This window comes from Homo sapiens, chromosome 1, assembly GCF_000001405.40.
Source record: "Homo sapiens chromosome 1, GRCh38.p14 Primary Assembly".
NCBI classification, from domain to species: Eukaryota; Metazoa; Chordata; class Mammalia; order Primates; family Hominidae; genus Homo; species Homo sapiens.
The window spans coordinates 87,927,662-87,988,609 of NC_000001.11; the positions used below are offsets into that span (position 1 = coordinate 87,927,662).

Here is a 60,948-nt window from a genome sequence, read left to right on the forward strand (position 1 = left end):
AGCTCATGATAGCACAGTAAGAAAATGAGCTGACAACTTACTGAGTTAATCTCTCCCCTTTCACCTCCTGTACAATAGATTTTTCACAGTTCCTACCACTTTTATTGTCTCTTATCTCAGATATTCTCCCACATCACACCTGGAATTTGTGGTCACTGAGTCAGGCCCCCAAGCTTTTCCCTGTTGGTGGGAAGCTCTGGCATTGAAGGCTGCCCTGTTTGTAAGAGTAATAAGTGCTGCCAACAGGAAGGACTAATCTCGACCAAGCCCCAGGGTTCTCTAACCTCTGGAAAAACTCATCTTATCCCTGAAGCTGCACCCCTGTCTGTAAGTGTTAAACCTTACAATAACCTAGGGAAACATAACAACTGCAATTCACTGAACCTCAGAATTCGTTGGGTGTGGACTGTCGAATTGCAGTGAGCACCATATATATTAACATGCTGAAGAGCTGAATCAACACCCAAGCTTATTTTTCTGAATAAGAAATTCATGGAATCTCAGTCATGCAAAGGACTTTTAATAGTGAAGGGGAAAAAGTGGATAAAGAAGGATAAAAGGGGTAAGGATGACACAGAAAGGAAGGAATAGACAGATGTGAAGCCTGTAGAAAAGGCACGGTGAGAAATGAAAATCCAAGCTGTACAAGTTAAATCTTACATATCAAAGAAAATTTTCAATCCCCTAAAATGTTTCCAAGTCCTAGCAAATGTTTCACTTGTGTTAAGGGAGATGCTATATTGTAAAAATTGCCTATAGCAATGGAATTTATATGACCTTTTGGTGTGGTAATAGATAAGGACTGCATGGCAAAAAGGAGATATATCTTGTGGCCAGAAAGACCCACATTCAAATTTTATATCTACTAATTCAAAGCTGGGTGGTCTTGGATAAATCACTTAGCTTACTAGCCTTAATTTCCCTATCCATAAAAAAGAAGTAGTTTATTAAACAGTTCAGTCTATATGGGGTGCACTGTAAGTGGTGATTATTATTAAAGAATATGACTTTCACTTAGAAAACTACTGGGCTATAAGTATCAGGCAAAATATACTAGGTTAAGCAATCAATAGGCAAGTCATCATATATCCCAGTTTGCTCAGGACAGCCCCAGTTTATACCTGTTGTCTTGGCATAATTATTAACAGAGCCTTCTTTCACTCTGCAATAGATGATACGGTCACTTTGGTAATAGGCCAAATACTCAAAGGTCAGACAAGGCAGAAGTGAGCAGATGCAGGCATCAGGCAACAAAGAGAGAGTCCCAGTGAAGGAAGCTGAGTGGTCCTAGCAAATTAAGTGGATCTGATGCTAAGCTTTCACCTAGGTCAGTCATCTACTCATTAGAGAGTCAGAATCTATGGAAAAATGTCCTTATGTGTAAACACTTCTGGAAATAGTTTTATTTCATCAAATGTTTTCTGGTATCTACTAGGCACCTGACATTACCCTAAAAATGTCTACCTTCAAAAATTTCAAGTAGATTATCCAAGAAAGAACTATAACATTTATTTTACATTTTAATTGTTAAATTTATTTTTTATTATAGTTGTTAAATTAGAGGCCTTAACAAAAGTCTATGGGAGAGTTTCAAAGAAACCTTTCTCTTTGCCTAGGAAGAGAGAGCAACAATGGGTAGACTGAGAGTCAACTTTGAAATTTGGGTAGATATTTTCCTGGAAGACAAGTATTTTCACTACTTTTTCCAGAGTGAAATGCATAAGGATGGATACATACAGGATGCCTAACTTGTCTATACAATTCTCAGAAAACAGAGTAGCTTTGATGAATGGCAGATGAAAATATTACCTGAGTAAGGTGAAGAAGGGCTTGTATGAGCCAGAATAACCTTGAGCCAACTAAGGTTTATTATACGTAATGAAATTATTGAAAAAGGATGAGAACTTCGGCATGCTGTCACAACGAAACTCTTGGGTTTATTTTTAGTACAATTCCTGAAAATGAATATTTGAGAGGGGGAAAGGCTCCAGGGAATGTAGCACACTGGCAGATATTTGTTCAAGTTAAATTTCACAACCATTAAAAATAAACAGAATTAGTTCTTCATTTTGTTGCTTTCCATGTCTCCTTTATTTTTACAAAATGCTTTTTTTTTTTTTTTTTTAGTTTGTAGGCCTCTTTTTGTCTAACTGTGAAACATAATGTTTCACTGCTATTAGTGGATAAGCAAAATTCTCCCTAGACTGCCATCAGGAAGCAAGTATGGAGCCAGTATGAACCATGGTATAGACTTGGAAGCAGATAGAATTAATACCTTCCTGAATGCTTTGTTGTGTTTTATTCAGCATTATCCATCTGTGGTACTAGACAAGTTGATTAACAGAATCTCAGACATCTAGAGATAATAAATCTTGCATGAGCTATCTGTCTAGATAGAGAGAAATATTCACCAAAAGTAGGGTGTGGCAGAAAAAATCCTGTCCAGTCATCTAATCCTTTAATTAATGCCTTTATTCAACAAGATTCCACTCTGGGCCAGGAAATATTATGGGTGTCATAAGGGATTCAAAGTTTGATGAGCTATGCCTTAAAAGTCAAAAGAGACCTCATAAAAACCCAGGAATACGTGGTAGACAGTAACATACAGCAGCAGCATTCTGGGACAAACTGGTAATGTTAAGAGCATATAAAATACCCTTCTCTTCTGATCCAAGGGCTTAGAAGTGCCAAAGAAAATAGTTAATTTTTCTCTTCAAAATATATAGCTGAACTTGAATGCTCTTAAGAAAGGGAAAAAACTTCATGGTACCAGGTAAGTTTAAGAAATCTACTGTACGCTGGGCATGGTGGCTCATGCCTGTAATGCCAGCACTTTGGGAGGCTGAGATGGGAGGATCATTTGAGTTCAGGAGTCTGAAACCAACTTGGCCAACATGGCGAAGCCCCTTATCTACTAAGAATATTAAAAAATTAGCTGGTGTGGTGGTATGTATCTTCAATCCCAGTTACTCAGGAGGCTCAGGCACGAGAATCGCTTCAATCTGGGAGGCAGAGGTTGCAATAAGCTGACATAGTGCCACTGCACTCCAGCCTGGGTGACAGAGCAAGACTCTGTCTTAAAAAAAAAAAAAAAGAAAGGAAAAAAGAGACCTACTGTAGTAGGTCAAGGGACTTATTTAGGAAGATATTAGGGGTGGTGGGGTTTTAACATCCACATGTGACAATAGTTGAAACTGCAACCAGTATGTAGAAAGAGGCGAAACAGAGATCACAGTCTAAAGTCTAAGCCAAGAAGAAGCTAAGTTCCATAAAGGGGAATTTGAATATCTCTGTTCTCTGGCTAGGTTGAAGCATAAAGCTAGCTGCCCACTTGGGTCCACAAATATAAGTAGTAATCTGTGAAATGCAAATCTACATTTGAGAATGGCACTTGAATTTGAATCATGTGGTGTGGAAATACACAGATCAGAAACATTAGTTAAAAAACTGTAGGACCTGATTACAAAACCACCCTATAGTAAGCCACTACAATCTAGGCCATACATAGGAGAAAACAATCATACAGTATGAGAAATTCTGCTGTCAGTGAGGTGCAATGTGTAACAAAGGGGAAAATCTACATCAAGGGAATTAGAGATAAGAGAGAGAAATCAGAAAAGTGAGGTTATGAAACACAAGCAGCTATGTAGACATGAAAAAGAACCAAGAATAAATGGAGATAACCAAAAATAAATGTGGTTAGTTAAAAAAAAGAAACTAAAGAGATAGGTTAAAAGATATAGCTAAAGAGAGAATTAATTAATTGGAAGATAGAACAGAGAAAATCTTCCCTAAAAGAGCACAGATATAGAGAAATGAAACAAAAAGACAAAAAATTTGAAAAATGGATTAAGAATCTCCAAAAAGTATCTAATATTTTTAAATTTTTATTTTAAAATAATTACTGATGCACAGGAATTGTCTAAAGTAAATACCTTTAGGTTCAGCCATACATTTTTAGGTGCACAATGTAGAGTGACCCTTACAGCTATAGAGAGAGTGATAAAAGCACACATATAGAATTACTTAAATGAAGAGAAAAAACTACCTAAAAGCTCATTGATAGGAAAATGTATAAATAAATGTGGAATATTCAGATGAAGAAAAACTACAATTGTTTTAAAAACATAATCAGCCCAGCAGTATCTCATTTACATAATTACTCATTCCCTAAGTGTGGGTGAAAAAACAAGAAGCATAACATTATACCTGTTATAAATTTATAACCAAAAAAGTTACTTATTTTTTGTGGAAGCATATATAAGTTTTGTTTTGTGTCTGTACTAAAATATGAATGGGAAAGAAACACGGTAAATTCATGATGATGATTGCCTCTGGAGAAAGACAAATAAATATTATTTAACATTTAATTAAATAAATAAGCAATATATATTTTTGTATAATATATACATAAAGTTTTATTTCTTAAAATTATAAATACCACATAAGACAAAATTTTACTGATATTAAATAGCTTGAATATGAGTATTTGTTTTGTTATTTAAAAATTTTTTCTTATCTCTTAAATTTCTCAAAATAATAATTGAGGGCTATGCACAGTGGCTCATGCCTATAATCCCAACACTTTGGGAGCCACGGCAGGAGGATCACTTGAGCTCAGAAGTTTGAGACCAGCCTGGGCAACTGAGTGAGACCACATCTCTACCAAATAATAAGAATTGAGAAGAAACTTTTAAATTAGAGGTAAAAAGATAGAAAAGACCTTTGAGTTCGGCCTTGGATGACATAACACAGAGTTAAAAAGGCCTTCTAGGAAGAAGCCAGAGGGATATGACAAATCATTTCATCCAGTGATTTTCTAAGGTGGCCTATTGATGCTGAAGTGGGGAAGCTGACATGGTATGGGCAGAGCTCATGTGAGTAAGGCTCTAAACACCCACCCCCATTTCAACCCCAACAGTTCAGTTTGTGTCTGTTTTTTAAGTTGCATTTGGACATAGAGTTCCATTCATAAACAATTTACTGTTCTGTAATCCAGTCCAATTATCTCATTGAATCTCAGAGGAAAATGACTCAAGGTTAACATTGAGAGCTGATGGTAGAGGCTCAGTTAAACATTGAGAGCTGATGGTAGAGGCCCAGTTGTCATAATCTCCCCTCTGGGGCTTACCTTTGCTAGTTTCCCTCTGAGTTGAGGAAGTTAATCAGTGTTATGGACTGGACCTAGAGTTTATTCCTAAAATGACAAAGAGATGCAAAATTCTCAGCATTCAATATGTTGGAACCTATGAAGGACCACTAAGGAGCTGCTGGAATATTTATTGATTGTATTATTTTGTTGCATACACAAAACCACTGATTTTAAGATCTGTTTAAAAATAGTGGCACTCGATAATTTTGGCTAATTGATATCTTTAAGTTGATATAGCATGTTATTTGTTAACACAAATAATCCAAGCCAAAGCTTTGTTTATGGAATTCAAGTGAACATACTTTAGTCCCTATGAAGCCTGAAAAATAAAGACTATGAATATGTTATATTTTGCTTTTTAAGCAATATTTATCTATACTTTGTACACTACTTTTCTATTTATAAAGTGTTTTCACATTCATTTCTCGTGTGATTCTCATAACATTGCTAGGGATAGATATTAATGTCATCTTTGTTTTATGCACAAGATAATCAGAACCCAGAGAGGCACGTGCCACCCCTTGAGTACAATTCTTACATTGGTATTTGTATCATCCTCACAGTTAACAAAGAACTTGCCTATATTTTATCTCATGTGATCTGTGCAAACAGATCAGGCAGGTCTAACAGAGAATGCCCTCTGAAAGTCAACTAATTGCTATGTGGTTCAAGCTCCTTTTTTTGCTTTTTGAGACAAAATCTTGCTCTGTCGCCCAAGTTGGAGTGCAGCGGCGCAATCTCGGCTCACTGCAACCTCTGACTCCCGGGTTCAATCAATTCTCCTGCCTCAGCCTCCTGAGTAAGGCTTTAGACACCCACCCCCATTTCAACCCCAACAGTTCAGTTTGTGTCTGTTTTTTAAGTTGCATTTGGATATAGGGTTCCATTCATAAAGAATTTGCAGTTCTGTAATCTAGTCTAATTATCTCATTGAATCTCAGAGGAAAATGGCTCAAGGTTAACATTGAGGTTACAGGTGCATGCCACCATGCCCAGCTAATTTTTTATTTTTAGTAGAGATGGGATTTCACCACGTTGGCCTGGCTGGTCTCGAACTCCTGACCTCATGATCCGCTGCCTTGGCCTCCCAAACTGCTGGGATTACAGGCGTGAGCCACCATGCCTGGCCTCAAGCTCCTTTTATAAGGAATTTTGGGTGAAGTTTTGACTTTGTAAATCTGCATGGTCTATGAAATACAGCTAGTAAACTGAATCTGAGGACTGTGTTAACTTCAAGTCATTGTTCCATTTTTTAAAATTTTTTTATTTTTAGAAGATTTTATATATATATATATATATAAAATGTATACCCATACACATATGAAATCTCACAAAATTAAAGAACATCTGATACCACATGGAGAACTCTGAAATATATTTTGTTCAAAAGAAAGCAAATAAGATACAATATAACTTTCATTTACAGAGCTTCTTTCATGCTAATCATTGCCCCCAGAAGCTTTACAGATCAATATAATAGGAGGCAACAGCAGAAAGCATATGGTCCACTGTAAATTACTAAAAAAAAAAAAGAGTTCTAAAGACATTATATGATGAATAAATTAAAGTATTCAGTCATAAATCCAATAAAAAGGGGGAAATTAAGAAGTAGTGAATAGGAGAAAAGAAAGGGCTCAGAATTAGCTGTAAAATGAAATAAAGGATACAAGTGACAAATGTGTGTCTCCAAGGGGCAGCAGAAGAGAAAAGGGAGTGTAGGGGCCTTGAACTCCTTCGGTAAAGTCTCCAGGAGCCAGAGTGAAATATTGGCAAGAACAGGGCCCCGCAAGGAAAATAAATATTGGGTCACTGCCTAGGATCTAAAAGAAATAAGGTTAAACCTAATGAAAATCAGACATCAGCTCTAAAGAAAAATGTATAATACTCTGTTCTTTCTTTTTTCCGTTTTGATTGGTTTTGATAGGAACATGTGTTTATGGGAGGGCTCTAATCTATGCATGCAGATGTTTGTTTTCTTTTAAAACCCTGAGTTGTTGAGGAATAGAAATGGGAGAACACTGTGCTGGGAAATTTGCTTAAGCCAGGGCAAATTTTGTGGGATGTTAAATGTTGGCATGCAAATAAATGATATTCTTAACAGTATTTGTATGCTCTTTATATGTTTTGGAACCCAGAGATCCAGGATTTTGTCTCTGAGGCCCACAGATGAGGCAGGTGAGCCAAGAACATTTGTTAAGTCCTTTATTTCAACAATATTAGGAGGCTGGAGTACCAGTACCAAAGAAGAGTTTGTATAGGTAACTAGATCCAGGTTCCAGTGCTGGCTGCTACACCAAGAAGGCAGAGCAGATTAAGTACCAACAGTAGATGATTGTTGTGCTCATAATACACAATTCCTAATTTTGTAGTTTTAATTCATATACATTTGTCTATGGATTTTAGTAAAATTAGGAGCACTATTATGCTCATAATGTATGATGTAGAAAAAACATTAAAACTGAAGTCAACATGCAATATATGCATATGTACATAAACACAAATATGCATACCTACATACATACAGTGAGGATCACAGGGAGGCAAAAGGGACCTTCAATAGAGAAACACTGCCTTGCTAGAAGACGGAAAGGAGAAGGAGACCAGGAATGAGAATACAGCCCTCTGCATAGTTATGATTGATAGCTTCCAAAGTTGTTTTTCTATTTACTCATTCATTCGATCACTACACATTTATTGAACATAAGCCAAATATCAGGCACTGTGCATACAAAGTCGGCATACAAAGATGAATTAGGCACTGACACCATCTTTGGGCTACTTGGAATCTAGAGAAGTTATTTTCAAGCAAAAAACACTGAAAAGAGGAAAGGAAGTTTTTTTTTTTTAATGGTGTGATTGAAAGTGAAAAGGAGGTCAGCTCTAATGGAAAGTAGAAAAATAAAATGTGGGCCGGGCGCGGTGGCTCACGCCTGTAATCCCAACACTCTGGGAGGCCGAGGCCGGCGGATCACGAGGTCAGGAGATCGAGACCATCCTGGCTAACACGGTGAAACCCTGTCTCTACTAAAAATACAAAATAAAATATTAGCCAGGCATGGTGGCAGGCACCTGTAGTCCCAGCTATTCGGGAGGCTGAGGCAGTAGAATGGCGTGAACCCGGGAGGCGGAGCTTGCAGTGAGCAGAGATCGTGCCACTGCACTCCAGCCTGGGCGACAGAGCAAGACTCCGTCCCCCCTCCTCAAAAAAAAGAAAAAGAAGATGTGTTCAGAAGCATTCAAATGCAGGAAGAGACATCAACCACAATAGAAAATGAGTGTAGGGGTGCCAAGGATAGGCCTGCTACTGCTTTCAAATATGAAGAAGGTCAGATTTTCACAAAGTGAAATCAGCTCGCAGAAAAGGAAAGTTTTTCACCTTCCTTGCTCTGTAGCCTGGAGGGATAGGGCAACAGGGGACAAATGCTGTCCATTTCCCTTTTGTTCTAGCACTGAATGGAGTACCTCTTTTAGGGCAGATACTCGCTCTGTTTTGGTTCAACTGAAATGTCCACCCAGATCCCACTCTTGCTGGGTCAGAGCAGTAGGAAGCAATGGGTGGAGAGGGGAGGATTGGCAGCATTTTCCTGATGGCCACTAAAATTCTCCAGAGAGCCATCTTCTGTCACACACGCAGCATGCATCTATGCTTTGTCTTGTTGAGGTAAGAGAATAGTCTGATTTTTATAATCTAATATTTTTTTTGATGGGTTTCTTTGTTCTCTTCAGACCTTTTTTTTAGAGCATCTCTTAGTTAAATAAGAACTTATTTACACTACTGCTTATCAGTGCCCCTTTATATCCTCCATATTTGGTAGCTTATTTCCTTTTTCAGCCAAGATTACTTTAGAAACCATTATAATTCAGGTTAGAAGAAAAGCTATAAGGAAGGCCAGAAATAGAATAGATGGAAGAATATATTGACAAAAATAGTTGTCAAATTGCAGAGAAACAAGGAAGAGAATAAGGAAATATGAATAGTATTAAATTCATATTTAATTCACTTAAGGCAATGTATACTAACATCTATGCAAGAAAGAAAGAACATCAACCACAAATCAAATGCTTTTGAACATTTTCTCAGATAGTAGAAAATTATTTTGCCTTAAACTGTAACTATATTTTTTTCTCCAGAAATCTGAGTGAACAAGATGACATCGAAAATTAAAAAACAAACTAACAAAACAGGCTTTAGAGACAGCTCAATAGTTCTACTGTTTGCTCCTTAAGAAGTTTTCCAGAAGTGGTGTTTTGGTATTCATGGTTTCGGATGCTAACAAAAAGAAAAGACAAGAAAACAAAATGTGCGCTTGCCTTCACTTTCCCAGATTGAGGAAAACGGCTCTTCTTTTTTCTCCTTCATCAAATGCTTTTTTCACCTGCAGAGGTCTCTCTCTGGCTCTCTGCTCATTCTGCCAGCATATCTCCTAGGGCCATCTTCCTTCATTCATTCCAACAAGATCTTCATCTGTGCCAAACTCCACTGAGACATGTGGAAGCATTTTGGAAACAGGGTTTCTCTTGGGGTCTAAGTGCAGATCACCACAATATGAAACAAAACATTTGACTACCAAACTGATTTACAGCAAACAAACTATGAATTGCAAAGTCTCATGATCTTTAATCACATCACCACTTAGGCCTGATACCATTAACACATTGCTGTGAACTATGGCAAACCTTATGCCCAAACTGTAATGATGGTTCCAGAAAGAATTATCCTTTTGCTTGTTACACTTATATTGGATATCAGATTGTAAAAATGTCTGAGAGTCACCCACACTGTTCTGGAGGGCACAAATTAGAACGGGGCAGGGGGAAGTGCAGTGAGGAAGGAGAAAAACACAACCATCCAATATGATTTTCTCAGCAAAAGAGACAATATTTCCAATGTCTAGATGCCTATTTAATTATTCCACTTAAGTTCATTCTTAGAGGGGTCTTGTCAATAAAGTCAACCCAGGCTCTTGGTGTGTAACAGCGTTTTTGAGGGTCTTGAGAGCTTCATTAAAAGCAGACAGTTTCTCTAACCTTTTAGCAGAACCTGTTATCTGATGACGTGAATTAAAGTCTCTCAAATGACTAATAATCATATCAGGGCTGCCATGTCAGCTTGTAGATTTGAATAAGAGGGTCTGAAAACATTTGCATGCCTCAATGTGCCAGTGCTAAGAAGCTAATGTGATAGTGCTGTCATAAAGCACTGGAAAGACATGACTTAATGTAATCTGTCATGTCATATGCTAATCTTCAACCATTACTTGAGTGCTGTAAGTAAGTAGAAAGCATTTGGGAGAAATCCTTTCCAATTTCTCTGAGTACCACTTCTGCTGCTGGTCAGCTCAAATGGGTTTTGTGCATTTAATGCAGAGCTCAAGTCAAGTTGGTTTAGGTCACACTTAATTAACCAGCACACGAATGGGCTGGGCCATGAGAGCTCTATGGAAAATGGTTATTTCAGAGGCGGTCTAACAAGTAAATATTTCATATGCTGAAGGAAATGGGAAGAGGATACTTTCTTATTCCTTGATAAAGAATATGTTCTTTTCAGAGAAAACACTATGAATCTTAACAAGACATCATTTTGGTCTCTGCTTTCCTCCTTCTATATTTGAGTTGAGTTTATAGAAAGCAGATAATAAATAGTTAAAAACATCACTCTCACTTTGATACCAAGCACTCTATTCAGCAGATGTGGACTTATCACTCAAATAATAGAGACTGCTTTGACTCTAGGTCCATAGAAACAGAGGACAAGTAATCAAAGGGAGATATCCACTTGGCATGCTCTTTAACAAGATGACAGTGTCTCTTAATAGACAGTCATTAAGACAGGAGACTGGTGTCAGGGCTAAGTACAGTTTGTGAAATAGACAGTAACTGAGACTAGAGAGACTGACAAATTTTTGTCCAATTTTTCAGGAAAGTGTGCAAGGGATTGTGATTCAAAATATGAAGTTTATTTTTATCAGCCACACTGAGTCAAGTCAAAAAGATGCTTAAGAACTTGAAGAACTGCCTTCTGGAATAGGATTTTTGAGGATGCTGAGCAGATGGCATGAGATTGGCCCCAAAGATACTGCCTGAATTTCCCAGCATTCGTACAAGGCCCGCTATTGGTAACCCAAGGGAACTTTCATGCATGTGGGAACTGGCTTTTTATAGGTCTAATTAGAAAGCACAGGCAATTCCCACCTACAACATTAAAAAATGCTTCTGTGAAAGCATTTTTTTCTTGAAAAATGTGTGTAAAATTTACAGAAAAAATTATTATGAATCAAAATTGATAAAGATGTGGTCATATTTTCCTAACAGTTAAGATTGTGCTAACTTAGGGGCTATTTCACAGAAAAAGAATAAAAACCTTATTACAGAAGTGGTGTGTATGCACTACTTACAACTCTTCCAGAATATCATGACCATCGATCATGAGTTGATGGTTGCCTAGCATAGCTTCCTCTTCCTTTATGTCTGCTTATAAAATTGACATTTCAAAGAAGTTAAGGGTGAGGTTGATTCCTGGTGCTAGTGAAATGTGGCTCCTTATCTAGTTCTTTGCTTCTGACACAACCTAATCAGCAGGGGACCCTTCATCTGAATTTTTCAGCTCTCATTTAGCCTCGAAAACTGGTCACATGACTTTGTTTGGCTGGGTAGAAGTTGGTCTCATTGGCACCAGTTTCCAAGGCCCATCATCGTTTGGACTATCTTTTTTATAGAGCACTTTCAACTCAGTCCAAGCATCTTGCATTTGTACATGGCTTGCACTGGAAAAGTTCGTTATGATTATTAAAAGAACAAAGTAACACATTCCTAGGGTTTGAGGTCAATGGCTTCACCTTCCAAATGAGGGCAATAAAATGTCTTCCAAGTCCTCTGGGGACTTATCAGCTTGAGCTTAACATCACAAAAATCTGTATGACTAGGTCCCAGAAAATGATTCTTCCTAACAACATTTAGCCATTAGCCAAAGCAAGTTTTTTTGTTGTTTTGTTTTGTTTTTTTAAATATCTGTCTGCTCCTAGAGGACTATCCAAATAATCCGTCTGAGTTTCTTTCACCTAATTGCTGTAACTTCCTGATGGCCTCTCAAACTTTTGACTCCACTGACTTAAGTTATTCTCTACCTTGCTCTTTTTTTATTCACCTCTACAATGCTCACACTTTCTGGGGCTCATGATCACCCTTCCCATACCATTCTTTAACCTTCCTTCTTAAAAAGAAAAAGACTTTTCCTATCTCTTCTTCCCTATGATTTCTTAATCCATAACTTTGCCAAAGCAGTCTCACTCTGAGAAGCCTCAAACTACGTCCTTTTTCATCATTGAATTAATATTTTCTCAATTTGTCTGGGAAATATTCCCAGGTTAATCCAGCCAACTATTAATATTATCCCTGACCCTGTACTGAGCATTTTCATACCTTCATTCATTCAACACCTACTGTGTCACATGTTGTGCTAGACGGTGGAGATGGTGATGAAATGGGGAAAGAGTTCTTATTCTCATGTTCATTTTGTGTTAAATCTTATGAAAGCCATATAAATCATGTTGGCTGTATATTCTTCCAATTGACTTATGTTATGTTCCTTAAGGGTCCTGTTCAGGGAAGACTTGCTTGAGCAGGCCTACTATTTTATATGTAAACATATGTATGCTTTTGCTCCTTCTCTGTTTACTACCTTCCAAAGCAGCCTGCGCAGTTTTCTCGTGGAGGTGCTCATTTCAGTTCTGCAAGGACTTGCTGCCCTTTAAGCACCTATTGTGTAAATAGCACTGTGCAAAGCAGTACAGAAGACAAAAATGAATTATGACGCATGTCCCTGACATCAAGTGGTTTGTAGTCTTCAGTAGAAGTTAATACTTTATACATTAGACAATGGAATGACTCAAAGACAACATAAAGTGCCAAACTGAATATTATTTGTTTGGATCAGGAGGCATGGCAGAGCTGGAACATACACGTGAGAACTCCAGGTGGTAGGACAAATGAGGATTGGCTAGAATTTTTCAGAAAAAGTCTCACAGAATATTGATGAGAGACTACATAAAGTAGCCCATAAGTATTTACACATTTGTCATGAATTGAGTTCCATTATAGGAGATTAGGGAACCTTGAATGCACAGTATGGATCCTGGTGGGGTAGAAAGGGAACAACAGAAATCAGTAGGAAGATGAGATCCTTAATGTAAAGGGAGCAGAAGCAGGGAGAAAGCAAGGCAAAAAGCATGGGACCTCAGAACTCTGAGATAATATATCACACTAAAGTACTGTATTTACTACTCTATCACTAAGATCAAACCTCTTGCCATCAAAAATAAACCAAACTGTGATGCAAGTGGTGGAAGATCCTAGGGTACCTAATGCTGGCTCACCAACTAGGATTTTTAAATTAGGCCAGTACCATTCCCCTATTTTATGTATTGTTAAAATATAAATTTCTAAGAATTATTAACTTTCTATTGTCTTCCTTATTAAGATGCCTGTTTTATGGGTAGGCATAATATAGACTCAACCAGTTTCTGCTCTTCATTCTTAGTTGAGAAATTTGAGTTTTCCTGAATGCTCACTAGTAAAGGCAGTTCATTCATTTCTGAATCAAGTTTTTGCTTTTTAGAGGCCATAGTGCCTCTTCAGCCCCTCTTCAGCTTCCTGCTGCGTTTCTGTCCAAGAACTTAATTGTTAATGGCTCCCAGCTGTGTCACAAACTTCACTTCTTTAACCCTTTCCTTTCTGGCTGCCAATTTGTATCCTGTGCTTAAGATGTCAAGTCCTCACCTGTGCACTCTTGGTAGAGGTAAGGAGTTGATGGCTAGGTAGAAAGATTCAGGAAAGCACATATGAATTTTACTGTATCTAAAACTTTGTCATGTATACACTGCTACTCCAGTCTCTTAGGTTGAGGGGAATATGTCAACTTTCACACTGAACCTTGGACAGCAGCATCAAAAAAATCTCTTTTCTTGTTCCCATGTATTCTTGATTCATATTTATATATGTATGTATCAGCTGCCTCCTTAAGGCTGTAATTTATATTATCTGTACTTGATCCTTACTGGCAATTCTTCAGCTCCACCTCCACTTCTCTATCTTGCCTTGATGACCTATAATCTTTCATGAATTTCAGCTCAAACCCCCAATGACTCCTGATGTCAAACCTTATCCATGTCAGCATCTTAGCACCTGTGAAAATCATCCCAATTGTCTTTTAATTCCTGCCCCTACTCACTGATGGTTTACGTTACAAAGGTATACCTCAGGTAGCCGAGGCAGAATTGGTTTCATTCTTCATTCTGTGCTTTTTTGTCATGAGAAGTTTCTTTCTTTTCTCTGAGAAGTGCCAGGTATTAAGAGCCTACTACCTCTCTTTCTTGTTCTTCAAATTCCCCTAGAAACTTGTTTATTCTCTTCTGATTTCCTACTACTTCCAGTCTTCCAAGGCCTGCTGGGCCCCAGCTCTTTTTATTACTTCTGTTCCAAGTTCTCATTGCATCAGTCAACAAATTCCAGTGGCCCTGGCTGTCCTCACACACAGTGTGCTACTTTCACGTGTTACTCATGGCATGAACCTGGCCCTCAAGCCTTCAGCTTGCCAAGGCTCTTTTCCCTTCCCAATCTATTGCCCAATCCCTTACCACTCAGTGGTAAGCATCCTTAAGATTTTCTCCCTTAGAAATGACCTCAGTTAGCAGCTTAGGAGTCAGCTACTTGGATAATAACAAACTCCATATCTCTTCCTTATGGCTCTGTACACTCAACATTGCCTTCAGCTTCTTTGGTGACTAGAAAGGAGTACTTAGAAGATTCTTTAAATACTGAAGGAAGGATGGTACTAATATTTATTGTCTACTATTATTCCAGGCCTTGTACAAGCTTCATGACACTTAATTAACAATTTGTATATTAACTTAACCAATATTTATCACCTACAACAACTAGCATCTATTATTCCATTTCAAGCACTGAACTGTAGCACTTCATCATTTATTTTCTCGTTTTATCTTCATGTAGCCCTAAGGGGTAGACACTCTTAATATCTCCACTTTACAGAGAGGAAGTGAGGCACAGAGAAGGGGAGTAATTTTTCCAAGGTTACCCAGCTGGAGGAATTTAAGTGAAGGGAGCCTAACTCCAACAACCATGCTTTGAGGCAACAACCATGCTTTGAGGTAACAACCATGAATAGTCATTGTTCCTGTTCTCCTGGATTTTAAGCTTTAGCTGAAGGAGTGCACATTAAACAAATAGTTGTAGAATTATTTAATTACATCTGTGATAAGGGATCTAAAGACCAAGAATAGGTTTCCATTATAGTGTAGAATATGAGAACTTGACCTGATCTAGGAGTTTAGGAATATCTTTCTTCCTCAGGTGGTAACATTTACAGTGAAACCTAAAGGATGAGGGTGGTAGGACTGGAATTGTAATGAGATCTTTTCCACAGAAGAAATAGCAGTGTGCACAGGCTGCAAAAGGTAAGGTGTCTGAAGCCACAAAGAATTCAGTGAAGACCAGTATTGGCTAAATGTTTGCAACAGAAGGAGAAACAGTGGTATGAACTGAGACTGGAGAGATGGGTAGAGATTTCACCGTATGGGACCATTTTGGTGAAGACAAAGATTTTGGTCTATCTCAAATGCAATGAGAAATCATGAAAGGTTTTAAGGAGGAAAGGGACATAGATTTACTTTTTAAAATTGGCACTATAAGAATAAATTAAAGGCAGTTGGAAGCAGATACAGTGTTTCAATTAAAAAGACATTTTAATTGGCCGGTGACATTTTATTGTAATTCCTATCTTACAAAATGAGAAGAATATACAATTCAGAGAGGCTACATCACTAGCCTAAGTTCATATAGTTTGTGCCAAAGCCAGGATTTGAATCCAGTTCTGTCTGACACTGAAGGTAGTGTTACTTTCCACTGCACCAATCTTCTACTTTTGAGAATGACTTATGTTTCTCTACTCATAAAATTTAACATAAGGCTAGAGCTTAGGAGACCTACTTAAGAACACCCACCTGGTAATTAGCACACCACAAATTTTAGCACATGTCTTTGAGGCCAGATCTAGTACTCTGTCCACATTATGCTGCCTTTTGCCATTAGCCAACAACATGTTTCAAAATGATCCCTCTTTATCCTGAAAATGGAAACAGTGAAGTCTTAAATGGCATTACCATCATAAATATAATGTACAAAAATACCTGCCCAGTATACCTCACAGGATTGTTACAAGGTTGAGATAATATGCATTAAAACACTTCATAAAGTGCCAAGTACTATGCTTTACAGTAAAGCCAAGTAAGGCTTTACTGATGTTTGTTATATAGGAAACCAGAATGCTATGACAACTTGTCCAGTAGGAATGGGACCTCCACCTTGAATGTTGATATCAGTTAGTAAAAGATCTCACAGATTATAAAGTACCAGTGTTTTTCAAAGATTGTTGCACATCAGGAACAGGGCCAGGGAGGAGCAATTGATATCCCTGTTTCTACCATATCTTGTTTATTTCATGGTTATGCCTATTTGGAGTTCAATTGGATAACCTTCAATATAATTATTTGTTCTAGGGAAACCTGTGTGTCCCAGGGTGCTGACTGATGTGCATTATCAGAAACTTCTATTTTAGGAGACAAAGGCATTTTTTTAAACACATCTGAAGCTCTGAAGCTGTGAATATATCTTTGCAATTTAAATTCTCAAGGAGAATGAAACATGGGTACACAGACTCAAATCAATAGTCATCTTTCTTCCATTAGAGAATTTTTAGAGTCTTTCATAGGATTCCATTTCTTATTATTAGCCCACTCCTAAAGTTACTTTCGGTCTGACTTGGTATTTGTCAAACTGCAGATCATGACCTGTTGGTAGCCTATGAAATCAATTTAATGGTTATAGGCAGTATTTTAAAAAATGAAATAGAAGAAAGAGAAAGTATCCAAGTGGGTTGTATATTGCACAGGTATTACTTTAAGAAGCTTTTGTCCCAGCCATAAACACATGTGCTTGTCTACTGGGTCACAAAAGAAGATATTTTTCTTAACGTAGGTCACTATCAAAAAAAGAAGTTTCAAACACACTGGTCTATTGAATTCAGAAAAAAAGCTAGTGTCTTTATTCTTTTATAAGCTGGACTTATTCAAGTCTTAGCTTGATTTCAGGATGAGGAGATGCTACCCAGATTTGATGCAGGTTGTACCTGCTTCAATTTAAGTATTCCCTAAAAGGTTTCTAAAAGCTACATTGCATGGAGAAGGGGTGAATGTAGAACCAGCACTACCCAGCAGCTATTCACTACAAGAACCCTGAACTGATGGCTCCTCTAAGAGGGTTGAGGGATTTTCAGAGCAATAGCTAAGAATAGGACTTCTTCTATAGCACATATGGGGGATGTACCACGTGCTGGGCGCTTGCTTTACATGTTTATCTATTTACTAAACACTTATATAGCACTCACAATGTGCCAAGCCCTGTTCTCAGTGCTTTACATGCATTCATTCATGTATCCAATGAGGCAGGTACTATTGGTAGTACCATTACAAAGAGGAAGAAATTAAAACATTGAGTAGCTGGAAAAACAAAGAGAATGTTCTCAACAATATGTTCTGCTGCTTTGGTGTTTCTCCATAGTTCCCATCACAGTATGGGTGATTTATTATCAATTCTAGTTCAATGTCCATCCCCAGGTCAAGGCTCTGTGTGTGTGTGTGTGTGTGTGTGTGTGTGTGTGTGTAAGAGAAAGAGAGAGAGACAGAGACAGAGGGAGAAAGTATGTGTCCAACACATGCATTCATGGGTGGGAGTGGTAGGAAAAACTACCTGTAAGAATCCTGCCAACACAATCGTAGAAGGAAGCCAATTTGTAGCAGAATGCCAAAAAGCAGTGGCTTCCTACACTTACCCTGGTACTTGTACCCCTTTTGTATATTCCAGTTATAATAATAACAATAAAACAGTGGGCCATAATCCCTCATTTGCATACACGAGTATCAGGGTAAGATTGGAAAGAAATCCTCTGCCATGGGGCAAACGTTTGAAATAATTGGGCTGGAGAGTAGAAAGGAAAGTGAAAAGGTGATTTGGAGAGAGAGGGCTCATATATTTACTGGATTTCTTTCTTTCTCTTTTTTTTCTTAAGACAGTTTCACTCTGTCACCCAGGCTAGAGTGTAGTGGTGCTATCTCGGCTCACGGCAACCTCCGCCTCCCAGGTTCTAGCAATTCTCCTGCCTCAGCCTACTCAGTAGCTGGTACTATAGGCATGTGCCACCACACCTGGCTAATTTTTGTATTTTTAGTAGAGATGGAGTTTCACCATGCTGGCCAGGCTGGTCTCGAACTCCTGACCTCAAGCGATCCACCTGCCTTGGCCTCCCAAAGTGCTGGAATTACAGGCACAAGCCACCGTGCCTGGCCTGCTTACTAGATTTTTATGAGGCCATGTCACAAGGAAGGGAGGAAGAACAAAGCCTTATGATTTGGGCACAAAGGGCTCCCAAGGTTTGTGAAGACATTTAAGCATGTTCCACAATCAGAAAACAAAGAAGACAGAAGATAAAAGCACCCTAGGCTAAGAGGAGGAAGAAATTTGGGAAAAAGAATGACAATTAGAATGATCGGTGTTTATAAGAGGGATATTATCTATTTATTTTTTCATGTGAAAGTGTTACATCGTGTCTTTCAGAAAAGGCACCAGTGTACCTAGGCATCATTTGCAAATACATTTCAAGAGAAGAAGAAAAACCTCAGGTGCAAAAGGACTGAAATTTTTCCTTGGGTTGGAGTAGATTATAGTGATATTTTGATCCTATGGGGAAACAAAAGAGAATACCCAGAGCCCCCAAATTCCAATAAATAAGTTAGTAAAAGTTGGTCATTGTTTCCATATGTTCTTTCCTGCCTATCATGGAATTTTAAAATATGACAGGTTAGACCTCAACCCTATGTATGAGAAGGGCTGTGAGGAGCTGAGTCTCTGTGATAACTTATCACTCCTGCATAGTATGATCAACTGGCTGTATTTCAAGAAAGCTTTCTAAGTAACCCTGGCTGGCAGTGATTTGTTCTTTTTCTGACTCCTTTTATATTAATTTGTTTCACTTGTGATTTTTTTACACACTATTTAAGTTTATTTGTTATCATTTTTTATCATCGTTATTAGGGGGAAAGCTCCTTGAAGGCAGGGACTATATTATTTGCTTTGCAGTATCTGCAGCAGAGAATTAGGTCCTATACATATCAAACCTTCAATAAATGTTTATGGATCAGCTAAAATAAAAAAACTTCACAAAGTTTCAGACAAGAAGACTTTGTGTAACCCTGGAGCTACCACTTCCATTGCTTTCTGGGATTTTATATTACTTTTAAAGCTTTCTGAGAATTTATTTGAATTTTATCTCAGTCTTTGGGGGTATTGGTAGGAAACCACCTCCCTACAACTCCAATCAAGAGCTACCATGGATAATTTAAACACATATGGAAAATGGTTGTCACAAACACATAATTCACTCTAACATGGAACCATCCTTTATACTCAAAATACAGGTGGAGGTGATGGGCCTCTCAAAGGCAGTCTGCCTGTTTCTTTGCAAGTGCCATGCACAACTTTCCTGGCATTCAGGCCAACCTCTCAGAGGTGTGATTACCGGAGGCTACCAGGTCCACAGGTTGCCATACTCCTAGGCATGGTAGGAAACAAAGGTTGTCTACTCAGCTCCTATGCTTAGATAGTGAATAAAGACATAGATCTTATTCTATGGTGGTTTCCTACCAATATCCCCAAAGACTGAGATAAAATTCAAATAAATTCTCAGAAAGCTTTAAAAGTAATATAAAATCCCAGAAAGCAATGGTAGTGGTAGGTCCATGGGTACATGAAGTCTTCTTGTCTGAAACTTTTGAAGTTTTTTATTTTAGCTGAACAATAAACATTTATTGAAGGTTTACTATGTATAGGACCTAATTCTCTGCTGCAGATCCTGCAAAGCAAATAATATAGTCCCTGCCTTCAAGGAGTTTCTCCCTAACAAGGATGATAAAAAATGATAACAAATAAACTTAAATAGTGAGTAAAAAGAATCATAAGTGAAACAACCAAATATAAAAGGAGTCAGAAAAAAATAAGAGGTCTTGAGAGGTGTGAAAAAGAATAATGGTCCTAAGAGGTGTGACATTTCCACACAAGTCAGCCATCTGTATTTAAGATAGTGCTGGCTGAAGGTGAACATCAGTATAGACTGTGCAAACTACTTTGTTACTTACAGGTAACAAGGTAAATTAGGAGATAGTGCAGAGAAATGTCATCTGTTCCCCATTTAGTACTTCTTCATACATAATGTTCTAGTATGAAATGTCAGCTTTATCTTCTACAGGTTTTGTGTGTGTGGATAATTTATGAAGTTATCCAGTTTATAAAGAAGGAGTAGGTTCTGGAGCCCCACCCTGGTTTTGTTGCTAAAATCACCAGAATAATGACATTAATAGGGTGGCAGAGAGGAAAGGAAGAGGGTGAAGGGAGAGAGAAGAGCTCAAAACTGCATGTACAGTTAGGATCCTAGAAACTCTCTTCTACACACACAATCTTCATGTGGCTTGTAAGGATCTTTAAGAATATCCTACATCCATTCCTTCTCAGGCAGCATGGATCGGCTTCTAGTTCTGCCAGTTTTCTTCCTTTGGATTTTGTTGAGAACAACCTGAGACCTAGTGTGCCAGATGCCAGACCTGTGCTTTTCTCACCAAGTGCAGGGGTTAACAAAGCTCTCTGTGACTTCATGAACCTTAAAGCTATCCTTCTGCCCCTTCTAGCTCCAAGTTTTTTACTGTGTAGCTCACTTGCCTATTAATCTTTTGCATAGTTCTTGATACAAGGTTAGTTCACTTGTTCTTTTATTTATTCAACAATTGTTTTTATTGAGCATCTATTTTGTAAGCATCATTGTATTAGGTGCTGGTGACTCAAAAGTAAACAAAATGCATTTGCTACTCTCAAGATGCCCCAGGAAGACAAAGACATAAGTAAATAATTTTAGCATTATCTCAGTAGGTTACTATGGGAATGCATAGAAGAGGCATTTAACCTTTCGTCTGGGGAGGAGGTAGTCAGGGAAGGATTCCAGGGGAAGTGATGCTTGGGCAGTGGAAGATGATTAAGATTAAGCTTGGGGATTGGTAAGAAGAAGCAAAAGGAAGAGGAGGCAGGAGGGAATACCCAAAAGCTTCTGCAAAAGCTTAGAATGGAAGAAAAGCACAGGTAATCTGGGGAATTGCAAGTAGTTGAATATGGCGGGAGTGACACGTGTAAGATAGAGTACTAGACATAAACTAGTAATGAAGAGCATTTGAAGTCATATCAAGGAGTCTGGACTTTATCCTGAGGGCCACAGGGAACCATTAAAGGGTTTTAAGTGGGGGGACTGATTAATCTGATTTGCATTTTATAAGAATCTCTCCAGTTGTAGTGTGGGGAGCAGATTGGAACCAGACAAGAGACTGGCTAGATGGCCATCACAGTAATCCAGAGGAGAATGTTGAGGGCCTGGCCCAAGGGGGTAGTGAGGGATGGCAAAAAATGGTGAGATACGTCAGGCTCTCTGGTGCTGACTGGATGTGCAATGCAAGGCAGAGCCACAAAGGATGACCCCTGGGTTCTGATGAGGGCTTCCTGCCAGCTCCCTTGTATGCTGAGAGACGGAGACCTGTAACTATCAGATAAAATTCTATCTTTCCTTTTCCTCTCATTACTGTATTAATTTTAAATTTTTTGTTTAAATGAAAACAAACCAGTTCTTCAGACTGGTTAAACCCTTGGCTGTGGTATTCTTTCTAACTTTGGAAACTAATAATTGCACAAAAAGATGAGAGAGACCAGGAAAAAAGTTTGAAAAGAATACTATTAATTTTTCTGAGGTGGGGAGGAAACCTATGCCATATGCAGAAAGTTTCCAATTAGGTTAATGTACCTTAAACTGTATTAGTAATTAAGTGCTTTGGGTATTAAAATACCTAATCTAGCTTCAGGCTGTTTTTAATAAATCCTTTGACATTTTCCTAACTGAGGGGTAGAGATAGAGCAGAGGAGGCCTCGCCTGGGATTATAGAGCTGTTGGCTCTATTCCCTAGCTTTTAGCAGCTTACTGCGTGACCTTGGTAGAGTTGCTTTAGGTCCCTAGCCTTTAGTTGCCCTATCTGTGAAATGGCAAAAATAAGAAGATGGCAACATGACTGGTGATAAAAATAAGTCCTCCTACGCAGTGCTTAGAACTCAGTAAAGGAGTTGGTTTTTAGTGTTTTCTTTTTTCTTTAAATTCTACTTAGAGACATTAGCCTGCAAGTTAACAGAATACCTACTATTTCTGGCACACGCACGCACACACACACACACACATTTATATTCACATGACTATATACATTGGCTTATTTATTTATTTATTGTAACATAGGCAATCCAGGACATTCATACAAGATGCATGGAGCTCTGGCAACTCCACCAAGTTATCAAGAACCCAAGATTCTTCTGTAGTTCCACTCTAATATCCTTAGCCTTTGCTTATTGCCAGATAGCAGCTGTACCTTCAAGCATCATATACACTGAGCAGGAAGAAAGTAAGAAGGGTTGGTGCCAGCCTCATGTATCCTGTTTGTCAAAAAGAAAGCCACTTTCCCAGAAGCAGTACCATGTCTGCATGAGTCCCTCATGGACAGAACTGCACCCCACTGGTCGAGCCAAAGAAGGCTGGCAACGGGAGTAGAAAAACATTGTGGAACTTTTCCTGTCTCCACGGTGAAAGGGGCAAGAAAGAAAGGGGCTGGGGAGGGTGCCAAGTGAGAAAATCAACAGCAGCTGTCACACCTGCTAAACAGAGCACCATCCAGAAGTGGGAGAGTGAATCACTTTTCTAGAAGCAAAGTATTGAAGGTTACACTGGAACTGAAATTTTGGGAGGACAGCCTTCACTTGGGAGTTTGCTTGAATTTTGGTGGAATCTTTGGGTAATTATTCTGATTCAAATTTGTGAAAATTTGGACCATGCCCAAAGATGAATTAGAAGGAAATTTGATTACTTTATCTAGAAGGTGGACCTGACTTTGATTAAAAAGCCCATGTTTGGCCAAGCACGGTGGCTCACACCTATAATCCCAGCACTTTGGGAGGCCAAGAGGGGCAGATCAGGAGGTCGGGAGATCAAGACCAGCCTGGCTAGCATGGTTAAACCTCGTCTCTACTAAAAATACAAAAATTAGCCAGGCGTGGTGGCACTCACCTGTAGTCCCAGCTACTTGGGAGTCTGAGGCAGGAGAATCGCTTGAACCCGGGAGGCAGAGGATACAGTGAGCCGAGATGGCACCACTGCACTCCAGCCTGAGCCACAGAGCGAGACTCTGTCTCAAAAAAAGAAAAAAGCCCATGCTTGAAGGGGCAAGAGAGAGAGATATATCTACAAAAATGGAAGAAGAGCCAGTTCTTAAAGAAGTCTAGTTTATCTGTGTCCCTTCAGACTTAGTTATTGTGGGGTGTAAAGCAAAGATGCTAAGCCAGGAAAGAAAAATCGAATGACATATTTGTATGGTACCCTTGAAATAATTACTGACCCAGCATTTTGGGAAACAGGAATACAAGGTCAATACAACGGAATGTGTTCCCAATTCCCATATTGGGTGGTCCCTCAAAGGTATCTTGCTCTTCTACAGCTTCCCTGGAGAGATCTTTCCACTGCTTAAGACAAAACAGTAGGGAGTGTGCCTGTGTGTTTTCTCCATCAAATTTGAATAAGGTCTCAATTTTCCTTTTCAGATTATCATTTAACAAGGTTTATTGTTCATGCTTATGTGCCTCAGGCAGCCTATTAGGATGCTAGGGAAAACTGCCCATTTATTATTTTTGTTTAAGCCTGAAAACAAAACATGTAAAACTGTAGTTTCTATTCTTGGAGAGGAGGAATGGCTCCCAGGTCTGACCACCCACCCGCCTCATCCCTTAGACTCTGATCCCCACACTGGGCTGCACTGGGAAGGCTCTCAAACTCCAGGCTACCTTTCCTTTGAGCCTGGACCATTATGTAAGCCTCTGTAGTCACTAGGACTCAAAGAAAAAAATCTGTTTTAAAAACTCGGCTTCCTTAGTAAGATTGTCACTTCCCCTTGTCTCAGATGAATTGTTTTCCCAGAGAGGGGAGTGTGTGTGTTTTCAAATGTTCCAATCTGACTCAGGATGCCAGCTAGATTCAGCAGAGAAGGGGTGGAGCATGTAACTCTCACACAGGAGAGTAAGGCAGGGGCACTCCGGCAGAGCTCATTGAGGAGAAGCAGACTTCTTAGCTGGTGTAAGCGAACTGGCAACTCAATTTCAAGGACACAGGAGAATCACCAGGGAGGCTCCAACTACAGAGCGAAGCCTTGTCTGTGTATTTTTGCATGCATCTGTGCCACTACTAATCTGTCTGCTTCCATTGCAATAGCCCAGTTCTTCTATTAGATTGAGTGCAACCAGGAGAAGAGAAGCAAACTCACACACTATTAGGACATATTTGTGAACAATAGAGTAAGTAAAATTAAGGTTAATAAGCTCTGAATATATTTCCACATCACACTGCTAGCACTTGCTCTAGTGACTCAAACCTATATATCTCATACTCTGAAAATCCATCAGAGAGACACCAGGATGCCCCCTCACAAAGTTCACATATCAACTATCCAAGAGATTCATCAACTCATGGCAACACTTTAGAAGCCCATAGCATCATGGTTGTCAAAATCTGTTTAAGGTGAATAGTTCTGGGTTTTATCCTTCAGTTCCTCCTAGAGATGAAGCCCCAGAAGCAAGGGTAGAGCAGAAAATCTAAAGAGATTCTAATTGCGGATAAAAAATAGCATCGAATACTCGTCACCCTGCCCCTGGTGACTTCTCAGATCAGAGTTGAGGAGGGAGGATGAACTGTGTGCATGATTCAGAGTGGTTGGGAGAGAGTGAGGGTTTCTTTTTCTTCTTCTTCTTCTTTTTTTTTTTTTTTTTTTTTTTTTTTTTTGAGACGGAGTTTCGCTCTTATTGCCCAGGCTGGTGTGCAATGGCGCAATCTCAGCATCTCAGCTCACTGCAACCTCCGTCTCCCAGGTTCAACCACTTCTTCTGCCTTAGCCTCCCAAGTAGCTGGGATTACAGGTGTCTGCCACCACGCCCAGCTAACTTTCTGTATTTTTAGTAGAGACGGGGTTTCACCAGGTTGGCCAGGCTGGTCTCAAACTCCTGACCTCAGGTGATCCTCCCGTCTCAGCCTCTCAAAGTGCTGGGATTACAGGCATGAGCCACTGCTCCTGGCCAGATTTCTTATGAAATGAGTTGGTACATTTAACTTTCAGTCCTACTTAAACGTCTTCATGTGGTTGTAGTAACATACCTTGATCTCCTCAGAAAACATCATGGTCTGAGGGTTTGAGCTGCAGCAATTTTGAAAATTGTCTCAGGCTTGGGAAACAGCCTCTCTGGATTTATGGTTAGTGGCAAACTGGCATCCTGCCCTGTTGTGAATTTTAAAAGAATGTTCTCTTTCTAGGATTTTTCCAATTTTCCTCAAACATGATAACGTTGTTTGGGGGATTCCTGACTCATAACCAAACCGTATGTCCTCTAATACAGTTACAACCTAAGTTAAATGAATATTTATTGGCCTGACATATACCCACTTAAAGTTGGGAAAACTGAGGACTGATATAAAAATTTTTATTCAAGTCATTGGCCAGAGTTAAAAAGGGGAGCTCATGGTTGTATTTTACACATTTTATCATAGTTGTTCGGTCCTTCTTGAATGAGAAACACCCTTCAGGAAGATGCAATTTACTATTTATGTCTTTTTGCTGAACTATACCTTGATCACACTGACTACTGAGTGGCCGTGGCCCCTCTCAGTTGTCTCTGCATCTTTGGGCCCCATGAGAGCTTGCTGATTTCTGATTTCGCTGCTATCTGCATGCCTAGATGGGCTATTTACCCATTCTCTGGGGTTTGAGGCAGTAGGCGTTAGCTTTGAGGTGAAGAGTTGTGAGGATAAACTTCCTTTAGGGAAGGACATGAAAATCATATTTAGGGGCAGTTCACAGGCTCTTTTTTGGTAGTCATAGCTCCCCCTGCTGCCCAGTTAGGGGCAAGAGAGGCCAAAGGAACTGAAGTGAGACAAAGTATAACCGACTTGGGTGGAGTCAAGTCAGCTCCAGGAGCCAGCAACTGAAGACAACTCACCTTAGCTCTAGAGCCTAGGACCCTAAGCATGCCCAGGAGAAGAGATGGCAAATGTGAGAAAAGGCAATGAATGATTTAGGAAGGCAGTGTTAGGTTTTTGAGGGTGGGGGAGTACAAAAAAGGAGGATTGACATTTTTAAATGGTATTACCAAACTGTTGGCTAAAATCAAATATACAAACAGAAGAAAATTTTGAATTCACACACAAATGTAACTAACCAGCAGGCTCTCCACTCCTCCATCATATGTCTTATCCTAGAATATCTCAGCTCTGTCAGCTCTTACTGGGGGCAAGTTACGTAAACTCTGCCTCGTTTTCCTGGTCTGTAAATGGGATTTAGTATAATGATTTAAAGAAAAAAAATGTATATATTTCTCACAAAGCCATGTATTTGTATAGAAGAAGCCAACACATGTTGGCTGTTTTTTTTCTCCTTGTGCTATTTTTATTTAAGCTATTGGTCCTCAAACATGGTTGTACACTGGAATCACATGGAGAATCTTTTAAAAATACTCATTCCTGGGTCCCATTCCGAAGGATTCTGATTTAATTGATATATGGGGTGTGGCCTGGGTATGGAGAGTTTTCAAATCTCCCAAGGAATCATAATATGTAGCAAAGTTAAAGGGCCATTGCTCTAGGGCTCCTCATCATCCTTCTTCAGAGACCAGTGTTTCACAAGGGGTTGAGGTGTGCCAGGTGGAGTGAAGTGACCTTTTGCAGTGTCAGATTTGTGGAGGGACACAAGGAAACACTAACTCTTTACTGAAATGTGGTCTTGGGCCCAGCAGCATCTGAATCACTGGTGAGCAATTTAATTTTAGACTCTCAGATCCCACTCCAGACCTGCTGGATCATAGTCTTCATTTCAACAAGGTCCCTAAGTGATCTGCACACAGATTCAGGTTTGGGAAGTCCTGCTGTAGCTCACACGTTCTCTCTCTCTCTCTCTTTCTCTCTCTCTCCTTTCTTGCTTTGGCTTCTTTATTCACCATAGAGAATAGTGTTGAGTATTTCTGATGAGGAAATATCCTTGCAAAAAAGGCTCTGGGTCTTTATTTCTCTTCAGATTCCAATTTCCTTAATTTTTTTTTTTTTTTTTTTTTAGCTGCCAAACATAGTTTGAGTTTCTAATACCTGTCTCAACTTACAAGCACCCACTTCAAGTCTGCTGATAGATGTACACTGGGCCTCTTATGTAGCGTCTAAAAATATTCTTTCTAGGGCCGGTGCAAATGCCTTGATGGGGCCAGCTTTGGCCTATTGATGAGACAGGGTCGACGTTTGATAGAGGATCTTTGGTACATCACAGCGGTGAGACCAAATTTAGAGAATGATTATCATTTACTAAAAGTTCAGAAAGGGAATAAAATCTTCCATCAGAACCTACTTATTAAGGTTACCTTAACAATAAACCATAAAATGAATGGAATGTTGGCCTTGTGGACCGGTTCCTAAAAAAGACAATGCAAATATTTTAAACTAAAATGTAAGGAGATGGGACAGGGCTTTGGAAAAGTGGGAGTGGGGTAGAGTGATTTAGTAAAGAGAATAAATCTCAACAGGAATTTTGTTTCTATAACATTAGCATAATTCTGTGACATTAGTACTTCTTCCTCACTCCCTCACCCATCTCATTTCAAAAAGGGAAATATTTAAACATGAGTTTTAAAAGATTCATTTTGAGATGGAAATAATACAAGAATAACTATTGCTGTCTTCACTTTTTCTCTCTTATTTTCTTTCCGGAGACACGATGTCCCATTTATGATGCTTTTATGTCTATAAACGATTTGGGGAAAGCACTGAAACCAAATCTGTAAACGTGCAAGCCTTCTGCATTGGTGGGGAGGGGATAGGGTGAGGGGGAGACACAAATTGCAAAGAGCAGAATAATCAGATACAGAGGGACTTTGATCTTCTGGAGACCTAAGCTAATAGATGTTAAGTGCAGTTCAGTGGAAGTAATAACCCATGAAGAAAACAAAATCTGCAAAATGACAAAATGCTGCAGTCCACTGATCAAGGAAGACATTGGAAAATTACTATGAAAGCATCCTTAGCCCAGCAGATCCAAGGTGAAAAAAGGGCTGCGTCTGCCAACCAGCAGCCAGACATTCCAGGCAGACTTAGCCGTCTCCCATTTTGTGGCCAGATTAACACTCTGTGTAACCTGAATGCCTTCTCACTGAAAAGGCATGAACTGGCACCACTGCAGCCCTGGGCTTCATCTCTCCCAGTGACGCCATAGTGAATCACTGTGAGGCTAGCTACAGACTCGGTGGGGGCATTCCAGGGGCCGTTATTACCGTTAATCAATTAGGAAGAGTTAAGAATTTCTGAATATATGCCAAATGCAGTGCTGGTCATTTTTTTGACATCAGTAGGACATACTTGAGATAAATTTGACATCTGTCAATAAATTAGTATTTCACCAAGCAAACTACTTAGAAAAAAATTGGAAATTTACGGACATTGAAATGCACTTTAGAAATCCAGAAACTTTATAAAGGAGAACTCCTTAATACTAGTCTATTTAAGTTATATTTTATTATGAGTATTTATTTATTGAGCAATGACTACATCACATATGTTGTATACAAGATAGGGCAGAATTAATTTAACTGTATAGAACAAACTAAATTTGTATTATCCAAAGAAAATCTACAACTTGAAGTAATTACTTTTGTTGGAGACAGATTCTTTATTGTGAAAATAATTAAACAAACAAACAAACACCATCAGAGAATGTGAGTTAACAGTCAGGAAACTGGGAGAAATGGAGAATGCATTTTAAAAGTCCCACCTTCCCACATTTCATGTAATGGCTAATTAAACATATGGAATACATTATCTGAACCACAAATTAATGTGTTTGGATAGGGTAGGAGCAAACAAATGAAAATGAAGGAAAGCTATGCAATTGGAATCCAGGCATGATGTGGACAAGCTCTGCTGGGCACCAGCATTTGGTTCATGTTTGAAAAAATTACATTAGAACACTTAAAAGCAACATCTTGCTTAGAGGATTCTCCTTTTCAAGAGAAAAATTGAAGTTGGCAAAGCTCGGATAACAATATATACTAGTATTATTGATGGCCAAAAATAAGAGGAAAGGAAATTACACCACTGATTTATTCCAATACATTTAAACTTTCTGGACAGTTTCCACATGTTAAAAAGGACATTGGTGAGCATCTACAGGTATCTTATTAAGCATTGTGCTGCCTCTCAATATAGTTATTTACAGAAAGACTGGCCTTTAAAAATATATTTTGCCTATGGGGAAAATTGAGACTGGACCTACATGATGCCAATGGTACTTATAGAAAATTAAAACTCCTCAATTGTTGGAAAAGATATTTTATATCATACATGTATGTATTTTCGAAACAAGTTGCTTCCTTGTCTTAGAGTCTTGTGGGTACAGGCTTGGCTCCCACTGTAGACTAACCAGGTGATGAAAATGAGAACTCCCAACTCTGAGTTACCCGTCCATTACTCAGCCTGCTAGGCCACGCTGCCTCTCCCCAGCAACTCTCCCTATCTATTATATACATATATACAATTTAGACTGAGCATGCTGGGTGGCTTAACTAATGATTGCAGACCACTTTGGAAATAGAAAATACCCTGTGTGCACAGAACTAGTAATGATTAGATAACAGACTGTCCTAAATTTTACATTTAATTCAAACAAACCTTTTCTTGATGAAAGTTTTGCTATTAAACAAAAGACTTTTTTTATACTAGAGGTTTTCACGGTATTTTCATTTGAGTTGAATTTCTGTTCTTCAGACCCATATTTCTGCCAATTTCTATCTCTTGTGCTTTCTCTGGCACAACTGAAAGAACAAAGTTAATAACAGAGAAAGGACAAGCTTTAAAAAGTGCTGCATTTATCGTCGGTTGTAATTCTGCTATTAAATGGTCTTGGCATTTGGGAAATTCTTCTCAATCTTGCTTTTTTTCTTAGAGGTAAAAAATGGAAAACATGGAATTTATACTAAAAATAATCCTCTATCTTCTGCGTTCTCAGTCTTTACCTCTTTGCATTCAGTGTGTGACCTCCTACCTCTATAAGATAGTGTGCAAGATGAGTACCAAGCCTTTGCTTCCCCTTAACTTTTCTAGAAGTAACACACATGCACGTCCTCACACACACACACATACACTCACAATTTGTGTAGAATTATTTTTCACTCTGATTTCTGCCTGTGGAACAGATTGAAGATTTTACCATCCAAAACCCACAAAGAGAAAACTCCTACTGTGGTCTTCAGAATTTCCATTCAGCTGATTTGCCTGCCAAGTCCAGTGACCAGTACCGCCGCTCCTGATGGTGGGGAGCATATGGTACTGCTGTGAATAGTTTTGCTCTCACTGCTGTGAAATCCCACGCCTTCCTACAGAATGTGTTTGGAGGAGCAAATGGTAAGTGTCGCTATTCAGCATAGCTCTGTCTCTGCCTATGGAACCCAGTCTTTTAAACAACAAAATGAAGATAACTGCAAGTCTTCACAGGCCCTGGTTTAGTGTTAGGCTTCAGGGTTAATGGTCACCTGTTAACTGTTTCTTCTTCCCAGGAGAGAGGATTATCTTTTACACATCCTGGATTTACCAGGATGCATAATGGTAAACCAACCATCCATCATTTTTGTTTGTTTGTTTCAATCCTCCTCTTCCTCTTTCTTCTCCTCCTTCTAAAAAAATCATCTTAAAGTGGGACACAATTTCTAAGTTAAATTGGGGCTCTGAAAAGAGCACTAGACTTGGAGTTAGGAAGTCTGGAATATCAAACACTAACTAGCCTTGTAACCTTGGGCAAATTTATTCTGTGCCTCTTCTGTGAAACAGATGGTGCAGGCCCTGAACGTCCCTTCCAGTTCCAAGATTATATGTGTTTGTGTAGTCCAACTCCACCCCACTCCCAACCTCATCTCCCAGAAAGTCTTTCTCTACCATTCAAAATAAATTGTTATTTTTCATTTTATAATGCAGCTTTCAAGAACTTATGGGGTGGCTTGCTTCTGGGTTTGTTCATCTCCACTGTCAAGTGGTTCTTCTGTATGTTTAGCAAAACCCTGTCCCACTGTGGTGTAAGGCTGTTTTTTTTTTTCCTCCTCTGGTTTTTGTGAAAACAGAGAACAATCCTTTGGAATTTGCTTATAGTAATAGTTTTTCTTGTTTGTACTGTTACTTAAGTTGCTCTTTTATGTTGTGGCCCTTAAATGTGTCTTCTAATATTCTTATTGTCTCTTCTCCCCTGTTTTGCCAACGCATACATGTGCTGGCTGAGAGGCTAGGGTGGGGCCATTTGGGGGCCTAAGTTTGATATAATGTGTGCCACATCGGCTGGTGTGCAACTGAAGGGAGGAGGGAGCAGGCGTTCCTCTGCTGCTGAAGAGGGCTGTGGAAACTTAAGTCATAGACATGCTTCAGTGAGAGGATGAGGATTTGCCCAGATGGGAAGCTTCAAGTGCAGAGGCACTTGTACATCTACTTATCTTGAGTCTCAATGATGCTGTTTATGAGTGAGCTATTCAAATGGAGGAAGAAACCCACGGAGAAGGAGAAATAACAGGTCGGAGTGATTATGTACAGAAGGATAGGCTCTAGCAGGAGTCCAGTGGGAAAGAAGGAAGGGAATACAATTAAGAATTATTAATGGCAGATCTCTAATGATTTCACTGGATCCAAAGGAACAGGGCAATACTGAGTAAGAAACACTTGATATACGAAAAAAGCGTGAGTGCGAAGGAAAATACATCATTCTACAGATGTTGACGGACTCTGACGGTGGGAAAGCGTCCCTCAAGATTGAATTGGAGTAGAAGCTGACCCTCCCACTTGCCCAGAGATCCCCTAGCTGGTACGGCATCTTTTCCTGGTCTTTCTGGGAAATTCCCTTCATCTGTGTTTTAGCGGGGTGTGATAGAATAACTGTGTCCATAAGATGGGGGTGAATGCACAAAAACAGGCTTCAACTTTTAGAAAGATTTAATTTAGGGACACACAGGCACCTCTCCTCCTAAATATGCCCTTAATGGTACTGTAAAGGATGTGCAGGTATGCAGTGTATGTGCAGTTTCTATGTGTGTGTGCATGTGTTGTTGAGTGTCTAAGATTAAGAAAATAGATTTTGTGAAACCCCGTCTCTACTAAAAATACAAAAGATTAGCCAGGGGTGGTGGCATGCACCTGTTGTCCCAGCTGCTCAGGAGGCTGAGGTAGGAGAATCGCTTGAACCCGGGAGGCAGAGATTGGAGTGAGCAGAGATCACACCACTGCACTCCAGCCTGGGTGACAGAGTGAGACTCTGTCTCAAAAAAAAAAAAAAAAAAAAAAGAAAGTAGATTTTTAATTGCACGAGACCTAACATCACTCTCCCTCTGATCCACTCCCCACCACATCCCACCTCTTCTACATCAAGTTTAGAATTGCTAGAATGCTTAAGGCTACCCATAATAGGTTAATAATAATCTATTGAGAGGTTCTTCATATGTGCCCACATCATGCTGAGCTCATTACATGCATTTTCATATCTAATCCTCCCAGTAATATATGAGATATTCACAAACGTTTATACAGTGCTTATTAAAGAGCAGACAATATTCTGTTTTGTATTTATGTATATAAATTTAATTAAGTACTATTATTATAGTTTTTTATATATAAGGAAACTGAGGCACAAAGAAATTAATAAGCCATCCATAGTTAAAGAGCTAGTGAATGACAGAGTAAGGATTCAAAATCCATGTCTGATTTATCTCGTTGGACTGCAAGTTCCATGAAAGTAGCAATTACATATGGTTTTGCAAACCATCATGCCCTCAATGCCTGGAACACAGTAAACACTCAAACATATTGTTTGAATGATTAAACACAGAGCCTAAAGCATTATCCTCCATGCAGTACTAAGTCTCTGAATAAGCTTTCTCCAAAATCAAGAGAAACATAACTAGATAAGCAATAGAAGTAGGGGAGACAGTCTAATTCAATCATCATTCATTCAACAACTATTTCTTGAGCACCTGCTACGTGCCAGGCCCTGGCCTGGATGGTGCTTTTTTTTTTTTTTTTCTCCCCGAAAAGGAAACACTAAGTGATTTGCCCCAACACCTTCCATACCCAGCCAGGTTTGCCTCCAAATTTCTTCCACACCCTCCTCTGTCTCCCAGGGCTAATACAATGAGCCCAGCAACATGGAGAGGGCGGTTCTCGTTCCATGCAGGCAGCTCTAAGCCACGTTTTACTTGCTTTCCATTAGTCTTAAGCCTTTAGAACCCACTGGGGATAATGATTCAGTGCTGGGGAGAGCATGAAGGCTGCATGAAGCAGATCTCAGAGGGAGGGTCTGAAAATTGGAGGCATTTTATTGTTTTCTTCTTTTTAACTCTGAAAACTTTCCAAAAGGAGAGATCTATTTAAATGGTTTACAAAATCCATCTTAAGGTCAGTTCTAATTCAGGTGGGGCCTGGCAGCTGTATGATTTCAGAGTTGTTACATAGCTGCCAAACCTAGCTAGATGCCCACCTTGAGCAGCAGTGAGACTCCAGCTGCCTACGCAACTCCTGCAGCCTCCAAGACCAACTTGGCCTCTGTGAAATGTAGAATGTGATCAGGGCCAAAGAGAAAAACCTGTCCTATATTTTGGTAGAAATAGATTGATGCAGGACTTCAGAACTTTATTTTTGGTAAATTTTAGAAAACAAAGACACCCACTGTGACACATAGTAGGCATGCATATGACCTTCTATTTCTCTTCATTTCTACAATCAGGATACGATTTCAGCAATAGAACACTTGATCATCACAGTGCTTGGCATATAGTAAGTACTCAGTAAATGTATGATCAATGACAAAAATATGTATAAAATAATGAGGAAAATGAGGAATTGGGAGATCCAGGTTCTAGTCACTAGATTTTTTTTATTAATTAGTAAGATAAAAATATGAAAAATCATCTCTCTGAGGCTCTGTTGTCTCATCTACAAAATAAGGACATTAGATGAGATTTTAAAAATTTCTCCTTGTTCTTAAATTTTACAATTGAAATTTTGAAGAGTCATCATTACATAGTAGAAAGAACAGAAGCTGAAGCCCAGAGTCCCCAGACAGGATTTAACTCTAGACTCAGCCACTGATCAGCCATGAAAGCTTCAACATGTTACTCAACATTGCTGAGCCTCCATTTCTTCATCTGCATAATTGAGATGTTGAAATATATTTTGTAGGCTTGCAGGAAGATAATGAGGTAAAAATTCAATGCCTGGAATACAGAAGGCTTTAAATACATGATAATTAAAAAATAAAAACCCACTGAATTTAGACTCCATTCTTCTTTGTAGTAAATGCCACAGCCATTTAGGGTAGATTACCCTAAGAGCCCCTCTTCTTCCCCACTCCCCGCATTTATGCTGTTTGCCCTGTAACTCTGCAGTGCCCCATCCAGCCTGACTCTGGCTTTGGCTAAATGATGTACTTTGGTCAGTACAGTGTCAGCAAATGTGATGCAAGCAGATGTTTGAAAAATGACTGGGTGATTGGACTCAATCTTTGGTGACTCTGCCATCACTAAAAGAAGGATATGTCTAACTAATCCAAAAGTCCCAAGAAGAGGACAAGAGACACATGGGATAGAGCCAACACTAGCCATGATCAGTCTAGGCCAGCCAAATCCCAGTTAAGTCAACCCTCAAAAGCAAAATAGATGAATTGTTTTAAGCCACTGAATTTTGGAGCAAATTGTTATGCAGCAGCTTTATGGCAATAGCTAACTGATACACCATTGATTCATTACAGAAGATAGGAGTTGTAGATAGTTTTATTTTAAAATTGTAGTTAATTAGTAAAATTTGAAAATATATTTACTTTCCCATATTTGTTGAATCTTCAGATACACTTTTGCATGAAATTTTGGTAGAAGAAGGAAGACAAAAATTTGCTAAATTATCTTTTTGGTTCAAATGACATTTTTCATGGTTTCTGAAACATTTTAAATTGCTAAATTATGAACATTTGAAAACTTGCCATTAGGTCTGAGTATTCTAGCTTTAATTTTAGATTTAGGAATTTTTAGCAGGGAGGGACTTAACATTTGCAGTCCCAAATCTGATTACAGAGTATGTCTGTGCATTGCTCAATACCATTGTCCATTTGTGAAACCTAGGTATTCTAGGTATACAACAGTAACAGTTGTATTCAGATTAATGAGGTTTTTAAAATACAGTGTCCAAAGATGGTTACTGATAGAGCAACAGGACCCCCTGTTTACAAGGCTGAGCACATCTTTTAGAAAGAAAGGCTCTGGTAGAAACCAATCACCTCTGAACCAACACAATCATTTCTTAAATAGGTTAGTGTATTAATTTATAAATCGGAAGCCACATTCTTCTAGGCATTAAGACTGAAACTAGTTGGTAAGCTTATTCAGAACATGGAACAGAACAAATATGCACAACACTGGGCACATGATTGATTGATTATCAGAAAATGAACATTTTGGTTGAAGAACCGTGAGATAAAACCTGCTCCTCCTTACTTAAGATCCAGACCAAATGCTACTCCACCAGGAAGAATATGTCTCCTGGGACCTGTCAGACCCACTCCCAAGAATGACTCTGCCATGAGGCTGTAAGCTCCTCAAAGACATGAGACATGTTATACTCATCTTACATTTCCTGCCTGTCAAGATACCATACACATAATATACATATATACCTAATATGGGCATAATATTATTAAACAAATGAGTAATAATATTGCCCAATTCATAAGTGAGGAATCTGAGAGTCAGAGAGATTAACTAAATTTGGAAATCATGCATCTAGACAAAGCTGGGAATTAAATTTGAACTCCACTCCAGGTAAAACCGCAGTTATTTTCACTATACTACACTTGAATCAGGGTTCCTGTGGCAATAAACAAATTAACACATGCAAAGTACATAGCACAGTAGTAGATGCCGAATAAATGTTGAAATAAATGTTGAAAAGGGTAAGATGTTACTTACACCTTTCACCTCTTACTTTGGTGCCAGGAATCCCACCATTGGAGATCTCTTGCTCTTCTCCTGAATGCCTTTTTTCTTAGAAGTCACTAATTTATTGTTGGTTGAGGGAGATGGAAAACAAGGCAAACATCCTAATAGAGTAATGGCTAATTTATGGTATTGACAATCAACTGGATTTATATGGACATTGTTATATGGACAATATCCAGTTTAAAATAACATGGACATCCATTAAATGATGACATTTTATGTTTTCTTTGAAAGCAGCTTAGTATTTTTTTCATACATTTGGCATATTTGCAGTATTATCGCAATACTTTCAAAACTAAAAAAAAGTAGTGATTGAGAAAACACTAGATGGAAATGTTCACAGTATTTGTCTTTAGGTGATAAGAGCTGGGATGATTTTTCACCATCTTTCTATTTTCCTATTTCAAAAAATAAGTGAGTCTTACTTGGATACACTAAGAGGATTTCACAATGGCTTTTATGTTGCATTTTCTGTTCCCTACCTGTCTGTGGCAGATGGACCATCTACTCCCCTTTATCAGTGCTTCCATATTGTGGTATTTATAGCCTTATATTGTACTTAGTTATTTCATATTGACCTCCCCTCCCACCTGACTGTGAGTTTATTAAGAGCAGGGGTTGTCGAATTCCTCTGCATATCTCCAGCACCTGGGTAGTCCACAGGCCATAGCAGGCTCATAAATCTTTGTTAAATGAATGATATTTTTCATGACTTAATTAATAATTTGCCCCATGATTTCCAAGAACGGGAGAATAGGAAAATGCTGATATTCGTATGTGTGTATTACAGCAGATTCAGAGCTTGCAAATATTGTACTATGTTTTCACATGTCTTACTTCGGTTTTGCACATTTACAAATTAGAAAATAAAACTAAAAATTAGGTTGAGCTTTTTTTCCTCCCACATCGCCTTTTCTGAGTAATGATGAATAGTGCTCAATATGTATGTTCTTCTAATATGAAATCTGCAAATTCTCTGAATAAAGGCAAAATGTATGGAAATTATATTAAACAGAATTTAAGTCTGTTTTCTTAAAATTAGAATGTATAATATTTAGTTTCATGAGCAGAACAAATAATACAATTAGTGTTTATTCTCCGACTACTCTTTTACTAAAAAGCTCAGTTAAAAAATGCACGCAACACCAAAACATAGCGCTTCCCCATCACTGTTCCAAGTTTCATATGTTAAACAAAGACAGGCCAACCTTAAACCTTTTGATAAATATGATGCTTGTGGTAACTGCAGCATTCACTTCGTATCCCATTTCTCCAAGTTCCTGTCAGCCAGATGTCACTTGCAATGCAAACACTAGAAAAATATGAAATAATAATTTCATACATCATCTATGTGTGCATGAGCCGGTCAAACATTCAATACAAATTCAAACTGCTACTACACACAGAGCAAATATCATCCAAATAATATTTAAAATGATTGAAAGGCTTTTGATTTGGAAGTGTATTCTCTTAAGCTAAGTGGTCCCCAAGACCATCTAGAAAATTCAATTGTTTCATTTTTAAAATGTTTTCTGCCCAAAATTATATCAAACCCTAATGTCTCAATAGAAACACATGGGATTGGATTGCTGACTGGGCGCCTGATGTCAAAGAAAAAATCTAATTTCACAATGGCATTTCCTCATACTGTCTCACCAAAATACAAAATTGATAAAATTTTAATGGATAATTTTCAGAAGCAGAATGTTAACCATTGGGAAAATATGAAGGGAAACTTAGCATTATAGTATAGGAGAAGCAAAGTGAAGGAATAAATTGACTATAAATACAGATAAACAATGCTACATAAAAAAGTTCTTAAAAGCTTTTCTTATCGAAAACAGAATTTCGACTTTAAAAAGGCCCTTACTATAATAGCAATATATATATATATATATGCTTTTTTGTTTCTGTGTCCATTTCTAAGTTTCTTTCCCCTAATCTTTTCTATTTTGTAAAATGATATGGGGAAAGGGAATCATACTGTAAGCTATACCATTAGATATACATTTGCACAGTGTTGATTTCTATTTTTGATGTTAGCTACAGAAGTGGGCATGTATACCCCTGGCTTCAATTAAGAGATAAGACAGAATGGTACTACATTCAGGCCTGCTCCTTTGCACTGAGGTTCTGCATTTCCTCTTTCCCCTTGCTGTTTAGTGTGAATTTCCCTGCCTGTATGGAGGGAAGGAGTCCAGTTCCTTCGCACCCACCCGCCCCCTTCTTTTTAAGGAGAGAGCTCAGTGCTGTACAAGAGCAGGGTTTCAGAGCAGACATTCATGTGCACAGTGTGACCTTCAGCATGTACCTTAACATCTTTGAGCCTCAGTGTTCCCATCCGTGAGATGGAAATAATAATTCCTACCTTATTGTATTCTTGTGATATTTGGGAATAATGCTCATGAATCACAGCTGATACAATGCTTAACACAAATGAGCTACTCAAATATTACTTTATGATGATACTATTTTATTTTTTGAGCTTCTCATACCTGCTGCCTTGGATTCTGCCTTCTTTTTAAGCTTTCCTGATCAATTTCATCACACAAGCTGGCAGCTATGGGCAGTGAGGGAAGGAAGGGGCAATCTCCTCACTAGACAGCCGTGCCAAGGTCACCCTGGTCCATCCATGAGGTAAGCCATGTGACAGCCAAACCACTGCAGGACCCTAAAAGTCACTATGTGACCTGGAGCCACAAACTCAAGGTGCTGGGGACACTCCAGAAAGGCAGATGCTGATCTCCTGCAAGAAGGGATCTTCTTCCTCAGAGACACTGAGGATGACCATCAATTTCCCTCACTTAACACCGCTTCTCGCATAAGATGCTGTACAGGGGACCTCACCATTAGTTCAAAGTTTTAGAGCAGAATCAACTGTAACACAAATGTTCCTGTTTAAAAACGTGAGATCGAGTAACATGTTGAGCGTTTCTTCCCTCTGTTTTCCTTTTCTTTCTCTCTCAACCATCTTATCCACTTCATTATGTTTTTATGTGAGGGCTGGCCCTGGTTCCTAAATAATCTTGGCAGTATATTCTTTCTTCTCTCCAGCCCCAATACAGGATTTTGGACCAGGTAGATCATTAATAAATAGTATTTAAAATTGAACTTAGCCCTTTTACTTAAGGTGGTTTATTTAGCTGACTAAAAACTGATCCTCTTTATTAGCTAGGATGAGGGGACTTTCTGGTATAGTTGCTAATATGTAGGATTTAGAGTCAAACAGAACGAGACTGTTATCCTAACTCTGACATTAGTTAACATCTTGGGCAAATTTCTTAATGACTCTGAGTTTTCGTTTTCTCAATTATAAAATGGAAATAATAATTCCTATTTCTTAGGATTAGTATAAGTAGGATTGCCAGGTAATATACAAGATACCTAGTTCAATATGAATTGCAGATAAATAATGATATTTTTCATACAAATATGTCCCAAATATTGTACAGAACACATTTACACTAAAAAATTATTTATTGTTTATCTGAAGTTCACATTTAACTAGACACCCTATATTTTTATTTGCTAAGTATGGCAACCCTAATTATAAAGACTAAATGAAAAAATATACTGTAAAGCTACCAGCTTCATTCCCAGTAGGTAGTAGGATTCACTGAGTATTATCATTTCCTTCTTCCCTTGTTGGGTTGTTGTGAGATTAAATGCCTGTCACATAGTACTAATTCAATAAATTTTAGTTTGCCTTTCCTCTCAAGGTTCAGCCTCAGAAGAATCTGTGCTCTGTGCCTAACATTGGAGAAAAAGCCTCAACCGCTTGTGACATTTATCTCTAGGCTTTACTCCTCATCTCTACTCCCCAGGGCCTGTTTGTAGCATGCAACAGAGAGCGTGGAGTGGCCTAGTTAAAAGGACAAAGTAGACGGGACAGAGCTGTTAATACCGGTCCCCCTCAACTTAAGGCAACTTTATCTTTGAAAATCTGAACTTACTCTGGAAGCAGATGTCTGAAGGAGTGATTATTCCCGTGATTTTATAAAATGTTCCATTACAAAAATTCTTTAAATTGTGAGCTCTCTAAAGAGTTCCAAAACAAAGTTTTAAAAAGGATTTGATTTACAAAAACATAGACGTAAGATAACCTGTTCAGCAATAAATCTGTTACCTAAAGAGTGTGATAAAGGCGTTACTAACAGCTCTATAAAACTTGCTTCCAGAGGCACCACTCAGCCCCCAGGTCAGCTTTTCCGGACACTGTTATTCATCTGGCTAGAAAGGCTTTCAGCTGTGACTATTGCCAAAGGCCCTCCTGGGGTGGTGGCCAGGCATGAACTTGGCTGCCCACAAAAGATACAGGCAAGGGTTTTAAGGACATGTTTTCTTTCTTTCTTTTTTTTTTTTTTCTTACAAGTTAAGTGTTGTTGCTCTCTGAGAAGCCTGAGATAGTGCATAGGATATGATTCAACGGAAAGTTTTTGTATGAGAAAATGGCTCTTTCAAAGTGGGCTATCTGAGGATCAGCACATTTGGAGTCTGTCTGACCCACATTTCCAAAGCTACAGCTGGCTCCACTGGACTGGGGCATGTGACAAGCATCCTGGGAGAAGCTGTCCAACATTGGGAAGGGAACACTTCCAAGTCTGGAGAATAGTTAGGGCTAAAACCTATGAATGTCTCTAGATTACACACTGGGTCTTTCCAGGGGAATGAAGGCTTTGGCTGACAGCAGAAAGCAGGTACTGTCCACTTTCTTAGGCTCACATTCTCATGTAAACAGGCCAGGCGGCCACATACTCTGCACCAGCTGCAGCTTCTGGGTGGTCCTGCTAGGAAGTTCCAAGTGGATTGCAGTGCAGTCATGTAGCTGGTGGTCACACAGCTAGAATAAGCATCTGTGGGAGACAGCAAAGGCATGTAGGCTCTCCACTCTCCAGTCTCGGGTGGAAAATCAAAGTAAAATCTGACTTCCCCGAGAAGTCTGTTCTCCAAAATTAAAAAATAAAATGGAACAAGACAAAATCATAGAGTCAAAGAGTGGGTGGATTTTTCTGACAGGCAATTCCTGATGTAAAGATTATTCAGTTCTGCTTCCCCGTTCCTCTTGGGAATATGGAAGTAGAGCCTTTGTAAATGCATGTTAATTTATCAGTGTTATTGCATACTAAGCTATGAATGACATTATGACACTTTTCAGCATCTCTCCTTAGGAAGGCATAACAAGGGTATTGCTGAGTTGGAATTCCCCCTCCACTACTTATTACCTGTTTGACAAGTTACTTAACCTCTCTGTGCCTGTTTTGTTATCTGTAAGTGAGAAATACTAGTAACTCCTTAAAAGGGTCGTTGTGAGAATATAAATGAATTAATATATATAAAAGTTTAGAACACTGTCCGGCATAGAGAGAGCCCTAAGCAAGGATTAACTGTAATTAATATAATGAAAATGACATTAATGTTATGGACTATATTTGTATTGTGCTTTGTAGTTATAAAGCACTTCCACTTCTTTTTGGTGAATCTGTAGTTAAGGTGAAGTGGAGTAAGACTGAAGAATCTCTATTTTTCTTAACGAGGTAAGCGAGAAATAGGAGTAATCATACTATATGAGATTATCCCAGGTAGAAAGGGTGATGTATGTAACTCAAGAGTAGAAGAGGGAAATTCCATAAAGGAGATACTGAGGTGGTTGCTGGGTTGGAATTGAGAACCCAGGTAGAAGAGTAGTAGAATACAAGCAGTGTTCAGGGCTGTGGACAGCAAGGGGAATGGAAATGGATAGAAATCCAAAGAAATGTTTATAAGGAGTTTACAAATAAAAATCAGGAGTCTTAATATGGTTCAGCAGACAGCTAAGGTCTTAAAGGAGTATTTTGCAAATTGAAAACACTTAGTTTTCCTGGTTCTACATTTTACCCCAAAGTCAATTACAGATGAAGGTCTAAGAGCTGAATATATTAAAAATTAGAGAACATAGAGTAACAAGAAGAGAAGAAAATTGAGAATTCATCAAACATTTGGGATAGGTTTAACTTTCTAAAATTAGAATCAATAGAAGAAAATTGATACATGGTGGCATTGAACAAGTACTTTTGAGTATTCACATTTCCGTTTTGATACCCATAGACCAAATCAGGGAAACCCATTTCAGGTCACAAAGATATTACTTCCTACAGAGGATCTTGGCTTCTCAAGGTTCCATCTTTCCATCAAGACCATTAGGTAGTGCTTTATAATCTGTGGGGCCCAGCACAAAGTGAAAATTTGGAGGCCTTTTTCGAAATGCAGGAAACAAGTGCTATTAAATGTACTAAATTATAAAATGCTTTCCCGTCTTCTATGGTCTCTCTTCTGAATTGTCATGATTTCTTTTTTATTTTCTGTTTAATGTCATTCTAAATAAGAAAATAAACAAATGCAAAACAAACGCAAAATATTTCACATGTATATTCTATTAACACTCTACTTTTGGCTTACTAGTGAATAAGGATAGACTAAAAGGAAAAGGAACTATGGATTGGCCTATCATCTCCTTTCATTCCACGTCGTCGTTTCCAGCATAAGTGATTGATTAATGCACAGAATTGACATGGGTAGAAAGGATCCGATAGAGTTCCTTAATTGTTTGTGTTTCTTAGAACTCCATGCCTTCTTTCTGTGGTCTGTTTTTGAAGCTAACCAGAATTCTCCTGGAATGAAAAGCATGGCCTCTAGAGGGTGTCAGTGCCCCCCTACCCCACCCCTTCCTCCCCAAATTACTGTCATAGATACAACACACTTAACTCTGTACTTGCTTTGAATCTCCCTTAACTCCCACATCTTGTAGGTCCACCAGAACTGTAGGCTCACAGGGCATTGTGAATACTACATGCAAATAGGGCAGCAAGGAGAGATTGACACGCATGTTGTACGTATCTTCTCTGCTCATGCGCATGCCCCCTTTGGACTTTGCTTATAAAACACAAATTCAAAGATTAAATTATTAAGAATCTCAAAATGACAAGAGCAGAGAATTAAAACAAGATTAAATTTCCTTGAGACTACACAGGTCTCATATTCATGAAGCTGGCTGTGATCCCCAGTAAAGTTCCATTTTGACTGTCTCAGTTGCAGTCATTGTACTCTCTTTGAAACACTTTTAGTACTTATTGTCCAAACAACTGTTTTATGATAGTTTCTATCTTTTAAGCCTATAGTGTTCTCTTTGGACTCATCCAAATCCCCTGGAAAGGAACAGCTGTCTTTTACAGCATTTTGCATCTTTTATAACACTTTGCATCTTCAGTGGATTGTAGAGGGTCCTGTGCATACAGCAGGTGCTTATTGTGATTATGGATGATACTGAGCACCCCAGGGGCATGATCTGAGTCATGGAACCCCTGAAACTATAAGTTAGTAATATTTGTTAGTCTCCTCCTACTTGCTAAATCCCTCTTTATCAACTAACAAGGGGGTAAAGTACCCTGTCTATTACTTGTGAAATTCCTTTTTAACCTTTCATATATTAAAGTGTTGCCAAAATCCACTTTTTTTGTATGAGTAAAACTTCTGGCTCTTGCCTAGTAGTCCCTAGACACTAGCAGAGGGCATGGTGACAGGAGAGCTGGGAGTGTGCACGTCACCATACTGTCTCAGTCAAAATTGAAGGATGTATCTACCATTTCCAAGTATTCTTACCATGGAGCAGCAGCACAGGCATCCATAGCCAGGGATTCTGGACACTGAAATCTTTGTGTGTATGGTATGCAAATTCTATATATACAAACACTTAGTCTTCACTGGAGATTAGAGAGATGGCAAAGTGACTTTAGAGCATACAGACATGGGCCAGCTCACAGTGGTGAAAATAAGACATTCTAAATTGAGGCAAAAATGTGTGAGGCAAAATGTGTAGCACATTACCTACTCTCCCCTCTCCAAACCTGGGGACTGTGGCAAGCCCTACAGTAATGGAGTAGGATGGTACTGGGGAAAGACTCTGTGGGTATAAGTTGATTGTATTTCTGATAGTTGCCCAGAGTGGCCCCCAAAAGTGGAGAGTCCAGAAGGTTTGCAGTTCTCATTCTAGGACCTGGAATCTATGTAGCAATAAGGATAAGAGCTAGGGAAGCCAAAATGTCTACCTAGACCAAGGATCTGAGAACAGGGACAGACATAGGAAACCAAACCAAGGAGGTTATATAAATGCAGGCCTACTCTAGACTGGAGGAGATAGCAAATGGAATGACACAGGAGCAGATAGCTTAGGACAACTATCAGTGAGTAAGTAGTGGTTCAGCTGAACTTAAAGGCACAGAATCTGATCACCTAGACACATGATCAAAGATAAATCAGTGTGATCACTGTCATTTTGCTGAGACAGCACACCTCATGAGATAGGCAGTGTTTAAAAAAAGGGTGGGAGAAAGTCAGGGAATGCTATGCCTGTACTTACGTCCCAGTGAGTATAAGAGGAGGAGAGCCAAAGTTTTTCAGGGAGGATGTAAAAATATGTTCAGTGAAGGAAAGTCGAGTGTATCTGGAAAAAGAAAAGGGAAGGAATGATGGAAAGAAGAAAGAAGGAAAGTGATTATATTTGTGAAAGCTCCTTGCTTTGCACAAAGCCTGATGCATAGTAGTGATGTTATTTGAAGTAAGCTGAAGATTAGAGAAATTAGAAAGGAAGAAAATAAGCTATAAGCTGTGATTTAGTTTGGATGGGTATAATTTTTCTCTTCAACCCTGGCTTCTAAAAATGTCATAATTTACCCCATGATGAGAAACTTAAAAGATAAACACTTAATTGAAATAGGCTGACACGTCTCCTAAGGGTACTCATCTTAGGACTAGGAAGAAGAGAAAGAAGGAAAGATGGAGAATAAAGGAGAAGAAAATTGATAGCTCACTAATCTATTTCCAATCAAAAACAGCTTGAGTTGCTCAGAGGGGAGCCTCTGTGGTGTGGTTGCCAAACAAAACATAGAGAAGTTGACTTGCTATGATCCACAGAGACGGCTAGTTCTGAAAGGCCGGCTCACAAAGGCAAAAAAGATCTTCTTAATAAAGCCTCTCCAAGGGGCCATGGTTTCTGTGTTCATCAAGAATCCCTGAAATCCTAGAAATTTGGAGGTAGTCAGAATTGATTTAATCCTTTTTACTATAAATCTCATTTCTGAAAATGATTAACAGAGGCAGAGACATAAATGGTAAAGTCTCGATCAGGGGAAATGCTGTCAGCGTATCATCTAGATAGATTAGAAAATGAACGCTCAGGTTTCTGTGAAGGAAGACTAATGACATTAAGTCAAGATGAAATAGAAAGGAGCATTGCACAGCCTCCAAAATCATAAACCATGAGCTCGCCGTGACAGAAGACCCTCAGCCATGTTCTGAACTGGAAAATCATCAGGAGTTCAGTCTGAGAGTATTTTCTTAGGCCTCATTTGGAGCCCCTGGCTTTTTGGGGTGTGTCTTGAAGTTCTTGGAATTGCTTTGCGAAGGTTCTGACATTTGTATAAAAGTCAGATCCTTCTGCCTACAACTTTCAGTGTAATCAATTGCGCCCTCAGAAAAAAAAAAATGAGGGTTTGGCTCACTAAAACAATAAATAAACATTTAAGATACTTCTACACTGTGCAACCATCTGATTTTCAAAGTGTCACAATTCTGATGCCTTTCAGAAATTAGACAGAGCTATTGCCCTGAAATCAGTGGTGGCTGAGACCAACGTCCTTTGTTTAAGTTAAGATCAAATCATGAAGCAAGTATATAAATTTCTGCCAAATAAAGCTAAAGCAGACATTCTGCTCTGTTTAGTAGAGAGAACAATCCTGTAAATCTGCTTCACATGTGGTGTATCACTTGATTACTTAAACTGTGTCTCCGTTGGAACCACAGCTAAATATCTGTTTGCTGGAGTTTCTCTGCGATTTGATAAAATAAATCTATGCTGTTCTAATACAGTCTTTTTAAGTTGTCCCACCTTCCTTCAGGGAAACACAATGACCAATTGGAAATGACTGTGATCATCTAAACAGTGGGAGGCCCTGCAAACTAACTGCAAGTCGTTCTTATGCAGGGAGCATTGGAATCACTGACATTTGATGTTAAGGCACTGGCCCTATGGCTAGGCCAGAAATGGTCTCCAAGCTTCCTAACACACCACTGATTTTTATGAGAAACAGGCCTATAAACCTAAAATTCAAGGTAAATTTTTATCCAATTTCAGAGTAGAAATGGTTATGTTAAAAGTAATTTCCCAACCCCTCCTCCATCCAATTATGGCTACAACATTAGAAGATAAAAATAGACTATTCTTCATCTCAAATTTTCAAAAAGTGCAGTATTCAATAGATAGATGGGTAGTTAGGTGGGTAGGTAGATACTTACTCTTCAATTCTAATGTTTCTGACTTAAAATTTTAAGGTCATTGTCTCCCTTCTGACACCTCTTACTACATCAACATCCCATTATATCATTATAGACTCATGAAGCAATGTACTTTTACATTTTGCAGGATAATGACTCTTTTGTATTTCAGTTTTTATCATAATATAAATCTTGAATTGCAATTTGCATATCTTTTGTTTAGAAAAAGAGACCCCTATTTAAGACTTTGTCATTTTAATACATAGGCTTTAAAGTGGCTTTTTTTTTTTAAAGAAATGCACCAAAATATTCCAATTTATTCTTCGCGTGAATCTGATTCTAACTCTGCTGCTGCATCAATAAATTAGCAAATGTCCTGAACAATACATTTCCAACAATGATGGCTCAACGGCTTAGTCCTCTGTGCCAGTATGCTCTTTGCCTGTTAGAAGTCCAACCATAAATTTGTAATGACAGTTTGGACTAGACCATCAGACTGATATCAGACTAATGTGTATACACACACACATATATGTATATATATTTGTCTATTTTTTATGAAGAGTATACTATGTATGCATATTTATATATGTTTACATGTATATATGTATGTAGAGATATTTATTTATTTCATATGAAGAGTGCACTGTTCATCAGCCTTTTTTGCTTTCTGTCTTTTTATTTTTTCTTCCCCATGGTAAGACTATCTCCACAAAGCAGTTTGGGAAATTAGCCACTGTGGCAGAACTTGGGGTGACCTGAGAGAGCCTTTAAGAGACAAGCAAGGCACGGGGCAGCTTCTTGGCCACCTCCACACAGCATGGGGGAGCAGGCAGAGTGCTGAAGCGTCTGGCATGCCCAATGCTACCACAGTGCCTAGTATATAGAAGGTGCTTACCAAATATCTGTTAAATAAATGTATGCATGAAATAATGAAATGGGCTATAGGACTCTTCTCGCTCTCTCTCCACCTCTGTCACCAACTTATAGGGCTGATTCAGTAGCTACCACTCTCAGGGACTGCAAGATATCTGACCCTTTCCCCTGAGTGGCCCTGTAGGGGAGAAAAAATATCTTTTCTTCTACCCTTCTAGGTTCTCAGTTATAAAACAGATTAACAAAAGAAAATCATATACATTTATTCAATATAAGTTTTATGTGACACAGGAGACTTCATAAGGAAATGAAGACCAGAAGAAACAGTTAAACCCAAGTGTTTTTATAGTAAGTTTGATGAAGAGTGGAGAGTTGTGGAAAAATGTGATAGGACAAAGGATATCAGCTATGAGTAGTAAACTGAAGGAAACTTAGCAAGGCTTATTCCTTCAGGTTTCTCTTGTCCTTCCTCCATCTTCAGAGATAAGGATGTGCTTTTCATCCCAGTATAGAAAGGGTTCCTCTCACATGAAGGTCTTCTGACCTGCTTCAGGGGAAGGTCATTGATATCGTTTGGCTGTGTCCCCACCCAAATCTCATCTTGAACAGTAGCTCGCATATGGGAGGGACCTGGTGTGAAGTAATTGAATCACGGGGGCAGGTTTTCTCATGCTGTCCTCACAATAGTGAATAAGTCTCATGAGATCTGATGATTTTATAAAGGGCAGTTCCCCTGTACATGCTCTCTTGACTGCCTCCATGTAAGACACACCTTTGCTCCTCCTTCACCTTCCAGCATGATCATGATGTGTCCTCAGCTATGTGGAACTTTGAGTCCATTAAACCTCTTTTTCTTTATAAATTACCAAGCCTTGGGTATTTCTTCATAGCACTATGAAAACAGACTAATACAGTCACAGAGTCCTTCCTGTACCCACCATTTCTCAAATTCCTTCTTACAATATTCAATATGTCAAGGTGTTATATTGTAGGCAAGCACATCCTGAACCTCGTCAGCTCAGAGCATTGCCCATTTGCCTTTTCTCTGCTCTTACCCACTCCATCCTGGAAGACTTCCTTGGTTGGCTAAGTCCAAGGCATAAGATCATTGTGGAAAAGCTACCTTTTTGTGACAAAGAAAACTCACAATCTTAAAAAAAAAAAAAAAAAAAAAAAAAAGCTTACCTCTTTACTTTCCAATGTCCTGATGACACAATTGAACCAAGTGCTTAGTTGAGCAAGCAGCAATCAGCTGTGAAGCCTGGGTCAGTGTAGTGTGGAGCTATGAACTAGAACAAACTCTAGCCCCACAAAAATAAAATTTAAATCCCAGCTCTTCCATTTGTTAGCTATTTTAATTTCACAAGTTATTCTATTTCTCTAAGCCTCAATTTCCTCATTTGTAAAATGAGAATAGTAATATCTGCTTTACTGGGGCTATTGTGAAGATTAAATGTGACAGTGCATGTGAAAATGTTTATTTAACCTTTATTATGTTTGTAACATGTGTTTACCTCCATTTCTGCCAATGCTACCTGCTACCCCCCTTCCCCCACCACACACACCTATTATTTCAAATTATTTCTCCTTTCTTCCAGGAGAAAACAAAAAAATCCAAATGTGTCTTCAAACATGGCCAGAATGAGGTAGGTGAGCTGGAGGGAAGTAAATCAAAATAGCCCAAGCAGAAAACCAACCTGATACTTCACAGTACTGTCTCCTTCTTAGACTTTCAGCCATCCCCTGACCTTCCCGTTGGACTGGGACACCCTCCCTGGACACACCAAGAAGTCCACATTTGGCCAACCTGGCTGACAGTGAAGCTGTGGGGAGCTTTGCAAACCCCCATAAACATATGCAATTAAGCCCCTAAAAGCTCTTAGGCTTATTGCCCAGTAAACTCACAATGAATAGCAACCTTAATAAATGTTATAAATCTCACCTCAGAGCCAACAGGAAATTCAAACTTTTGCATGCGTGGGAGCCAAAGTGCTGCTGAAACAAAAGGGAGGTGTGTGGACAAGGAGAACATTGTACTCCATCCTCCTTTCCCCTGGCAGCACCAGAGCGCCCCAGGCCTGGGAAAGGCCCTTAATTGTATTTTGTGAGGCAGTTCTCTGGCCACCTCACTCCTCCCTTCCTTCACCTGCCTTAACTCTTTCCTGTCCCAGTGGCCCAAGAGCCAATCCACACATACACATCTCCTACTGACTGAAATAAGTGATGGAAATATTTGATGGGGCCAAATCATGGACAAGGTGCTTTCTTTATATCAATGTTTTAGTCTGAAACAATTTTAGAAACTTAATTAAAGCCTAAAATTGAAATTTAAACTCAGTGCCATAAAAAAGGGAAAGGAGTATCAAAGAAGAGAAACCACTGGATATTTTGATCCACACCCTGACAAAAGGGTGTTAGTTTTAATAAACAGTCACAATTTGGGGCTGTTATGAACCATAAGGCACACTCCTGGCCATGTTTCCAATTTCCTCTCCTGCCTTTACTGCCGTTATATTAAGGTCTGTGGTGAGGTAAAATGTTTATTAAAAAAGGTGAGGAGAGCAATATTCCAGATTAGATTATTTTACCTGTTCTAACTATTTGCCAGCCAGTCAGAGATCTTCACCATAGGTTTAAGAGAGGCAGCCCTCCAACCTCTGGGGTTGAGGGAGGGTGAGTCTGTGGTTACAAAGTGAATGTAGATTAGGCCATTTTAATTACTGACTGTAACTGAAAATGGCATACATTTTCCATCACAGAGGGGCAAATACGTGCATCTAGAGCCGCCTCCATGATGGAGTTAATTACACTGGGATTGAAAAACGTCTCAGGAGCAATGAGCAATGAGGATTGGGTGATAGAACAGTCTTCAGAGAAGGAGCCCTTCATTTCATGAAGGGTTAAAATGGGGGAGTCTTTGAGGTGGCTTCACATGGAAATAATTTTTTTTTTTCTTCAAAGGCCCAATTCATATAGAACCCTTTGAAAATAAAATACAGAAAAATGCTCATCATGTTGGAAATTACCTAGAACACAGCACATTCTTCACAGCAAAATCCCATTAATGCAACGTATTTCTTTGATTCTCTGGGGGCTTTCTTTAAGACAATAGGCTTCCTTACAGTGAGTCCTCAGGGACTTCCAAATCCTTTGTTTCTGAATTTCTCTAAATGTGGGAGTTGCTGAAAAGTACTTTTATATATTGAATGAATTGTCTTTATTCCCCAACCTTAACCTTGTTCCCTTATACACTTTCTTTTCCTTCTTTCATGTTGGTAGATATATGATGCCTCTATTCCAAGCCAATATGATAAGTGGGCTTTTGTTAAAGAGTGTTATCAAGGTTTAGGATTTGCTACTTGACCTATGGGGTAGCCAGCTCTGTGTAATAATAAGCTGTATTATAACAGCTCTATAGAATTTATTTCAGAAACATAGGCTTTTATATACTTAACACAAGTACTGTATTGAATTATCCCACATTCAGATACACAGGGCTTCCTTACGCGAACATACCCTAGGCCAGGGTCCCAGTAGAAATATAATGCACATCACAAATGCAAACCACATCAAGTAATTTTAAGTTTTCTAGTGGCCATATTAAAAAACATAAAAAGACACAGGTGAAATTAATTTTAATATGTGCTGTAACCCAACACACCAAAATATTTAACATATAGATATCACAAAAATTTACTGAGATTTTTTTTTTATTTTTTGTCATATAAAGTCTTTGAAGTCGTTTTGTATTTTAAACTTCCAGCACATCTTAATTTGGACCAGCCACACTTCGAATGCTCACTGGTCACTGTGGTTACCAAGTTAAGCAGTGTAGCCTGAAACTCTCAAAATCTCTAATTCTTCAGGGAGTTGAGCTGACTCCATCATTCCCTTTATTAGCTTGGGTGTATCTGTATCTCAGCACTACCATTTTCCTATCCACTGCATCTGCTTTGGAACCTCGCATGTCCTATATGATCTGAGTAAACCCAGGTGTCTATCTTGTAACAACAGACCCTTGTGGTTTCCAGTGAGAGGAACCTGATACTTTCCAGTGTTTACTCCGAGCACATAAAGTCCTCATCTTTTAGGATGCCTGTTTTCTTCATGTGTGTTCACAGAAGTGCCAATCCACACATGGAAATTACCACAGAGAAGAGGGGCTCCTACCACAGGAGACAAAAAGAACCATCCACATTCTGTAATTGGGGTTCTGATTAAGGCACGGCACCCGTTTCCACCTCCACTCATCTCTATCTTATTCCTTCAGGGCAGTTTGGGCTTGCGGAGACTCCCCTAGTCTTCTGCAACATGTTCAGTCTGACAGGCTGTCACCATAAGTAGGTAATTCAACACTGTCTTCACCTTGAGATAATCAAGAACTCTGGGGGTAGCTTTTAAGTACAAACTTTAAAATGTATATTAAGTTCCAAAAACATATGTTTCTTCCTTTCAGTCACCCTGCCCCACCCCAAAAAAGCATTACAAATATTTCCGTAATTGTTTCCCTAGAAAAGACTTTTCATAGACCACTAATGTGATCTTTAAAATCTCTATCAGTATAAAGAAATATGTTTTCCCACTTTTATAGGGTTAAAGTGCTGGAAAGTTTTAGAGAATGAACAATGAGGTGGAGGGACAGTAAGCAAATGGACTTTGGGGCAGCTCATTTCCAAATTTCTGCTCTTAGAAAAATAAAATTCCTAAGGTATTCTATAAAAATATTCTAACCCACGACTAGACTCAAGTTATGCTTATAGCCCTGCTACTTCGGAAGCCTGTTCTTCTAAAGAGGACCTTTTGATATCATATTTCTCAAAATACTCGATCTGCTTAGCAAAGATCTCAGCATATTAGTTGTCTGTGAAAGAAAGTTCATGCGAAAAAAGAGCCAAGAATAACTACAGCAGTGGGTGGAAATTCAGATTTAGTGGGAAAAGTATTCATAGGCTCCTAGATGCCTGTATTGTTTGTCAATTTTATACAGCATTCTATTTTCCTTTCAGTTGTTATACAACTATTGATAATTAGTACTTAAATAATTGGACCCATTTTTGTTATAAAGAAAACATAAAAAATGAAGTTTAATTTTTAGTACATCTTTCCTCCCTCTTAGTTACACATGTCTGGGTACATGCCATTATAACCAGTAGAGCCATTATACAAGATGCCAACACTCACCTGGCAGCAACTACCTAAATACGCAGGCACTGCGCCAACCAGAAAAAGAAAGAAGAGAAAAGAAAAGAAAAAGAAAAGACCTAGCACTACAAACCCGAAGCCATAAAGCCACTGTGGATGCCACAAAGTGCAGCCTCAAACTATCTTGCTGGCCAAGATTTCTGCTGTGTTCTGAGCTGGGTAAATACTGCCAGGCCCAGATAATAGGTCTTTGTTCAGGCACAGACTACAGGGGGTTTCCAGGTGAGTAGAGAACTCATGACTCTGAGACTGCTTGGGTGGCACAGACCTCGTCTTCTCCTCGTTCATCCTGCCTGCTGAGCCATAATGCCTAAGCCATGCAACTGCAAATGTCCTGAGGCACTTTGAAGACAGTGAATTAAATAAGAATTATACTTGTCTGAAGATCATATTATGTTTTCATGTTAAAAAAAAGATCTCACAGTGAAAAAAACCTGGAGGAAATGTAAATGTCTATTACTAAAGGCAAGAAGCCAGTCTGAAAAGGCTACATATTGTATGAATCCAAATATATGGCGCTCTGGAAAAAGTAAAACTACGGAGACAGTAAAAAGATCAGTGACTACTGGGGGTTAGGGGAGGGAGGGATAAATACATAGAGCACAGAGGGTTTTCAGAGCAACTCTGTGTGATACTCCAATAGTGATACCTGCCATTATACATTTATCCACATCTGCAGAATGTACAACAGCAAGAGTGAATCTTAATGTAAACTGTGGACTTTGGGTGGTTATAATGTGTCAATATAGGTTCATCAATCGTAATGAAATACCATTCTGGTGGAGAATGTTGAAAATGAGGGAGGCTAGGCATGTGTGGAGGCAGGAGTGTATGGGAAATCTCTGTACCTTCCTTTCAATTTTGCCATGAACATAAAACTACTCTAAAAAGAATTTTCCTTAAATTGAAAAAAGTATATATCTTATCTATCAACTAAAGGAATTTTACATGCGAAGAAATCAAGGTTTAGAGAGAATAATTGAGTCGTATAAGATCATAAATTTAACCAGTGTCAGAGTTAGTACTACAGTATTGCAGAAATTTGTTGGGAAATGGAAGTAATGGAAGTAAATTGAGGCATACCATGCAAGAAGCAGCTTGTGGCTCTTGTTTTCTTTGGTGAGTTCATGTTATTGTGAAAGCAAACTGCTTCTTGCTGACTATCAAATAGCTAGGTGGCCAGGAATGGTTAAATTTCCTGTCTTTCAATTAAATGGGAAAAATCTGTGCCACAAATATGGTTGTGAATCTTGGTTTTTCTTGTCATATTCAACTTCATGAGCAAAGAGAATGTGTCTCTCTTCTCTCATTCTGTCCCGTCTCCAGCACAGTGCCTGGTACATTACAGAGTCTCAATAAACAGGTTCTGAATGAAAGAATGGATAAATGAATCAATAAGGGAATGAGTCCTTGGAATGAGGTCTCTTTGCAGCAGAGATGTGCCTTTCTTTACATATTCATTCCATTTTTGTAAATGTATTGGCCGGCCTGATTTTGTTAACACACATGATACACTCTTACTTAGTATTGCATCAGCTTTTTACCTACATTTTCAATAGCCAGTCTAAGTCATCAATGATCTAAACCAGACACAGACAACCACAGATGGAGCTCAATTCAGAGGATCTTCTAAAAGTAAAATATTCTTCATGTGGTGGGGAGGACTAATAACCCCTCAGATATCTGATTTGTGAGTGTGGATACATGTATGTGCTTTTATTGTTGTTTGAATTGCTGGAGTCATCTGTTCAAAGGGAAAAGATAGCTACCACCAACAAAGAACAAAAGTGACACCTCTGAAGGCTCTTAGGCCCTCCAGTAGTTGTGACAAGTGATTAAAAGCGGAGCGGGGCTACGCCTCAGGAACTCTTGTTCTCAGCTGCTCCCCTTGAACCCTGGGAGACTTGGTTTGCCATCAATTCTGCACAAAGTGAGGCTGTATTTTTCAATTGAGAGGCAGTCAGGGGGACAGAGACAAACACCTTGGTACGTCAACCTTGAAGTACCACCTGGAGGGCGAGGGCCTTTCACAGTTTAATAGTGGACGGAATGTTATGGTGATAATCTGGGTCAGGTGGTGACTGAAGCAGTCACAGATCCTGAAACAACAGATGTCACAGTGACAGCTGTAATATCCAAGACTTATTTTTCTCCTTCAGCAGCAGAACCAAATAACAGGTAACAGATCTGATCCTACAGAGGAAGCACCACCTTTCCTTTATTAGTTTGCTCACTTTGGCTGTGCAATATTAACTCCTTACACCATGTGTGCTAAATTTCAAGCTGTGCAAAATTTCCTTAAGATACAAAGTGGAACATATGGTGCTAAAGGTAGACCTTTAATAGCTAATTTTTTAAAAAAGTTGCATGTTGGCATTCCTTCCGCCAAATTCTCCTTGGTTCCCACTGAGAAAAATTATCTCCCTTTTAAAAGCCTACTGGCAAATTGGTAGACAACTACTGACAAAGTAGCTCTCTATCAATAGTGTGACGTCCAGAATATCATGATTATAAATATGCCACAGAATTTTTAAATGGCCCAATATATTGGATAGACTATGAGACTATAAATTTCATTGATTTATAAAGTATATAGAGTGGTTTTACAATATTAAACAATAAACAGATAAAACAGTGTCTAGCATAATACCTGACATAGTAGACACTCAATAATATTAAACAAATGAATAGTGTGTGATCCAAGACTGCTTCTGGAGCTTTAGGTGACTGCGTCATTGCTCTTCAGTGTTTATTACTTGCCCCGCCTTTTCTTAAACCTTTAATACCATTCTACCTCTGTCTATATATACCTTGCTAATTAATCCTGTCCTAAATAACATGATACACTGTATTTTTATTTGTTTGTGTTTAAAATATATAGGGTGCAATAAAAGTAAAGTAAATGCCACAAGTTAAAAGAACTCTTAAGGAGTAACAAAAGGAAAAACGTAATTTAAACTCGACTTCCAAATGCCTTCCCTGTCAGAAAAACAGCTTCTTGTTTCTCAACTGGTGTGGAACGGAATAACTGTCCACTGCTGAGTGTCTCTGTGTTCCGGCCAGGGGCTTTGTGTCATCTTTTGGGGCCGATCACAAGCCCCTCTGAAACTTGCTGTCACATTGTCACCTCACCCTCAAATTGCTTGAGTAGCTGTATCACAATAATATAGTTTATATCCTCACCAAATCTCATGTTGAATAATAATCCCAATAATGGAGGTGGGGATCTGGTGGCAAGGGATTAGATCATGGGGGCATAGCCCTCATGAATGGCTTAGCACAATCCCCTTGGTAAGGAGTGAGTTCACACAAGATCTAGTTGTTTAAAAGTATGTGATACCTCCTGCTCTCTCTCTTGCTCCTGCCTTTACTATGTGATGTGGCTGCCTCCACCTCACTATCCACCAGGGAGGCTTCCTGTGGCCTCCCAAGAAGCTGAGCAGATGCCAGTGCCATGCTTGTACAGCCTGCAGAACCATGAGCCAATTAAACCTCTTTCCTTTGTAAATTACACAGTTTCAAATATTTCTTTACAGCAACACAAGAATGGCCCAACACACATGGCATTCTTTTCTTATCACAAGCTTGTCTAGATTAGTAGAGCTCATTCCAGAGGCACTTTCTCTACCAGTCCCAGAAAAATGGGGCTAAAGTTTTGGAATTATGACTCAGGGCTCATGGTCATTCTAGCTTCCCACTGGTGGAAGTGAGGAGATAACTGGTAAAGACATGGCCTCATGTCAATGATCGTTATTCTCATGAATACAAGAGCATTATTCTCATGCTCTATTTGAGCACCTGCTATTTGCTGGGCGCTGGAGACATAAACAAGTGGAAAGCACTGTGTTTCCTTAGGAAACTTAGAAATGTACACTGGCAGATAACTGACAACATAAGGTAGTTCATGAAAAACAGTCCGAATCGATGATACAGACAATAATTGCTGGAGGTGGACATGGATGTCATAGAATGGAGCAATTGAGCACAACATCCAGAAGATACAGGAGAAAAATAAGCAGGTTGAGACCAGAATCCTGAAGGAGAAAAACCATAAAATGCCAAAAAGGTTTAATTTCATTTGAAATCAAAGTAAAAACCCTGAAAGCAAGAGTAAAGATTTTTATATTCATACCTAACCTATTCTAAACCAAGCAGTATGAGGAACCTCACAAGAACAAGTTTGATTGCATGTGATTGACAGGGTAGAAACTTTCAAATAATGTTGGAAAAATTCCTGAACTTCTGGGAGAGTCTCTGACACCAGCCCCTCCTTCCTACCTGTGGGTGGCCCAATCTAATCGTATGAGCGATTAGAACTTGATGTGGCAGGTCACCACCTAGGTGAGTCCTAGAAATATAACCAAACATGTAGTGTTAAGAACAGAGAAGGAGAAGGAAAGAAAAAAAAAAAAACCCAGAGAAATCCTCTGTGGGATGAAACCCAATTTTAAGCCTCTAGAGCATAGAAAAGCCCCACTATTCATTAAGGGAGGTCCCACCAGCTATTTTCTCAGGCAGCTTGTATTCACATTAATGAATGAAAGAGAGAATTTTAATGTGCACCTCTGAGAGAAATAAGACCCCCAAAAAGTTCATTCCCTAGATCCCTCTGGGTTTTTTTTCCCCTTTTCCCTTTTCCAGTGCATAGTAATGAGGTTTCCTGGTTTTGTCAAGGCAAAGCAGGAGAAGTCGGGTTCTGCCTTCACAGACATTCAGCACCAGACAGCTTTCCTTTATCTGTAGCCTATTACTTCTTCCTGTGCTTCTAACTCAGACCCAGCCTCAGGCTCTGTCCCAGGGGGAAGGGGGTCTGGAAACACACACCTCTCTGGCTGGGCTAGGGGGAGCCCAGGCCACTCATGGGAAGATCCTGATCATCCCTTTGGTACAAATCTCCAAACACATCCCAATCTTGTCTCCCAGTGATTGATCCTGGTGTCTTTAACCTTCCTCCCTCCCTCCCTCCCTCCTAATCAAAGAATACTTCTGCCTGACATTGTAAGAAAGGCTTAATAACTGGAGGTCAGTATGTCAATCTTATTTGCCCTGAAATATCCCTGAACTTGTGGAAATTCATATTTGTTTATGTTATAAATGCACTAAATGAGCTAATTATAGTGATCATAACTCACAATTAAAAACAAACACAGTTAGAAATTTCAAAGACTTTCAATATCTTTTCTTTAATCATTCACCCAGGCTCAAAATATGCATTTTTTAGATTAAAGCATTAAAGTTGCTAATTATATTCTCAGAACTAACAATTATTTCTTTACCCTTTTACTACCTTCTTCTGGCAACAAAAAATGTCAGAGCTGATTTAATTTTTTGTTATTATAGGATTAAAAGAAGTTTCTAAAAATGCAATTAAATTCGCCCTATAGCTAGAGTAACTTCCCTATCAGCATCCAAAACCTCTTCCCTAAAACAACAGCATAAAAAATGATTCAGACTTCCTTGACTTTTCTGATACATTCCTTCGGTGATTATCTCCAATAACAACTCAACCATTTTAATGAAACTCCCTGCACATCACGTCCTGGTGAAAGGTAGAACATATTAGATTAATAAAGAAAATGCAAGTTAAATTGGCTGTTGGAGTGTGAAGCCCTGCCCGTGTCATGCATGGGTTCTTCACCTTTGGGAGCCTAGTTCAACTTCAGCCTGAGGCCCTAAGTGAAAAGTTCAGTAGTCTTGAGTACGTCCCCACTTAATATATCACAAAATCAATTATTTTATGGTGGTACACTTGGTAACCTATGCTCAGACAGAATCAAGTTTTGTTCCCACTGGGGATTCATCAATTATCTATTCAGTGAATTATTTTCAGATAAAGCAGAAACACCTGCTGTCAGCAGAGGGAGTATCTGCCTAATATGGGTATCATTCTGAGCCTGACATGTTATTGCATTTGTCACGTGCAGGATGGCACTGTGAGACTTTGGATGGATTTATCACATTACCGAGATGCTTGATGGGACATTGGAGCATGATTCAGTGCCCAAAGTTAGAGCTAAAATGCTGTAGCAAAGAGATCCAAAATGAAGCCACATAAAAATTGGGGAAGGGGGTAATCAAGTGTGCAAATGCTGCAACTCATCTGTCTTGCCTTATTTCCAATAAGTCAGCACAAATAAAAATTGTGATCATTCAGCACAATTTCCTGTTACTGGCTATTGACCTGGGCCAGATTCAAAGTAGGAACCAAAGAAGGGCTCCACGGACTTTGATTCCAAGACTGGAACAAAGGTCAGGCCTGAGACAAGCATAGTTTATGAGGACTACTACCCCTAACCGTTTACCTAGTGGGACTTTGATTCTTTCAGCATCTCTCTTTTCCTTCTCAGAAGTCAGTCAATCTCAAAACACCGATGGCATTTATTTTTCTGTTTTGCAAAATTAACAATATCTGAAACTGAAACAAAAGAACAAACACAACAAGGTATCTCTACAAGCTCACCTGCATTTCAAAATCTCAAAGTTGTAACCCATGAATGCCAGGTCTCATGACAGATCAGTCCAGAAGCATGTGTGGAACATCTAGTACCGCATGCAGAGTACTATTTGGCCTTACAGAAAGAACAGGAAAGGATTAGCAAAGGCTGAGTAACATGATACTGACATATTGATGTGTTCCTTTTATTATTATATTCTTCACTGGAATAATTGCCTATCAAAAGCGCAAAGTGAGAAGCCATGGAGAAAAGTATCATTTCCTGGTCATGAGCAAAGTTTCTTGAATCAGACAGATCTGGATTCAAATGCTAGATCTACCCAATTATTAGCTATGTCATATCAAGCATTTATTAAATTACTTAAGCCTTAGCTCCTTTACTTTCAAAATGAGACTAGTGGCTTATAAGGTTACCATGGGGATTATTAATAATATATATAAAGGTTTTGCATGATACTCATCACATAGTAAATATTCTGAAATTTTTACCTGCTCTTTTGGTAGTGGTGATAACTGTTATTGTATTGTTGCTGTTGTTGTTATGTTACTAATGGAAAAGGGCTGGATGTGTAAATAGTAAATGATGACCTGGGCTGATTCATAAAATTCTTGGTTGAGAGAACTAGTGGAAGAAACTGATAGGGACTAAGTTTGAGGCTGAAAGGAAAGGAGGTAATGGATTTAGAAAAGGCATTAACCTTGCCGCAAAGAATACTAAAGCAGCTCTCAATGATCTTTGCTAATAGAAGGGAGAGGAATAATCTAAAACAAGAGCTGACTCGACAAGCTGGCATTTAAAAAAAATTGAAATCCCATGAAAGACACAGACATATAACCTGTCAGGTTCTGCTCTGCATTCCAGCTTTGTACTTGGTCCTGTTGCTGGCAGGTGCCTGAAACTCGACTGTACCTCTGAGAGAGAACTTCACCTTCCTGGTGATGTAACTGCCACTCTCACAGAGCCCCATGGGCCACACCATGGAAGAGCTTCACTGGGGCTCAACCCGGCATGCATTCCTCAACCACCTTCCACTCCAAGTGCCCTCGCCATTCAGCTCCCAAACTTATTATTTTAAGGCCAGGAAGTCTACTCATCCTAAAGCAAGCCCTGCTTTCAAATTCCTTACCGTATCCTAAAGGTCTAACCTCCATGCAGACAAATGAATTTGCTTTAGCAAACATAGTCACTTTAGATCTGGCCTTTCTTCTGAATCTCTGATTCCAAGCTCCAACCTTTTCCCCCCTGCCCTTCCCCTCCACCGTTACTGTTGCTGTTATTGGCCGATGTTCTCAGCCTTGACTAGCCTCCACTCTAAGGGCAACTAGAAGAGGCCAGTGTTAGTGGGAATTTAAAGTGAAACCTTTAGATAAGCTTCAAGCTGCTTATTCCTTAGCATCAAGGAAAAGTTCAAGCTGCTTCTTCCTTAGAATCAAGGAAAAGTTCAAGCTGCTTATTCCTTAGCATGAAGTTAAGGCAGAGTGCACGTTTGAGAGGAACTTTAGGTAAATATCAGTCCCGCATGCAGTCTTTCCAGATGACCATCACAAATGTTTGCCTGTTCTTTTAACTCAGAACTTAATAGAACAGATAGCTGATTTGTGTGATTTTACAGAAATCTAGTCATTATACAAATAATTTTTCAACAATAATTTATTAATTCATTCCTTCTACAAATAC

At 39.0% G+C, this 60,948-nt stretch overlaps 2 long non-coding RNA genes across 2 annotated transcripts, besides 4 other annotated features; one reads left to right on the top strand and one right to left on the bottom strand.

Moving 5' to 3' along the window:
* Positions 13,393-14,089: an enhancer, noted in NCBI's record as "OCT4-NANOG hESC enhancer chr1:88406737-88407433 (GRCh37/hg19 assembly coordinates)". NCBI's record gives its function as "activates a minimal SCP1, AML or CMV promoter by ChIP-STARR-seq in primed H9 embryonic stem cells {active_cell/tissue: H9 hESC(primed)}" and the evidence as "EXISTENCE:reporter gene assay evidence [ECO:0000049][PMID:30033119]".
* Positions 32,217-39,070, top strand: LOC101927871 (uncharacterized). The gene is made up of 3 exons (XR_426720.4): positions 32,217-32,259; positions 34,171-34,220; positions 38,960-39,070. It is a non-coding gene; the product is annotated as an uncharacterized LOC101927871 (long non-coding RNA).
* On the bottom strand, positions 37,508-49,223 carry LOC105378836 (uncharacterized). The gene is made up of 2 exons (XR_947568.2): positions 48,800-49,223; positions 37,508-37,745 (listed from the first exon to the last, which is right to left on the bottom strand). It is a non-coding gene; the product is annotated as an uncharacterized LOC105378836 (long non-coding RNA).
* Positions 40,633-41,134: an enhancer, noted in NCBI's record as "H3K4me1 hESC enhancer chr1:88433977-88434478 (GRCh37/hg19 assembly coordinates)". NCBI's record gives its function as "activates a minimal SCP1, AML or CMV promoter by ChIP-STARR-seq in primed H9 embryonic stem cells {active_cell/tissue: H9 hESC(primed)}" and the evidence as "EXISTENCE:reporter gene assay evidence [ECO:0000049][PMID:30033119]".
* Positions 41,135-41,634: an enhancer, noted in NCBI's record as "H3K4me1 hESC enhancer chr1:88434479-88434978 (GRCh37/hg19 assembly coordinates)". NCBI's record gives its function as "activates a minimal SCP1, AML or CMV promoter by ChIP-STARR-seq in primed H9 embryonic stem cells {active_cell/tissue: H9 hESC(primed)}" and the evidence as "EXISTENCE:reporter gene assay evidence [ECO:0000049][PMID:30033119]".
* Positions 46,170-46,687: an enhancer, noted in NCBI's record as "OCT4-NANOG hESC enhancer chr1:88439514-88440031 (GRCh37/hg19 assembly coordinates)". NCBI's record gives its function as "activates a minimal SCP1, AML or CMV promoter by ChIP-STARR-seq in naive H9 embryonic stem cells {active_cell/tissue: H9 hESC(naive)}" and the evidence as "EXISTENCE:reporter gene assay evidence [ECO:0000049][PMID:30033119]".
* Positions 49,224-60,948: the final 11,725 nt, after the last annotated feature.